A 72089-nucleotide genomic window follows, 5' to 3' on the forward strand; every position below is an offset into this window, starting at 1 on the left:
AAAAAAACAACAAGAAAAGTGACAAAACAAGACAACATCTTCTTATTTGTATTACAAATATCAGAGGAGTAATGATGACTGAGCGAAAGGCGACAACTTGGATGGTTTAAGTATTTTAAACACTCTGCAGCCTCATCATATCACGCCCCTCCACGATGCATTCATATTATTCAGTATTCATATTATAGGTTGTTATGTGAATCTTTGCTGGTTCAATTCAAAAACTCATTTCATTTTAACTCTGCTTCATTGTTTTGTTTCATTCCAATTCCTAAGTTAAGCGCCTTTCACAACTTTAACCACACATTAGAAGGTCAAATTCTGCTATCTCCAACAAACCTCCCTCCTTTTTACTTGGTTATTGATGTGGTGAGTCCTGCAGAAAGAGACTTTTTAACCCCTGCATAGAAAAGAAAAAAACATTATTGGTCTTTTCTTCCCCCTGGTGAGGTAGGCCGAGACTGACATTGAAGTAAATGTTCAAAACAAACACAAAGCGTGTAAAAGGAAATGAATGATTGATGGAGGAAGGCTGAAGATGAAAGGGGGATGAAGAGAAGGTTCAGCTCTGTCACTGACCCCGCTGGTTTGAAGTGTCAATCTGAGTATATAGATACAGTGTTGGTTATATGAGGACTCACAGAAAAAGAAAAAAAGAAAAAAAAAAAAAAAAGAAAAGAAGAGCAAACACTTGTGAGCTTGGGCAAATCTAGCGTGGCTGGTTAGCTGAGCTTGTGTTTGTCAACGCTTAAAAAAATAAAATAAAATGGGCGCATGGTTACGGAGATTTCCTGTGAATGTAACATTGACAATTGTGTCCTCATGTTGTACAGAGTGGTTTTTGAGGGTTAAAACTCTGTTTTTAGATTATGGTTAGGTCGATGGTGGGTCACCACAAACATAAACATATATTTAATGTAATAGTATATTTAATGTACTTGTGAGATTGTTTTTCCCATGAAAAACAGTCAGGGGCAGAAAATGAAAGGGTTTAACTCGGAGAACCTTTAAAACCCTCAAACTTTACATTCATAATCTGTGACATCATAACAGTCTTTTTAATGGCCCAGTCAAATATGAAGGATCACCAAGCAGGAACTATACAAATTATTAAAAAAAAAAAAAAAAAAAAAAAAAAACTTACAGAAAATATGCTGTAGCTTTTGCTCTAAGATTTTGGGGACATGTCTATGCCACTTCCCTGATTGACAGATCTCAGATCAGCTCATAGGAAATACACATCTGTGTGCAGATGTGAAATCCCTGAAAAACGCAGCGGACCTTACACTTACTGCTACCAAAATAGTTAAACCATGAAGCTTGACTTTCTTTGTTGTCAAGGATGCTGGGTAGTTGTTTGCAGATTTAAATATTGATACATTGGTATTGATATCATATTGATATTAGGGTAATAATACTGATACATTAGTACCAGATGTTCTTCTCTATGTAGTGCTGTATGTGCTGTTCCATTTCAATAAAGAAGAAATCTGTCTGTCCAAAGTTCTTCTCCGTCACAGCGAGGAGCAGTCAGACGTGGCTCCGCCTCCTCCCTCTAGTGAAACCAGCCAGCAACAACTGAGGAGTGTGGCCCAGAATGTCACTTTGCAACAGTTAATTGTGAAAATCAAACTGGTCGCGATGTGGGCATTCTTGATGAGAATCTTAATGAATCAGGATGATAACGTGTTTTTAGTGAATTCTGTTTGGTGTTGTGACATGGCATTTCCATGCAGAGATTGTGACAAATTCCCATTTTTTATGGCGTAAGTGCTAATTTTCTTGTGTATGCATTAAAAAAAAAGTTTAACTCACAGTTAGCTCACTTTGCATTAACATGTTCATTTTGACAGTCTTATAAAAAAAAATATCAGTACTACTGATACTAGCCATTGATTTACTTGGCATTCTACTTGTTACGGCTGCCTGTTTCTTGCTCTTCAGCCTACTAATTCTGAACCTTCAGCTGGGATTCCTGCTCAAACACAGCTCTGATTGCTGTCTCCTGGCTGGGATTGGTCCTTCCTGTCACCTGCTCATCTCCACCCTGCTCACTGGATAATTGGAGCTCTGAGCTCAGCTGATTCCACTAATCACCAGGACTTAAAAGACACAAGGAGTCCTTCATTCAACGGTAACCACTGGCTCAGTAGTGGTCTGCCCTCAGCTTGTGTTGTGACACTGAACTTTTGTACATCTGGATGACCTTGTCATATTCTCTGACTCTTGGTCCGAACATATGGAGGCCCTAAGAGAAGTGTTCAAGTGTTAATACTAATTCTTTCAGTACGAGACATGTTTAGTACTGACTCTGATCCTGTGTTCCTAGATTTGTAGTTTTGCTTTTTAACTCAACTTGCACAAAAAGAATCCAGCTTTTCCTCTTCACGTTGTGCATGTAAAGTTCAAAAACTCATACTGCAAGTTCTGCAAATTCAGGCATCATATGAAGGGGAGATTAATCTCTATGATGCAGAACAGCATAGAATAGCTGTCTGAAACTAACGCAGCATACCAGGGTTGTCTATAATATACCACTGTCAGGGAATTCAGGGCATTCCCTCTCTATCATTAATTGTGATGAACGTGTTCCATAGATGCTGAGTAGAAATCTAATAAAAATAAGGCCTCAATAGTGATCCTTACACTGCATTAAAATACATTTGTCAGCCTTTTAACACATTTTGAGCAACTATTTTAAAGCACAGATAACTGTTTTTATGAAAATCTATGAATTTACTTTGCTCTGAATTTAAAACTGGCCAATACTCCAGTGTTAAATATTTTTTTCTCTCTCTTGATTCAACAACTACTTTGGCTCTAAAACAAGTATGAATATAGTCAAAGCCACAATTCAACCACTTGAGAGCTGATAATGCATCATCAAGTGCAGCCCCGGCGTACTTCACTCAGCGTTACTTGATGCTAAAAGCAAGCTGTAATGGGTTTGAGTTATGCGTTTTTCCACACATAACTCTTGCTCCCTGAAAACAACTTGGGCAGACAGCAATGAAAAATCCTAACTGGAAACCGAATCACTCAAATGCAGATTCACGGTTGGCCCCCCCCGCCCCATACTCTATTTTCAAAATAACAGTGCAGCATGTCGGCTGAGCACCAACCAAAAAATGCTACACACAAAGTTCTATCAAAAGCAAGGCAGACAAATCGCAGAGTTTCACGGCTGAGGGAATTTACATGTTGAAAGGCCATAATTTAACTTCAGTTTCTAGGAAATGCGCTGAACTTGAGCGTGAGGTTGCTGCCATTCTTTCACTGCTTTCGCTGTGCAGTTAGTAGCCTACCAGAGAGCATGAATAAATTACCACCCATTGACACTTAAATCATTTTGGAGCTCCTCTACTGAATGCATCAGAGGAGAGAGCTGGGGAGTGAGCTGCAGAGAAGAACACACTTCATAATATAGCAAATTAAAGACTTCCAGCAGAGTTGAGACATTCCCCTGAGAAATCTAGTCCACTTAAGAAAAACTGACTTCCGAAAACTTACTCCAGAGAATCCTACATTAAGAACCGAGAGCAATAAAGAAACAGTGCAAATTTGGGTCAAGGTTCTTTGTGCTGTCAATTATAAATCAAGTAAGCTGTGTCCATTTTCCCAAAACTCATAATTTGTCAGGTTATAGCCGTCTCTTACTTTAATTGCTTAAAAATTGCCAGGCCACGGCTAAATGAGGCCTGGGTGAGTACAAGTAAGTGCATTAATAGAGAACTGACTTTGCTACATGCACCACATGTGTTATAAATAGGTCTTTTCATTTGTTTTTGTATGATCTGACCTTGCATTGTGCCATTGTGTCTCCATCCACATGCTCACTTCAGGACTGATTATATCGAGTGCAGTGAACAAACCACATCTCTTGCTCTTCCCATCACTCCTGTCTGAACTGTGTTCACTTTTCTAAGCTCATCTTCGAACACATTGTCTCTCCATCCATTTAAACCCCCTCCCCTCCATTTCATCTCGGTGTTAGCTTTTCTTTCATTCCAGTCCACACATCTTTGTCACCCTCTCATCCTCCAAATCAGTCTTTCTTCCCTTCTCATTTTCCTCACTCTACTTTCATGGCTCCAATTTTCCTTTTCTTATTGCCATTGTCATCCGCTGCCCTTTCCTGTCTTCTGCCTGTTTTGACCTGTCGTAACCCTTCCTTTTCTATGTCTTTCAGCTGCTTTTCTTTCCTCACTTAATGCTCTGTGTTTCTTCACACCAGTTATCTACTTCAGCACCATCTGTTTTGTTACCTTTTCTCCTCCCTTTTGGACTCCCATTCCTTCCTCTGTTTATTTATTTTTCTGTTGTTTTGTCTTCACCTCCATGTTTCAGGATCACTGTGTGTTCCCAGTTCTCTCTGAAACAGTAGCGCAGGCTGACCGAGGCTCTTACCAACCACAGTATAAGTCTGCATTAATATTGCATGCCACTGTCTTATCGACCACAACGATGCCAGGAATACAGAGCTGGCTTCAAGACAAGTTAGTGGCTGGAATGGGGGGGCTTGCACACGCAAATGCAAGTCCATATACATGCACAGCCACGTGCATGCACATACAGAACTTAAGCCAAATTGTGGCTTGGGTGGTGATTGCTCAGGGTTCTGTGGCACACAGAAACTATACTCGCCACATCGATGAGGTTTTCTCACCAGAGAATTAATATGAGCCTTGAAAAATGATCGAAATGCAGGAGCACAAACACACACACACACACACATAGACACACAAACATAAACTGAGTATGTGTCTGCGCATGCCAACAGCCTGCCTGGCTTTTTCCATCAGCTGGACCTATCACAGCTTATTATCAGCTCCTTTGAACCGTGGGCTCAGAGCATGATTGCACTCTCAATTAATGCCTGTATGATCTACTTTGACTGAGCAAGTAATGACAAGTACTTTGCTTCTGTGTGTATGTGCGTGTAGGTGCACACATGCTTCTTGGTGCACAAATACAGCCATTTTTATACATGCAACTCTTTCTATAATGACAAAGCCTCTGTGGTTCATTTTGTCACGTATGTTCATGTACAGTTTGTAGTGCATTGTGTGTTCAGAGGGGCGTGCCATATTAGGCTGAATTGGCAGAAATATAAGCAATTGTACAGAATATCTATTCAAAGGCTTCCCTTATCCTCTTGTTTTTTTTTTTTTTTTTTTTTTTTTATCTTTGGCTTTCTTTAAAACCAGTGGAATTTGCCTGCAGAGCGACTGGAGAAGTTTTTGATTATTTCATCATGCTATTATCTGTGATGGGCCCAAAGATTAGACCCATCACCTCTCAAGTTGCTCCATTTATACCAGTCAGAGGGAGATAACGTTTTAAAAAGTTTCAGGGTTTGAACATCAGGACAGGCATGCAGACAGACATAAAAGCTTTTTTGTTCTGTTTGTGTATTCACATCCAACAAAAACGAAATAAAAAGAAAAAGAAAACACAGGCCAAAGTTGATGGACATATAGGAAGATGAAAGCCCTCAAAGTGCCTGGGAAAAGAGGGAAAAAAAGAAGACAGATTGCCACTCTTCCTGCATGCTGTAAAAAAAAAAAGAAAATACAGATGATAGTTGGTGTGTGTTGTGGTTTTATTGTACTGCAGACACTGGTGCACACAGCTACAGGCATGTGATGAGCGTCCTCTGACCTTGCTGCACTTTTCCCATAAGAAACCCACATTTTACCATGGCAAAGCTGCAGACAATGGGTGAAAGATTAAGAACTCCAAAAAAACGAAATACTTAATTTTTATTGTCTCAAATTTCAATTTTTTTTTTGTACTGTCAGTATGGCTATGCAACCTTAACCTTCTTCAAAATAAAATAAGAACTGCAAATAGACTGAACCATAGTGCAAAGAAAAAAAATGTAGAAATTGCAAAGGGTAATTTATACCCTACACAGAAGACAGATATGGACGGACAGCTTCATCGGTCTCCTGCACTGGTGCTTAATTTGGTCCATTTAGCTATCCAACGCACAAAACAGAGCAATACTGCTGGAAATAACAGGGGACAGTACTGAGTTGAATAGCTGACAAGCAGCCTGGAAAAGGAAGAAATGAGAGAAGAAAAAAGAGGAAAAGGAAGAAAAAAGTGCCAAAAAAAACATCAGAAGAAGAAGAAGATGCAGAAGGAGAAGTTGGGAAGAACAACATCAACAACATGGTGGGAACATTTTCAGGCACGGTATAGTGAGTGTTTGGAAGGAAAATACTGGATGCCTACATGTTGGCTACAGATAACCACCCTATACCATTTGATAATCATATTAGTTAAAAGGTTAATGTTATTTGCTTATCGATAGTCATGTATGTAAGTTAAACTTAAAGCTTCTTCAGAGAAAATATGAGTGAAAATGTTGACTTGTGTTTGGAAATATGCTTAGCCCAAAAACATGCACATCAACAGTAACCCATGACGTGAACTTTGCATGTCTAGCTCTATGAAATGTAGTGTGCCAAAGAAAAATAAAGAAATGTGACTGGGAGGGAAGCAATATAAATATTTTACAGGGATTCATTTTAAATCAGTGACATAATTTCTTTTCCCACTTAAATAGCTGCGCATCATCGATGTGAAACACATTAAGTCAGAAAGTAAAGTGTGCAAACTTAAAACAGTTCCTCAGGTGAAAATGATCAGATTAGCTTAAAAGTTAAAAATAAAAGGAACTTGATCTTTTAATTGAAAGATGTGTGTAAATGTAAAACACTTTAATCATTTGCTTTTTAAACTGCAAACCTTTTTTTTTTTTTTTATGTAATGAGGATACAGCAAAAAGGCTCATCACTTTTCTACATTTCTAGTTACAGAAAGCAACTGGCTGATTTTTCATGTGTTACTATACATCAGTGGGAAGTGAAAGGTTTGCCAGTTAGAAGGTCTTCTTAATAAAGCAAATAAAACTAAATTTCTAAACATCTTGGTGGAAATCAGGGCTTTGACTAAAAACCTGAAGATATTTACCTTATCTGCCACGAGAACCTGAACCTGCTTAGTCATTTGAGAGTTACAGAGACAAATCCTAATATAACCATTGTGCTGTAGTTGGGGTATTACCAGCTTCCTGCCACCTTGCTGCTGTCTGTGGTATAACAGTTCATTATAATCCACTGCGGATTAACATCAGGCTAAATGCGCCCACGATTAAAAAGGATTTTCCTCATGCGGTTTTAATGAGAATCTCAGAAGTGTTTGAGGTACTGACTGTCTTCCACTCTCTCTGCAAAACCAAGTGCATTTATGTCATGTCCGTCCACATCTGTGTTCTTGTGTGTGTGTGTGTGTCTATAAATGTGCATTCCCCACTTTTATGTGTGTCCTGTTGTTTCCTTTTTTTTTCTCTTCTTTTATTCACTTTCTGTTATGAAGTAGAATGAATGCTGTGGATAAAGGTGAACATTTGCATATAAATGGCTGTATGGAAGACATATACACAAAGAAAACCAAATACTATCAAATTGTCTTAAAACTTTTCAGACTATAATTTAAAACAATTCAGAGCTAGAACTACTAAAAGTGAAAAGTGAGGGGAATATTTGGCCTTTCACATATCTGACTTCTTTTATTTAGTTTTTTTTTTTTTTCCATTTAATCCTTTTAAAACCTAATGCTAAATTAATTGCTTAAAATTCAGGTGCACAAAAAGGATATTTTCTTTTTGCTGGCTGACAAGGGAAAGAGGAGAAAAAAAGTCACAATGTACTGAAAAGCAAATCTAAGTTATTAGAGAACTTGGTGATTTATTGTTTTCATTATGTGACATGGATGTGGAAAGTAGAGGGGAGTATGGTTCAGCACCACAAGGAATCAGGCATGAGAAAAATTGTCATTTCACATTATTTTTTGTGCACCAGTGTGCTGCTTAAATACAGGGCAACTAACCTCTGCCTTGTCTCAGCTGGTCTAATGTTGAACAGAATGTGATGATGGCTAGAAGGAAATACTGGTCTCCATCTTTAAAAGGTAAGCTAAAGTCAGAAACACTGTACAGGGATTGCTAAATGGAATCCCATATTTATATAAAAATGTATATATATATATATATATATATATATATATATATATATATATATATATTGTGTCACACTTGTGTCCAGTGTCATCTATTTCATCACAGCACCCTGGTTCCTCGGTGTGTGACGCAGACCTTGTTTGACCGGGCGGCATCTGAGCCAGCATGTCAGCTTCATCATTTCCACTCATCATGAGGTAGTTGGGCAGTAGCACTAAGGGACTTGCCCAAGGACCCAAATGGATGATGTTGCTCTGAAGCTATGCAAATACCTAGCACCATGTTCCCTACGAGATTCAAACTCGTGTAGCAGAATATGCCTCTACTAATTCTTAATTTATTAATTACCTCGGAGCACCACTCATCACTTTTAATTAACCTAAGATTCAGGCAGATGAGACACCTGAAATAAACTCAATTCAATAAACACAGTCTCAATTTAAAGGAGTAAATTCTAAGAACGAATTAACCAGAAATTGTGCATTCAGAAATTATGACAAGAACGGATGAATTGATTACATATTTATTGACAATGATGATAAACAACACAGTAGAAGAAACCAAACAGTTAAAAGAGGTTATTGATGGAATTGGTTAATGGATGTCTGCATGGGTTTTCAATTCTGACATTATAAGGAACGCTGAAATTAATTAAATGAGATGGAGCAGGAAGAAACTGGTTGGAATTAAGCAAATTAATCGAGATGATTATCTTACTTAAATGTTTGATAAGAACGTGTTCAATAATTCTAAATTTGGATAAGAATTCAAATTTAATTATCGAGTTAGAATTTGATACTGGTTTGGGACATCACAAATGTCAGAGCGCTATCAGATCCTACTTGGACGCTGGATGTCCGGAGTGTGGGTTGAAGCAGGTGGTTGGTTCCCTATTCGGCGCGTTTCCGGGGGACTGGATCCCGGGACCATCAGGAAGAGTAGGTCTATGCAGCTACTCTGGGCTTCTGGGTCCGTTCAGTGGAGTTCCAGAGCGCTGTGATGATGATCCAGATTGTCCCAAAAATAGTTCAAGAGTTCACATGTAAAGATGCAGTGGAAAAAGTTGGAGCTACGGTTCTAATTAATTACTGATCTTGGGAAAAATGACTGGTTACAAATAAACACTTGTACTTTCTCCCGTTCGGAAGAACGGAGAGGTAAAAGCTTATAACGAAATAAAACTAAAAAGAAAAAGAAGCTGAGCGAAAAAGAGAAAAGCTAAAACGAAAAAGAAAACAAAAAGCTAAAAAGAAGACTAAAAAACTGAGGAAGTCAGGCTGCAAGTCTATTTTAAACAGACCCGCCTTTCGAACTTCCAGCCAATCATGAGTTGCTTCTGTCAGAGGCTGACCAACCTTATCCAATCAGGTCAGCTCTAGTTCCTTCCCTCTGCATCTCATTAATGTGAACATGATACTCAAATTCTTTACTTTGCTTGACTCCAATACACATCAAATCACATTCTTAAGAGTTATGCAGACTCCTCGTTTGCTGGGAAGAAAAGCATTAACTTATAGTATTACTTTCACACATAAAAAGATTGGCTACATGTATCTTTATTAAAGGTGGATTAATTAATTGTCACGACTCGTCTTCATTGTGTCACGAAAGCAATGGAGATGTGGTGTGGACCCAAACGCAGAGACGAGGGACGCCGGTATGCAGAACTCAGACAGATTTATTTTCCTCAGAGGAACCCAGGGAACTCAGAACAGACAAACTAAACTAAGGTACAAAATGATCCAGCAAACAATGAGTGAACATGAGTGGTATAAATACACAGGAAAAACCGAACGAGAAACAGGTGAAACAAATTAACTAAATGAACCCAGGTGAACCAAATCAATGAACAGGAAATCTAAGAAGCTAACCAAGAACCAAGACAGGAAAAACTACAAAATAAAACAGGAAGCCCAAAAACAAAGCACAGAAAAACCCAAATCATGACACATTGGGCAATAAATCCTAAAAAAAAAAAAACTCACATTTTATTCATTCACATTAGTAGCTTAAAAGAGGTTTGAAGCTTGGAAAACATAATCAACAATTATTTAATGCAGTGTTTATGATTAATATACGTGTGTGATCAGTTCAAAGAATTAAATCGCATATCAAGATAAAATAATGAAAAAGAAGAAATTCAATCAAAACAATTAACCACAGTCATTTAGACTAAGTTAAATCGGTTAGACAAACTTGTAAAATAAGATCAATGAGGTTAAGCATCTAAAGTTTCCTTTAATTGGGGGAAGAACTTTGAATTTCTTTCCAGTCTCCTTCTCAGTCAGGGGAGGGGTTGTTCTGGCGCCATGAAAACTGGTACTTTGATGAAAGGTGTCATTTTTGACAAGAACCAGGGTTTGGTCTGATGCAACTCTCGGCACCACCCCGACCTGCAACTATAAATTGCGTTCCATTCCTTTGTTGATGCAGCTGCATTCTGTAAAGAGAAAAGTTAAATCTCTGAGTGTCGTCCTCCTTTGGGTCAAATGGTCACCCTTCTCGTCCTGTGTGGACCAGTCTTACTGCAGAGAAAGAGAGATGGCAACTATTGTTTAATCCAGTTCGAATGTCTTTTAATCCTGGAAGGCCAAGATCATTACACTCGTGACACTCACACTCGATGCTCGACCAACTGAAGATATAAAAGTAAATATCTTCCATGTGAGCCTAAAACTCAGTGCCACACACATAGATCCTGGAATATCTGTAGCTGTACATTATCAACGACAGCATAAAGACCTTCCTTGTAAACTCAATGAGGCTTTGACAGACCACCCTGGAGGCTAACTTCAAGCCAATTGCACAAGTCTCCATCAAACGTGGCATATATCAAGGAGATACCCTGTTCCCGCTGCTGTTCTGTACACACTCAAAAATAGAGGTACCAGCTTGTACCTAAAAAGGTACAAATGCTTGTCGCTGGGGGTGTACTCTTTTGAGAGACATTTCTGTACCCTTCAGTTCTGGCCTATTTTTGTACCTCATCAAATTCAACCTCACCTTATCAAGTTATGTTTTTTTATGTTTTCCACAGCATTAGGCCTGGTCCATGCCACTTAGCAATATTTTCTTATCTTTAATCTAGAAATAATCTTCAAAAGCTCAAAATACTGACCAGCCATACACTTAGTTTGCAGCATCTGACCTTCATTGTCTGGCGTAGTAAATGACTGTTTAGTAGTACTACTGTCATCGCTCAACTCTGCTCTAGTTTGTAACATTACAGCCGCAATAGTTTTTTTTCTCCACCTTTGTGGGTCTAAACCAGTATTAACAATACATTTCTTATGAGGTGACTTTTTAATTTTTTTTTTCATTAAAATCCTAGCACTGCTGTTAACACTAGTTTTTGTCACCACAAACATTTTTCAATGCTGCAGGTACCCTTGTGGTTAAAATGGTACAAATTTGTACTTTATGTCACTTTGAACCCTTTTTCATATTCTGAAGGTGTGCTTCTGGTCTCTTAAAGACCAGTATTGTACTTTTGAGAGAACATTTCTTTAAAATGTACCTATAGGTACAGAAATGTCCTTACCTTGTACCTCTATTTTTGAGAGTGTATAGGCCTGAGCCCCCTCAGCCAACTAATCAACAAGACTGGCTATGGATACTGACTCAGTAATGGGGCCACCATCAGCCACCTCCTATACATGGATGACATCAAGCTGTATGCTAAGAGTGAGTGGGACATTAACTCACTGATCCACATCACCAGGATCTACAGCATGAAAACTGGAATGTCATTCGGACTGGAGAATTGTGGGCAGAGGTACACAAACAGAGGTAACAAAGGTATTCCATATGGTGGACATTGCACTCCCAAAGGGCAGGATAACAGATGAGGAAGAAAGCTACAAGTACCTGGCCATACAAGTACCTGGGCATACCACAGGCGAGTGGCGACCATGAAGAAGCCACAAGGAAAGCTGCCCCAGCTAAATACCTGCAATGAGTGAGGCAATTACTGAGAAGTCAGCTTAATGGCAAGAATAAGATCCGGGCAATTAACAGCTACACCCTGCCAGTGATCAGATACTCTGTTGGGATAATAAGCTGGCCAAAGGAGGAAGCTCAGACCATGGATGTCAAAACACGGACGCTGCTCCACATGCATGGAGGGTTCCACCCCAAGTCCAGTGTCCAGCGACTATACACTAAGCGCAAAGAAGGGGACCGGGGACTAAGGAGCATCAAGAATACTATCCAAAAGGAAAAATCCAAGCTCCACAAATACATCAGGAAGAGGGCACCAAGGGATGAAGCACAGTGAATGTCTCAGACAATGGAGTCTGGAGGAACATGAGATGAAGAACCATCATGGGAGGAAAAGCCCTTGCATGGGATGTACTAGATCACTGAAGTGGCCGATATAAACAAGTCCTATCAAGGGCTGAAGAGGGCTGGACTAAAGGACAGCACAGAGGCACTAATCATGGCAGCACAGGAGCAGGCCCTGAGCACCAGAGCGATTGAAGCCCAGATCTACCATAACAGGAAGGATCTCGGGTGCAGACTATGCAAAGGAGCCCCTGAAACAATCCAGCACCTCACAACAGCATGCAAGATACTGGCAGGCAAAGAGTATATGGAGCACCATAGACAAGTAGGTGGCATAGTTTACAGCAGGGCTGCCCAAGTCCAGTCCTCAAGATCTACCATCCTGCAACCTTTAGATGCAACCCCTGTCCAGCACAGCTGAGTCAAATAGCTGAATTCCTCTTCTGCATGGCCTGCTAACAAGCCACTTATTTTATTCAGGTGTGTTGGAGAAGGAGTGCACCTAAAAACTGCAGAATGGTAGATCTCGAGGACCGGACTTGGGCACCGCTGGTGTACAGAAACATCTGTGCAGAATATGGACTGGAGACCCCTTAGTCCCAGTGGGAAACTCCCCCCAAGATGGTGGAGGATGAGAGGGGTAAGATCCTCTGGGACTTCCAGATACAGACAGATAAAACGGTGGTGGCCAACCAATCGGACACAGTGATCATGGATAAGCAGCAGAGGAAAGCTGTCGTGATCGATGTATCCATCCCTAATGATGGAAATATCAGAAAAAAGGAGCATGAGAAACTGGAGAAGTACCAAGGCCTCAAGGAAGAACTGGAGAAGGCCTGGAGGGTGAAAGCAACAGTAGTACCCATAGTGATCGGAGCACTGGGGGCCATGTCCCCCACACTGGAGAAATTGCTCCAACAGACACCTGGTGAAACATCAGACATCTCCGTCCAGAAAAGTGCAGTCCTAGGAACAGCTAAGATACTGCAGAGGACCCTCAAGCTCCCAGGACTCTGGTAGAGAACCTGAGCTTGAGAGCGAACAGCCACCCGCCCTACTCTAGGAAGAAGGGATAGGTGGGTGAGAGAGGATTTTCTATTTTATATTAGGGGTGGGACTCGATTAAAAAAAAAAAAGTAATTAATTACAGTATTTGTAATTAATTAAACTCAATCGCATCTTAATCGCATACATAACTTTGACCAAAAAGCAATTTTTTTTTTTAGATTTAAAATTAATCTTTAAACCAGATGAAACAAATCAGCCCAATAGGCTACAAAATTGTCTCATAGACATAAAGACTTGGATGTCTAGAAATTTTCTCCTCTTAAACTCAGATAAGACTGAAATAATTCTCGTTGGATCTGAAAAACTCAGCTAAATTTTCCAGTTTTGTAATGAACCTGGATGGCATTACTTTAGCTTCCAGTGCTACAGTGAGAAACCTTGGAGTAATATTTGACTCGGACCTGTCCTTTGGCCCACATATTAAGCAGGTTACTTCTTTCATTTACGTAATATAGCCAAAATTAGGGACATTCTGTCTCAGAGTGATGCAGAAAAACTGGTTCACGCTTTTGTTACTTCGAGACTAGATTACTGTAACTCTCTATTACTGGGCTGTCCTAAATACGCCCTGAAAAGCCTTCAGCTGATCGAGAATTCTGCAGCCAGAGTCCTGACCAGAACCAGCAGGAGAGATCATATTTCTCCAGTTTTAGCCTCTCTTCATTGGCTGCCTGTTGAATCAAGAACAGAATTTAAAATCCTTCTCCTTACATATAAAGCCCTCCACAGCCAGGCACCACTATATATCAAAGACCTCATAGTTCCTTATATACCACGCAGAGTACTTCGTTCGCAAACTGCAGGCTTACTTGTGGTTCCTAGAGTCTCAAAGAGCCGAGTAGGAGGCAGAGCCTTTGGTTATCAAGCCCCTCTCTTATGGAATAAACTCCCAGCTAGTGTTAGGGAAGCAGACACCCTCCCCACCATTAAGACTAGGCTGAAGACTTATCTTTTTGATAAGTCCTATAGCTAGGGATGGTTAGCATCCCTTAATTACGCTGCTATAGGTTTAGACTGCTGAGGGACATTTCCTGATACACTGAGCTTCTTTCTTTTTGAACTTCTTTCTTTTTCTCTTTATCTCTCTTTTAGCAGTTCCTGTTGTCTGTTGTCTTTCTGTCCTCTTCCCCCCACACAGCAGAGGCAGATGGCTGCCTGTCTTGAGCCAGGTTCTGCCGGAGGTTTCCTTCCTGTTAAAAGGGAGTTTTTTCCTTCCCACTGTTGCCAGTGTGCTTGCTCAGGATGGGAGATTGAGTTGAACTCAACTCAATCTGTTGGTTTCCTTATATAGGCTATTATGAATTGGCTTTCATTATGTTTTCCCCTCTGTCTGTAAAGCGTCTTGAGATGGCATTGCCATGATTTGACGCTATATTAATAAAGTTGAATTGAATTGAATTGAATTGAATTAAGTTTGAGATGTTTATTAAACCAAATAACAGTAAAATGGATAAATATAATAAACTCAAACTCTAATAATGTCTGGATACATTAATTTAACTTTAAAACAATAAAACAGAAATAGAAAACATCCTGGACAAAACTGAACAGACCCAAAGTTAAAGTGTCATTGGAAACAGCTGCAACTAACAGCTGCAACTCCAGTTATTGTCTAATTAAGAATGTACAACACATTACAGTAATTTTAACTTTTGAAAAGTTTTTGACAGCGCTCTTCCTTAAAAGACATTGATATCGGACAGTAAACCAGGGCAATTTGATTTAGTTGTGAACATGAATTTTCATTGAGGTTACCTTTGTTTCTCTCCTGTTGATGATAAGCAAGTGGCAAAATCTTTACAAGATGTGGCATTTAAAGACACAGACCCAGACAAATGCACAATCCACCCTGCTACGGATGAAGTTTTATACTCTGCAAAACTTCTTGCGGAGTATGGACTGACTTGACCAAATAAATCTAGTTATTGCGACCTCGAGAACAGAACAAACTGTGAAGTGTGAAACAACCTAAAGAAGCACTACGACAGGAAATTAGCTTTTACCTTAATTAGGTTTCTGGATTGGGGGAATTTGGACTAAAATTTCTGGATTACCAGCTTGCCTTCACTATGTGGGTAAATATAGGACCAACTTGTTAAAATGAATTCAAATTGCAAATTTTAACCAACCTGGCAACCATATTATTCATTCATTCATTATCCTAACCGCTTAATCCAGTGAATGGTCGCAGGGATGCTGAAGCCTAACCCAGCAGTCTTTGGGCGAAAGACAGGGTACACCCTGGACAGCTCGCCAGCCCATCGCAGGTAACCATATTAGTATATTTCAAATAGCTATGTTCATTATGTGTTCTGTAGTACCTCACAGACATGATAGTGACTCTCATCAGTGCACACTACAGCTTAGCTGTACAACAGTGCAAACAATAAAAAACTTAGTCTTTACGTCTTTACAAATCCATCTATCCACTTTGCCATATCCAAGAATGTTGAGTTTTTTTTGTTGTTTGGGATTCTCTGTTCCCCTGGGAAATTTTGACCTTGGTATTTCTCAGTCAGTGCCCATCCAACCAGTGTCCCACATCACAGGATGCAAGTTGCAAAAATGAACAAAAGCATTAGTTCATCTCACACAGTGGAATTGCTCTTTGTTCGCTATTGGGTAAAAAAAAACCCATCACTTTATGAGATAAATTAAATTCTTCTACAGCTAACTACAATAATACAGATTTCAATTATACTGGCTCACAAACAAAATCATAAGCTCAGCAAAAGCAATAACCAGGTTAACACATAAAACCTATTTCTGTTTTTACATCTTCAAGAGTGAGTTCAGGGATAATTGTAAAAATAACCATATTTTATATACTTTACAGCCAGTTTATTCCAGTCCTGTCACCCCTGCATGCAAATGGACCAATCAGAATGCAGTCTGTACAAGTTGACAGCCCTCCTGGCTAATGATGTTTTCAGATCTCAGCACCATCCCCACCTCATCCAGTGCTTGCAGTTTACATGTTTCTGTTGATTTTATATATTTTATAATACTTTTGCAGAAAAAAATATCTATCTTAAGAATCACATCCCTTATTCCTAAAAAAAACTAAACTGTGACTGAAATAAAATTATTGTAATGGCTTTTAAATCTCATATTTTACTCCCAGTAAGACATATACATATTAGATATTGAAAGTATGTCACTATTTCATGGAACATATGAATTCTAAATGATTTCTTCTATAAAACTGTGTATATGTTTTAGTGTGTATTGTTTACACACAGTTTTGCAACATGTTGCAGGTGCCTTAGGGTCCATTTACAGAAACAAAACAGAAGGTGGACAAACATCGGACAAACATAATTGACTATTACGTTCATTCGTTATGCATGCATTTTACAAGTGACTGAGCTATACATCCCTTGATGCAGAAAATGGAGCAATGTCATTGGAATCTCAGGGGCAATGTTGAGTTGTATAACTGACACACAACCAGCAAAAAGAAAAAAGAAAAAAAAAAACAAGCAGAAGAGGATCACGGAGAAGATGCAGAACTACAGAACAAAAAAGGCAAAAAGACTCAGACACTGAGGAGAATAGGAACAAACTTTTTTCTTTCCTTTCTACCTCTGGTTTTTTCAGACATTGTAAACATATTTGTATTGGTGTATGACTGCTTTCAATCAGTTTAAAAATACAGAAATAGCTCTTGCAGGTGAACTTAACAACTTGACTATGGCTGTTTCCGACTGTCCATCCTCTTCCCTACATAGTGGCCCATATAATACCCACGTCATTTTTTAGCGCTGTCAGAGAGAAAAAAGTAGTGCACTCAAAATTACCCACAATGCATCTTGAAAAGTAGTGAGCATCGATGGCCACTAAATGGATCATTATAGACCACAATGCATTGCGGGCAAGAGCTCAAAGTGACACAAACATCAAAGCAGGTTTTGAAAAAACTATAGATCATTCATTTTATGTCTTTCTTTGTTGGATAAATATGCAACAAAGAAAGGATGAAATACAATATATATTAAAAAAAATTCACAGGAGTTTTGATTGGATTTGATTTAGAACAACGTGTGGTGGTTGCAGTGGTGACTGTCGATAGTCATGTCATCTGCGACAAGGAGTTTTGTGTTTGAATCACCAACAGAATGATTGCAATATAGTGTGCTATATATGTAGCCATATGTATCAATGGGGGGGTTAGGGAGTAGTGTAGACACAGCCAATGGCACACATGGATGTATGAGGATGGCAACATATGACAACGCTTGTAATGAACGTCCCTAATTTTTGTGCGTAAAGAAGCATAAGCAGGCCTTTAAAAGACATACTTAGTATTAAAGTTGTGGGTGTAAAATCTCACAGCCACAGCCAGTGATGAGGAGGCTCACTTCCACTCTACTTGTTTTCTGAGACAGTAAGGCACTTTGAAAGCTACAGAGACTATAATTGTACAGGAAATCATTCTTAGTGATTGCTGGTGGCACAATTTTTATTTTTATTTCACAGTGCTTAACTTCCTGCTTGTTCAACCTTTGCATGCTTCATCTCGGGATATAGAAGAGAAAAGAATATCTTACCATAGTTATGCTGATGACCTACAAATCTTTATTTGTCACCAGGTGACAGAGGACAGTGTTATTGTATGGTAATTGTTTTTTGATCCCAGAAGGAAAGATTACAAGTTAACCCTCAGCTTCAAACAGTTAAGTTTTAAACCTATATTTTGGACTTAGACCTGAATTCTAGTGGTCACATTAATACTTTCAGGATCATCTGGTTTGCTATGAACCAACCAGGGGCCTGTAATACAAAGCTTGATTCTTTCTTTATGGAAGTTACTTCAGGGTTAATACTGGGTTTTGAGAACTACGACACTGGTTTAGCTCTTATCGAGGTATAATACCCCAGTAACTTATGCTGCTCCAGAGCAGGTTACAATCTGGATAGGTAATAAAGGAGCATAAAAGTGCTAGCTCCTGACCAATCAGATCTATGGGAAGATGACATGCCCATTCTGACTACGTTGGTGAGAGGAGTTTAGCAGAGAAAAAGTTTTGGGATAGATTTATTTATTTTTAATGAAAAATAAAGTGTGTTTTTGTACTTGTTCTGAAGTCCTTTACTGGTTATATAGTTGTATCTCATGAACCTAAAACGAAATATAAGAGGAAACAACCGAGGACGCGCTACCTGAACCATCTAGGCTGTAACAAAGTAATTGCAGCACTGTCCATTTATTAAAGTATTGTGAGATAAATTAATATTATATAATAAACTGAATTCAGTTCAGATATGTTCTGCCAGCATTACTTCCTGGCTGTTGCTGTGGCAACAGTGTTTCTTGCTTTTACCTGGATGATGTGCTTAATTCTTCTTACGTGAAGAATAAATGTCTCTTTCTCCTCCATGATGAAGTAGGCTGCACCGCAGTGTCTCTCCACGTTCATGATTGGTCAGATTGAGAATGGTCATAGGCTGCAAACTCCATCCCTTTTGTCTGAGCATGTGCAGATCTTGTTGAGAAAACCTCGGTTGAATTACCGAGTTTATAACTAGCTTCATAGTAATGCTAATATTCATTGCTGATTTCTCGGTAAGTTAAGGCAGGTAACAGAGAGATACTGCAGGTATGTAGTAGTTCAGGCGTCTCATCTCTCAGGTCATCAGCATCAAATCCACTTGTTCTTATCCAGAGTCTAAAACTAAACATAAAGATGCAACTTTCAGTGTTTATCCTCCTCACATGTAGATAAAAGTCCCAGAAAACCGCATATCTGCTGAAACTCTCGACTGTTATATATCAACGTTAAACACTTTTGTATTTGCTGCTTTCTATCAAAACAACATTTTTTCTCTCACACTGTAACTTTTCTTTCATGCATTTCATCTACTTTTTGTGAGCTTTTTCTGTTGTTTTATGTTTTTTTTTTTGTTGTTGTTTGTTTTAATTCACTGTTTAAAGCTTCATGCACCCCACAGTAATGCTTTTAATGTTTTGATCTTTTATGTAAACCACTTTGAATTATTTTGCATGTGATGAAATGTGTTATACAGATTAACATGCATTGCCTTAAAATGGTAATTTTGTTGCATTACATTAATTATTAAATCATTTAGTTATTATTTTACAGTGATGATAATTGGAAACAAATACTGAAACAAAATGATAAATTATAAAATTAGATTAGGACAAACTAAATAAAAATAACCTTGTGAAGAAACAAGGGAATATTTGTGAAAAAAATATTTTTTTTCCTGAACTTCATATGAGACATTTCACAGAAGAGAAGAACTGCAAAAGTTGATGAAATCTGAGAATTATTTGTTACGTAAAACAAGACTGATTTGATCATTTCAGTTTCTTTCATGTTTGAAAAAAAGAAGATAAGTGGAGCAATACGTTTTTGTCTTTTTTATGCCTTTTCCTGTTTTCTTTTTGTCTGAGTTGGGCTAATATATGTATTTAATTTACAATTTACATTTTTAGCCCTGCGATGGACTAGTGAGCTGTCCAGGGTGTACCCCGCCGTTTGCCCAAAGTCTGCTGGGATAGGCTCCAGCTTCTCCGCGACCCTGAATTGGAATAAGCAATTAGGAAAATGAATGAATGAATGAATTTACATTTTTACGATTAGTGAATTTCAACAAAATTTGAATTATTTTCATGCTTCACTCCACCTGATCCAGGTGTCATACATGCAGTTTACCAATCCACTGGCTGTAGCCATTATTCCTTATGTTCTGTGTAATACAACAATCATTTAAACATCAGGACAGTTTCATTCACCTATGTCACATTACCTGCATTTCCAACACCTCTAGAACTGCACAAAACCTAAATATTACAACCTGATATGAGATGCATTTACATTTTGAAAAACCTCTGAATTATCATTTAAAAGTTATCACTCTCTCATGATGGTTTTTAAACATTGTATTATCAAAGTTTAAAGCAAAAGTGTAATGGAAACACTTTTTTTTTATCCCATTTACATCGGGATGCAGGGGGTCACATGACCAGCTCATTTCAAATATGGCGTGGTATGGAAGTACGTAGAAGACAGAAATGTTTTTGCAAATGATTAAAAAGAAAATACAGAAAATATAACTGCTATACTTATATAATAAAATGCAGCATTTTAGAAAGGGAAATGATGGATCAGGGCTTTGAAATGTCAAAACAAATTCTCTGCAGCAAATGGAAACCCTGAAACAACCCCACATGGCCACATGGAAACCTGGCAAAAGCTCCAACTCTTGTTACATCTCGTCCAGCAGTTTTTGTGCTCATTACGATTTAATGGAAACACCTGAAAATCGCAGTCATATTTTGTCAAAATTTTTCAAATATCATTGTCATTTTATGATAAACTGTGATTAAAATGCAGCTGTTATCAAAAGATTTGCTCTCATTTCAGTGCACTTTCATAATGCCACTAAAAATATGTTTTGGTTTTGTTTCGGCACTCTGTCACAATGTGATCATGTGACCTACCTGCAGGTCCCGCGCGTGTTCTGAGTAAATGTAATTTGCCAGTCAATGTGTAAAGAACATTATGTTAATATCTTAAACCATAATACAGCTCAGAAATGATCATGTTTTCACACTCGCTGTTTGGTCTAGTGGAACCTGCAGTGCTGCTCATGAACCCATCAGAGAAAAAAAGAAAAAAATTACAAATAAATAATATATATATATATATATATATATATATATATATATATATATATATATATATATATATATATATATTCTAATCCTGGAATCATTAGCACCTTCTACATTTAACGGCTTCCATTCTGTCAAGAACTGAAAAGTGACAACAAAGCTGAGAAAAGCTCATATAATATTATATAAATGCATATACTATAAGCGGTGGTCAAAAGACATCTTTTAAATAAAAGTGTCACTTTTAGCCACTCTGCTATTTCTGGAAGCCAAAGAAGAAAAGTTTTTCAACTCTCCCTTTGAATAAGATAACAAAACACACCAGAAAAGGCAGCCTTTGGAGAAATTCCCTGCAGCTAAAGCACACTGACAGCTGCTATCATTTCCAAAGGAATGATATTTGTTTTGTTTAAGGCTCTCAGTTATAAAATAGATGTGGGAACTGATTGCCTTGAAATGTGCTTGTTGAGTAGTTAATAAATTTAATAAACTTTCTCTAAGTAATCCACTGAGGAAAGATAAAGCATGTGCTTGAGTGTAGACCATGCTGAGGACCAACTGTTTATTCTGTGACAACAGTTAATGTAATTTAAACAAGATGATAATGAGGTTTTAAAGCTTCTTTTGAAAGTCATATCATTGACTTGTGTAGCTTATTGTGTGTGTGACTGAAAGTTTTTAAGGATATTTTATATTTCTGATACTGAAAGATACAGAAGCCAAGAGTGGCCATCACTGCAATTATTTATGTTTGAAGTTGTTATCTCAAGATTAGGGATGAATAATTCTGCTATCTTCTGATTAAGTTCATTTTCATGTGTGAAATAACATTTTCTTATCACAATAAATTGCCATTTTTGGAGATAATGACATAAGTTTACTGGTTACAAGATGTACCATCACAGGTCTCATTAAGTGACCTAGAAAGTCATTATTTCATGGACATCAAGAAACACATAGCTCTATTGTTAATTAATAAGTAATTGTCATACTATTCAGCCTTTAAAAGTAGCTCCTCATTTTTCCTCTCTCTCTCTCTCTCTCTCTCTCTCCCTGTGTGTGTGGTGTGTGTGCATTACGTTGGTCACCTTCCTTCTCTCACTGTAGTTTTGGATATCGTGACACAATTTCTCTCTGTAAATCGCTGCACTACACCAGACTTTGCCTACTTCTGCTTTTCTACATTTCTGTTTGTGTGCCGTTTTAAGTGATGGCTTTGTTTGCACTGCTTAGTGTTGGTGGCAGTGGAGAGAAATGTGACAGCTGTTTGCATGTGTGTGAGTGTGAGTCAATGCATGCATTTCTCTCTGTATGTGTGTGTGGGCGCACTTGTGCTTGAAATGTGAGTGTGTCAGTCTGGCCCGAGGGTCCTGAGCCATCACACTTTATGAGGTATGGCAAGGTGAGAGCAAAACATCTGCTCGCCCAAAGAAAAGCCCTGGTCTGGGACCTGTACTGGATTTTGGCAGCAAAATCATGCGTGCACTTACTCACATACATTGAACTGAAACAAAAAGAAAGAAAAAACATACATATAAATAATTAACTTGCACAGCTGGAATCTTGAGCTGTACAGGGCCTGATTTTAGGTAGACTGCCAGCAAACCTGTATGAATACACTCATATTCAAACACACATGCATGAATAAGTCTCATGGAAAAAAAAGCTTTTTATGCAGACTCTCATCCTCCTCCTCAGGCTTTATCCTCCTAGATTCTGCTGTCTTAGTTGCTTCCTTTTCTTTCTTGTTCCGGCGTTTCCCTCATGTCAAGGGCATTGGAACAATCCCCTAGTACCTGCCATCATGCCCCCCCCCGCCCATCCCTCTCTCTCTCTTCCTGCCTCCCCTCCTGTCTTCTCAGAACACCCCGGAGAGGAGAACTGCCATGTAAGGTCTAGTGGAGAGAGGATAGACACAGAAAGCGTTCAGACTGCCTCTGACATCAGAATCACTGAACCTGCCCACATCTATTCTCTCCAACCTCGTCTTTTAGGCCGCCTGTCTATATGTCATATCTGTGTGTGTGTGTGTGTGTGTGTGTGCGAATGCTGCTCTCCTTTATTTTTAACTCCTTTCAGTATGCAGCAGTTGGCTGGAATAGTAACTTTCCTTTTTTTGTCTGATCTACGGTCTGTGAGAATCTGGGGGTGGAATATTTGTGTTTTTTTTTTCTGGTCATATTGAGGAAAATTGCTCTCCAGGTTGGAGGTTTATTCATCCATGTCTGTGGTGATAAAAGCTTGAAGGAGCTCTAAAACCCAATTTACAGAGATTACATGCTTTACCTTCAGTTACTTCCACCTCAGACTTGTGCATATTGTTCTGTTGAACTTTAAAGGCTAATTAAAGGAAATGAAAACATTCAATAAGATAGAATTCTTAATCATGGAAATTCTGTCCAACTAAAGCGAAGCTGGCAGTTGTGTCCAAGTGCTGCTGCCAAAAAGGGATGTTGTCATTGTTTTGCTTTCCAAAAAAGCTGTTGCCTTGTTTAATATGCCTTGTCAAGTGCCGCTGAAGAGGTTTGGCTAAATTACGGTCATCAGTTGAATACCGCTTGATATTTTTCATTTCAAATGCAGCGAGTACAAGCCCTTCCTGTCTTCCACTTGGCCTGTCTCCCTGTCAACATCATTTGTCTGCTCTGTCTGGCTTGTAATTGTGAAACACTTCAAACCGTCTGAAAGGGTATAAACAAATGGAAATAATTTCCTTTTTCCGACTTTAATGAAAAGTTGTAATTCCTGTTTACACATTCAGACTTTCGGTTGATGAAATTTCAAGCGGCTATGATGTTGAATCTATCAAGAAAGGTTCAACTTAAGGAATATCACAAGTTGGGGAGATTTTCTGTAGGTTTTACGATACAGTTTGACATAATTTATTTCAGTTTTCAAACTTTATCTGAAAGTGTAGAAGCCAGTAAACTCAAAACATTGTAAATTTAGGCATTTGTTTAGCTGCTGGAAAATTGTGTTCAAGTTTATTTTTTTCCCTTTTCCTTTTTTTCTATTTTTTGCTGAAGTTGTGTAAATCTTGTCTGTAGCTTGCAGCTATCTCACTTGTCACATCAGAAATATGCTAAGAGCTATGTTTCATAAGTTATTGGAGCTGTATACCTGGAAGATATGTATATGCTGCATAATAAACATTACTTTTGTTTAAAAAAACAAAAAAACAAAAAACAATTTCTCCACTAAATTGTAAACAAAACAGCACCTAAATTTAGTTCATTCTCATTACATGTGATTTGTGAACAAACACCATACATTATTGAGGTCAGTCATTTAGAAATAAGTTTTTAAGTAGTAATTAAGTAGGAAGAGCAGATAAAATAGTATACAGGCATTTTCGTTGTCAAGTCAAAAGGTCAAGGGTTAACTTATCTGTGATATTGTAGAACAGGTACATGGTTATGAAACCTCTCAGTCATTCAATCCTGGCACATAGAAATAGCTTATGGCCTCATAGGAGGTTATGTTTGACACTTAAAGGCAGGAAGATCCTGAAAAAACAATTCCAGCTATCTACAGTTTGAAAATACACACTTCAAAAGTCCAAACCCCTTACTTCTGACTGCCCCGCCATGCAAGACCTCTGAAGCACAGAAACACTCCATGCTTGTTCCCGAGATTTTACTGTATTTATATGTTGTATGCTCGCTACAGGCACCTGCGGTGAGCTCAAGGGTTAGGAAGGCAGGCAGCTGCAACATGTGCCAGACAAAAATGATAATTTAAAGGGGTGCTATTATGGTATTTGGAGTTTACTGAGCTTTCTACAGTGTTACAGTGTTGAATCCTCATCAGACATGTCAATGGCACTGTTTTTTATCTCCTAAACACGTTTGAGTTTGAGTTCCAGCACTCTCTTCGTTCGGTTTCCATGGCAACCGAGTTTTTTCTACTTGGAAATCCTTGTGACGTCCCGGGGGATAAGGTTCGTTGATTGGTTACCTTCTACTGGTTAACAAGGGCATGTACAAATACATCAGGCGGGTGGAAAACATCGGATAAAGTGATTTCCAACGATGGCTGGTGAGTTTACCAAAGAGAGACATCCTGCTGCATTCGTTGCTGTGGGTTGCTGTTTTCCACTTCGTTTTCAGGGTCTGATTCAGGTTCCAACATGTAGGGCTGTATGCTATGTGTTGACATTGTATTTTATTTTTTTATTGAGTTCATATGAGCCTAATCCTTCTGTTTATGAGATGTTACAATGACGGCGAAAGCAGGTGCGGTGCGCGCTCCCGATGTAGTGCAGTGGCGGGAGGCGGGGCTTAATGTGGAAGAGTCTCAATCCACTCGTTTTGCCCGCAGGCTGATCTGACAGCCTATGGAGAGGGTCAGTCTGAAGTAAATAAAGCGATTTGTGACAATAACTCAATCAATCCCAGCCCTTCTGGGCTCAGAAATAAAAATAAATTAGCCTGAAATGCACATAATAGTTCCACTTTAAATGCTCAGGCAAATAAGTGCTTGCATAATTTAACACAATCACAATTGTATTAAAAATTCTAGCAAATCTAGCTAAACATTTCAAAAGCAGTCCCAAGACTAACTTTGTGTCATCTCAACCAATTCAACTCAGTTCAATTCAACTGTAATTGTATAGCACCACTTCACAACAATGTTGTCACCGGGCACTTATATATCCTATAATAGAAACCAATTGATTGCATCGAATCATGACTTCTATCCAATCCCCCATCCTGAGCTGCACAAGGAACAAAAAAACTCCCGTTTAACAGGAAGAAAACCTCCGACAGAATCCGGCTCAGGGAGGGCAGCCATCTGCCTCGACTGGTTGGGGTGGAGAGGACAGGAAAGACAGAACAACATGTACAACTGCACTTATTCAGGAAGACCTGCGGAAAAAAGGAGAAATAAGTTAGAGTTTGCAATATGGTCATATATTTATACATTATTATATTAGAGAAGTAGAGTGAGGTACTTCTCAGTGCATCAGGTAAAATCCCCATTGCTACATAAGTAATGGATGGCTAGACTACCCATAACTATAAGAGCAAAGAGCAAAACTGGACAGTTGGGTCCCGTACATGCAGACTCCAACTCAAGAGATGCTCATATCCTAACTATAAGAATCATGAAAAAGGAAGGTTTTCAGCGCAATCTTAAAGGTGTGGAGGGAGTCTGCCTCCTGAATCCACAGTGGGAGCTGGTTCCTCTCGATGCGGAGGCTCTACTTTGACCCCCTCCCGCATGACCGAGCTTCTCACCTTATCTCTAAGGGAGAGTCCGGCCAGCCTGTGGAGCAAACTCATTTAATCAGTAAATCAAATAAATGGAGACTGGAAAGAGGAAGAATAGCCAAAAAACTGCTAAATTATAATTTAGTAATATAAGACATTGACATTTTAATTGTTTCTCAATTTAATGAAATGAATAAAGTTAACAGAAATGTTTTTGTTTGTTTTGTTTTAGGAATTTGTGAAAATCAGCAAATAAAAAGACCAAGGCAGAATAAATAGTAATTAGATTAAGTTTAATTATTGGTTGGAAAATGCTTCATTAAGCATACAGAGAAACATAACTGACTCCCATTTGTAGTTGAATAATTGTTTCTTAGCTCACATTATTTCTAAATGTGGTTCATTCAAGCAGGTTCACAATGTCTATATTTTTGCGAAGGTGTGCACACACTTTCCAGCATGTATTATTTTATCTGTTCATTTTATCCCCTGGCTATATACATAAGGATCTTCAACAATCCTCACCCTGAGGAGCAATTTGTCACACATCCAGGTCTAAGACTGTATGAATGACATCTGATCCCGTTTAGGCATCAGTTCGTGACTGTGCAATTACTCACATGAAGAACATGGAGAAAAAGAGCAATTGGGGGTTTGACATAATGAGAACGAAAGAGCTACCATTCAGCTGAAGCAGAGGAGGAAAAAATTGAGAGAGTGGCTTGAGGAACTCTTAGATGAATGTGCGCCGTGACTGTCACTGCTGTCGGCTGCTAAAGTAAGCTAGCTAAGTGGCAAATGCAGATTTGCTGTAAATAAGTGGCTACTTGTTGCAAAAATTATAAAGTGGTGTGGGCGATTGTGAGTGTGTGTGCAGGTGTTGGTGACAGAGTAGCCGTAATGGAAATGATTTCCAACAACATTTTAACTCAGTAATCTCAGAGGAATGAAGGGTTCTTTGCAGTTCAGATGATGGTCTAACTGCATTAAACACTTTTATGTGATGTTTGTTAGATTTTTATTTGATTTTATTTTATTTATTCTATTGTTTTAACTCCAAATTAAGTGTCTCTCATCAACACAACAGGAGCAATCTAAATGGACATTGGATTTGACTTAACAAATTGGAAACAATAACCAGGGAGGATAAATCTGGAAGAACATTAGGCAGCACATGTGCTGCTTGGAGGCAAAAAATTGAGACTGAAGAGGGGAAGCACAGGTGTTGGGGTGACTTCCAGGCGGGGAAAAGATAGGGAACGAGTGAGAATGAGAGGTATGTGATGAGCAAGTGAATGCCAGCAAAAAACAGGAGTTAAAGTGAGCGCAGTATGACAGAGCAGCATGATATGTGAAAAGAGAAAGGGCAAAAAAGGGTCATAAAACCTCCTAAAAAAGGGCTGAAATTCCAAGCAAACAAAGTTTTAAGCCTGCATCTTGGCAGGCACGAGTAAACAAAACACACTCACACACACATACAGGTTGGCAGAACATCATATGATGGCACCTAGATTATCCAGCAGGCATCTGGTGAAGCAGCTAACACGATCTAGCAGTGCATGCAGGCAAGGGCCATATGTGCGCATGTGGGTGGTGCACTGTGTATGTGTGTGTGTGTGTTAGAACTGGTCTTGTTGTGTGTCTCTGTGTTTATTTGTGTGTCAGGTGTCTGTGGGGACAGCTGCTCACTAAACAGTATTATTGTGTCTAATTGGGGATTACCAAGTCAGTGCAGTGTTGATAGAAAGTATTTTGTTTCAGCTGCTGACAGGAGCAGTTTCTCACAGTCAGATTTAATCTTCATTTACCAGTAAATTCACTACATTTCCTAATCAGCTCTTGCTGGTAGAATGACTTTTTTTTTCTGGTTCAGAAAAGTTGTGGTCTTTTGAGAACTCTTATGAGAAGCAGTCGGAGTTTCCAACAGCTTCTCGGCCTGCTGAACCAACAGCTTCTCAGAATAGGACCACAAAAGTAATACATTATTACCATGTAAGACAATGTTTCAGATCAGTTAGACCTCATGCCTCCAAATCAAATCAAACTTTATTTTTATAGCACTTTTCGTGCTTAAAAGCAATACAAAGTGCTTTACATAATAAAACAATTTACATCAAAACAGATAAACACACACACACACACACACACGCGCGCATACACCCATAGTCCCCTTTCACCCACCCACAACAACCCTCACCCATGCCCGATTAGTCTTTATAACAGTTAAAAGAAGATGAATGGCCAGGTACATTTGTGCCAGATGTGCACCAGATAAGGGAACAATATCCTCAGGGTGCCTATACACAAGGGCTACCCCCACCCAAGACCACACAGGCCATCACCATGGGGGCCACCCAGGTCCGGGCAGACAGGACCCACGCCACAACTGTAAGGCTGCAGCGCTAGATCCCGTCCTACCAGACAGGGACAGCCTCCACAGCAACACCCATGCAGTCCGAGCAGGGGCAGCCCTTGGTGAAGAGGACCCCAATGATGAGAGAACTGGAGTGATAACTAAACAAAAGTAAAATCCATTAAAAAAATAATAAAATTATAAAATTTATACTAAAATGTAAATAAACATATTAAATATATAAATCAAATTAACTTAAAGAAAAATAAATATAGGCTAATATAAGAATGTTAAAATGTAGTTAAAAGCTAAACTAAAATGGTAGGTCTTGAGCTTTTTTTTAAATTTTTTTTAAAACGTGCACTGAAACTCACCTGATAAGAAATGTACACCGCATACTGTCCATTAATTTCCTATGGAACTTGTGCAATGAGGGAAAAATCACTGCCCTCCTCCAGCAAAGTGACATGGCATTTTTCATAGGCTGATCAAGAAGAACAGGAAATCTGACGGTTTCCTTGTTTTTAAAATAGGATGAGCCTAGGATGTTTTTTCTTTGGCAAATTAGAGTTAGCAGGACGATTTAATCTCACAACTCATCCTTGATGCCTTATCGATCATGTGTTGAAAGTGCTAAAATGATCTCCAAAATCATAACCAATCACATTTCCAGATTCTGACAGTAAGATGTCCAGCTATTTGCCGCTTTCCCGTGTGTTGGGTTTAAATCTGAGTGACCATGATTTTCATCTGCCATTGTCATTTGTCATCCCTAATATGTCAGCCTTTCTGATCATTAAAAGCTATCTTTGCCAATGTTCTTCTTCTTTTGCTAACACATAAAAATATTTTTTTGGGGTCTCTTTTGTTGTTGTCACACAGCATGGTGGTTTGGTGGTTAGCACAGCAAGGTCACTGGTTCAATGCTCAGCTGGAGGGAGGCTTGAACAGGGGCCTTTCTGTGGGGAATTTGCATATTTTTCCTGTGTAGGTGTGGGTTCTTTCTGGGTACTTTGGCTTTCTCCCACCCACCAAATATGAGTGTTAGTTATTAGGTTAAATGGTGGTTAGCACTGTGGCCTCACAGCAAGAAGGTCGCTGGTTTGATCCTTGGCTGGAGTGAGGTTTGGTCAGTGGCCTTTCTGTGTGCATTTTGCATGTTCTCCCCATGTATGCGTGGGTTCTCTCCAGGTACTCCGGCTTCTTCCCACCGTCCAAAGACATGCATGTTAGGTTGATTGGTTACTCTAAATTGCCAATAGGAGTGAGTGTGAGCGTTGATGTTTGATTGCATCGCTGCAATGAACTGGCGAGCTGTCCAGGGTGTACCCTACCTTTCGCCCGAAAGACAGCTGGGATAGGCTCCAGCTTCCCCGCAACCCTGAATTGGATGAAGTGGTTTGGAAAATGAATGAATGAATGAGTAGCTGTAGCAGCAGATACTAGTGCAGTGCACTTTTGGCCATTTGATTGGGGTTGTAGAAAAGGCCTCAAAGTCACCAGTGTGATTTTTTTATTGTTCTATAATCAGGTTCATTATGCTTGTCAGTATGTGGTCACTTAAGGGTTAAAGTTGCGTTGTAAGGTTACAGAGTGCGTAGGGTTAGAAAACTTATACAGGCGTGCAGAGAGTTGGTCGACAGGTGGGCTACAATGGTGTGGGGACCTGAGTTTTGGTTTGGTTGGTGTGTGGTGAGTCACTGGTGAGTAGTTCTGCTTATGACCATCTTGTTTTGCTGTTTATGTGGCCACTGTTTGTCCAGCACTTAGGATGAGAATTGAGCTCATTTGTGTTCAGATTAAACCATGCTAGCTAGCTCTGTGCTTGTGCAGCTAAGTAGTCACCGAGCTCATCTTTACCTGAAGCTCATAAGTGAATTGGCCATGTTTGTATGTTACTTGCATCTAATTCTGCCCATGTTCACAGCACAGTTGTATCCATTGTCCACAAAGTTATTTTTGGTACGAAATCCTCCATAATTACCTTTAAGTGATGTTTTATCTGCGTATGTACGAAGCTAACACTAACATGCTACCGGAAGTAGCCCACATGGAATTTCACAATAAGAGCATGTAACAGGAAGTGTCGTATATTTCTATTTGCGGTAATTTGACTAGCTGGAGAGCTTTGTCTGCTATGTTTATTTGGTTTTATTTTGGTGTTAGTTTGTTTATTGATGCAATTAGAGGCATACAACTCCAAGCTGCTCTTATTTACCTTATTTGCTTTTTGTTGACTTATGTCTATGTTTATCTGCACTGATGTTGTTGCATTCAATGTGGAGGTAGAGCTCGGTAATGTAAGGCATGGTAGGTTTATTTGTATAGCACCTTTTATGTACCTATTTTTGCGACTATAAGGTGCACTTAAAAGTCCTTAATTTTCTGCAAAATAGACAGAGCGCCTTATAATGTGGTGCGCCTTATGTATGTACCGAGTTCCTAAATCTATAAATGTTGTTGTGTGACTTTGATGAGCGCTTCACTTGACTGACTGAGAGCATTTCCTGCCACGCTGCTTATATAGATAAAAGGCGGACGTAACAGAGGACAGCATGAGAACGTTAAAGGGGGAAGTGTTGGCGTGAAAGAAGACGCTAAAGGCATGCCCAGGTATATAGGTATATGCGGGTATGTGCATTTAGCAAAACAACATCGGTTTGTTCTAATGACCCCTTATTAAAATGGCACCTGCGAAGAGACACGTTTACGAAGCGCAGTTCAAACAGCAAGCTATCAGCTGCGCGGACAAACGTGGGAATCGAGCAGCCGTGAAAGAATTCAAGAAGGGCCGCTGTGAAGAACCAAGCGCCAGGCGAGTTGCGCGACAGTTTGTGAATGGATTGCGGATGCTTGGGCTAACGTGTCTGCTTGCACTGTCGTCTGAGCTTTTGCAACAGCCGGCATCATTCATGAGGAGCCACACGGCAACGAGACTGACTCTGACAATGACAAGCAGGAACTCAGCGTGTTCGATGCCGAACTAGCCCAGCTGTTCATTTTGGATACAGAAGATGAGGACATTGATGGATTTGTGAATGAGGATTGATCAAAAAACAACATAAAACATCTGAAATAATTTGCAGCTTTGGTTCTGATTTTACAGCACAAACAAAGTTAAAAGCTGTGCATCCAGCCCTGTGAACAAGTAGATGTAACTTCATGCATCACCTCGTTGTCCTTGTTTTCCCCAAAATAGAGTTGCAAAAGCATAAAGACCAAACTGGAAATGAATGACATGGCATTTCATCTGGTGATCTCCAACTCTGATTAAATAAATAAATGCTACGGAAAGTGGAATTAACATTTATTTAGACAAAAAGCAGTAGCAAATAGAAAGGTTTTTAAAAGCAACAATTCAGTTAAACTGCAAGGTACAGGGCAGATTCCAGGTGGAGGTGCATGAGAAAAAATACTTTAGACAACATGACTAATACATTGACTGACTAATACATTGACTGTCTGAAACATTTTGCATCACATTGTTACGACCCCCAATGGAGTTTGTCCAGGGGTACAAAGGGATAGCAACATTAACAAAAGAAAACCAGGAAGATGTGCAAATGAAGGCTTTATTTAGGACCCACTAGTCCTTAAAAAGCATCAAAGTTCAGAAATCAAAAGCCAAAACAAACCCAACAACGAAAGTATAAACCGAAGCTGGCACCAACCCAGCTGTAATCACAAAAGCGTCAAATCACAAACACCAAACAGTCAATCTCATTCACTCAGTAAATGAGTGGCAAGCTGTGGCACCAAGGCTCAACCAAAACACAGCTGCCAGGAACAAAGGTCGATGACAGCCTTTATTCGGGTGCTCAGTAGAAGGTCCAATCAATCAAGAGTAGGTGGGCATGTGTCTTCTTCCATATTGCAACAAACACAAACTAATCCCACAATAATTTCAATAATTTTGGCATATCATCTGTTAACAAATGGTAAACATCCACACCAAAAGCATGCTGCCTCTTAATGTTTAGTCTGGACTCTGGTCTGGAATAGTTGACCTTGTCTTTGGATCTAAGCACTCTGCTTGGTTTATATTCTCTAAACAAACAACAGATGCATTGTTGGCCAAAAACATTCTGGGATTGTAAACCATCAATAAGGCTGTAAATTCTATTCTGTGACTGACTGGAAGCCGTTGTGAAGATGTTAAAGCTGGTGTTATGTGTTCAAATGAGGGGATACCAGAAATTACAATTGTAAAATTTTTATTGTGAGGGGAATACGGAGTATAAATAAAACTCAGGAACCTCTGTACTGAAAAGAAATGCTTATAATATATTATTTAATATATTTGCTTACACTGGTGAGCAAATAAAATAAGACGAGAAGAAATTATTTTAAAATGATCAAATATTCGAAATGATTAATTAAATTAATCAACATGGAGCTATACATTACAGTTTTAATGCACCGTGTGATGCAAGTTGTCCAAGTTGTTTAATCCACCTATACTATTGTCCAACGCAGTAAACATTTTTATATATTTGTTTCTTTTTTTTTATAAATCTTGCTAAATATGCTAAAATATAAACTATTTTGTGTTTTTTTCAATGTACTTTGTATGCTACAACTGTTGTCTGCAGAGTTTCTCTCATTCACCTGTCAAAAGCCAGCTGATATAACAGTGATTTAAGTTTCAGAGCTAGGTGTACATGTAAATTAAAATAATGCATACCAGTTGGCATTAAATCTGTCACTGGTCATGATATAATTGGCATATAACCAACAATATAATGTAATATATAGCAATATAAATAAATATATGATAAATATACAGTTCAGTTCAGCTGCTGCCCCCGCAACCCGACCCTGGATGAGCGGCAGAAGATGAAGATTAAGAAGATATATATACAGTAATAAAACAATGCACAATAACTTCCATGGATTTTTTTTATTTTTATTTTTTTTATTTTTGGAAAAGGGGGCGGGGGGGGGGTAAATTGTCAGAAGTGTAAAAAAAAAAAAAAAAAAAAAAAAAAAAAAAAACATGTTTTGGATCTCCACAGTGGTGTCACGATATTAACGAAATGTATCAAATATGGTAGTTGGACTGTACATGTCATGATTCCTTCAGAAAAAAAAAAAGAGGACTCAAGCTGCGAACGGTCAAAAGGGAAAGGATTTATTCACAACTGACTATAGTTAGGAACTCAGAGGTAAGATCGACGACGATCTGGTGACTGCCAAGATGGAGTGGACTGCTTATATAATGGTGTTGATGAGGAACAGGCGTGCTTCTTATTAGGTGTAGCTGCAGGTGGAGAGGGAGGAGGAACAGAGTCACAAACAGGGAAGCCGAAGGGAACCGTCACATGACAGGCGATGAAACTCCTGAAGCATGGCAGTATCCAAGATGTAAGCACGGGGGACCCAGGAACGCTCCTCAGGGCCATAGCCCTCCCAATCCACAAGGTACTGGAGACCCCGACCTCGGCGACGGACGTCCAGGATGCGCCGAACAGTGAAGGCTGGATGGCCGTCAATGAGCCGGTGGGGCGGCGGGGGATCGGCCGGAGGGTTCAGAGGACAAGACGACGTAGGCTTAATCTGGGAGACGTGAAAAACCGGATGGACCCTCATGGAAGAAGGAAGGGTTAGCCGGACAGCAGCAGGGCTGATGATCGTAGAGACTGGGAAAGGACCAATAAACTTGGGAAAGAGTTTCCGAGATTCTGTCTTCAAGGGAATGTGACGGGTAGACAGCCAGACCAACTGACTTGGACTGTAAGATGGGGCCGGAGACGGTCAGCAATGCGTCTGTTCCTATCCGAGGTTCGGAGAAGGGCCTCCCTGGTGTCATGCCAAACTTTACGACATCGCCTGATGTGCGCAGCAACAGATGGTACCGCCAGTTCTTCTTCGTCAGCCGGGAAGAGTGGGGGCTGGTATCCAAGAGACACTTCAAACGGGGTATGACCATGTGCCATGGAGACCTGTGAGTTGTGGGCATACTCCACCCATGGAAGCTGCCGACTCCAGGAGTGCTGATTTTGGGCTGCTACACACCTTAGAGCTGATTCCAACTCCTGATTAAGCCGCTCTGTTTGGCCGAGGATGAAAACCAGATGATAAGCTGACAGATGCTCCAATAGCTTGACAGAAAGATTTCCAAACCTGGGAAATGAATTGGGGTCCCCGGTCCGAAACCACATCAGTGGGTATACCATGGAGACGGAGGACATGTTGAACCAGAAGGTCTGCTGTTTCAGAAGCTGATGGGAGTTTAGACAGGGGAATGAAGTGAGCGGACTTAGAAAAACGGTCAACTATAGTGAGGATGACAGAGTTCCCATCCGAAGGAGGCAGACCAGTAATAAAGTCCAGGGCGATGTGGGACCAGGGGCGAGTTGGAACCGGAAGTGGGCGCAGGAACCCTGAAGGAGACTGAGAGACAGATTTACCTCTGGCACAGACGGAGCAGGCTGAAACAAAGTCGTGTGTATCATGATCCATCTTGGGCCACCAGAAGTGACGTTTAAGAAGATGGAGAGTGCGTTTTATGCCAGGGTGGCATGCTAAACGGGATGAGTGGACCCACTGCAGAACTTGAGCATGGACCGCTGATGGCACATAGAGGCGTCTCTCGGGCCCGTGTCCTGGGTCAGGGTCAGCTCTCTGTGCTTCCCTCACCACAGATTCGATATCCCACATCACACAGGCAATCACACAGGATGGGGGCAGGATGGGTGTTGGTTCAAGAGACTCATTGTCACTGGAAAACTGTCGAGAAAGAGCATCAGGTTTGGAGTTCTTAGAGCCAGGCCTGTAGGAGACATGGAAGTTAAAGCAAGAGAAAAACAAAGACCAGCGAGCTTGACGAGAGTTCAACCTCTTTGCATCTTGTAAGTACGCTAGGTTCTTGTGATCAGTCCAGATGATGAATGGGTGAGTGGCACCCTCGAGCCAGTGCCGCCATTCCTCTAGGGCCAGCTTCATAGCCAGCAGTTCCTTGTCTCCGATACTGTAGTTCTTTTCAGAAGGACTAAGTCGACGGGAGAAAAAGGCACAGGGATGCAGCTTGTGATCCAGGTTAGACTTCTGTGACAGAACAGCCCCCACCCCAGAGTCGGAAGCATCCACCTCAACCACAAAAGGTTCAGCTGGATCAGGCTGGGTTAGGGTGGGTGCAGATGTGAATTTGTGTTTAAGTGTATCGAAAGCCTGCTGTGCTGAATCAGACCAGGAAAATGGAACTTTAGATGAGGTAAGCCGTGTAAGCGGGAGAGCAACCTGACTGAAATTCTGAATAAATTTACAGTAAAAGTTTGCAAACCCAAGGAACCGTTGCAGTTGATGGCGAGTTGCGGGGATAGGCCAGTTAGGAATAGCTTTGATCTTGTCTGGATCCGTTTGCAATCTACCTGCTCCAAGAATGAAACCCAAGAATGGGATGGAACTGAGGTGAAACTTGCATTTCTCTGCCTTAACAAATAACCGGTTCTGAAGGAGGCGTTGCAGAACCAGACAAACGTGGTGTTTGTGTTCTGACAAAGATTTAGAAAAGATGAGGATGTCGTTGAGATAAACAAAAACAAAACGGTACAAATAGTCCCTCAAAATGTCATTAATCATAGTTTGGAAAACAGCGGGGGCTTTGGTGAGACCAAAAGGCATGACCAAGTATTCAAAATGGCCAAGATGAGTGTTAAACCCGGTCTTCCACTCGTCCCCCTCTTTAATCCGTATTTGGTTGTACGCATTCCTGAGATCAAGTTTGGTGAACACGGTTGCCCCCTGTAAAGATTCAAGGGCGGAAGATATGAGTGGAAGTGGGTATTTATTGCGAATGGTGATGTTATTCAACCCTCTGTAATCGATGCATGGTCTTTGTGTGCCATCTTTTTTCCCCACGAAGAAAAACCCAGCGGCTACCGGAGAGGTAGATGGACGGATATGACCATTGGCTAATGCCTCTTTAATGTACTGCTCCATCGCCTCCCTCTCAGGGCGTGAAAGATTGTACAACCGACTTTTGGGCAAGGGAACATTAGAAAGGAGGTCAATGGAGCAGTCATAAGGACGGTGAGGAGGTAAAGTCAGAGCTTTACTCTTGCTGAAAACATCCCTGAGGTCATGATAACAAGCGGGGACATTGGATAGGTCAGGCAGAGAGTCAGGTTCAGACACTGGAACAGCGTTGGTTGGGATGGCAGACCGCAAACAATTGGACAAACAGAATGAACTCCATGTAGTTATTTTACTATTTGCCCAGTCGATCTGAGGGTTATGCAACTTTAGCCAGGGGTGTCCCAATAGGAGAGGGGTTTGGGGTGATTTAATCACTTTAAACGAGATCTGCTCACGATGATTGCCCGCCATAACTAAAGTGATGGGAGCGGTAGAGTGCGTAATGTTAGCAATTACCATGCCATCTAAAGCGTTGGCGATAACAGGGGTTTCTAGTGGCAGCAACCGTAGCCGTAGCTGTTGTGCTAAAGTGGCATCAATAAAATTGTCATCTGCACCTGAATCGATCATGACCGAGAGTGTAAAAGAAATCTGAGAGGTGTGCAATGTGCCAGAAAACAACGGCCTGGGGTGTGAATGATTGTGAGAAGTCCGGCTCACCAACGTCCCCAGTCTCACTGGCGAGCCTGTTCTTTTGGCCAAATTGGACATGTGGCGATCAAGTGACCAGCCTCCCCACAATACAGACACCTACCCAGCCTGATCCGTTGCTGACGCTCCTCAGGTGTAAGGCGCATTCTCCCCAACTGCATAGGCTCATCAGACAGCTGAGGTGGGACAGGAGTACTAGCAGTGATGGGTTGAGGACGGCTAGAGTAGGTTACTGTGCCTGAGGGAGTCCTGAGCTGGGAACCTCGATCACGACGACGTTCTCGAAGCCGATTATCCATCTGGATTGCCAGGGAAATCAAGGAGTTTAAGTCAGCTGGTTGATCCCTACAGGCAAGTTCATCCTTTAAAGAGTCATTAAGGCCTTTCACAAAAACTCCCACAAGAGCAGCATCATTCCAACCTGAATCAGATGCAAGAGTACGAAATTCCACCGAATACTCTGCAGCACTCCTGCGGCCCTGAGTCAGCTCCAACAGGCGGCCAGATGCAGACCCCACGTAGTCGGGATGGTCAAAGACTCGTCTGAAATTGGCCTCAAAAGAATCATAGGTTTGTGTCAGCAGACGATCATTTGCTCCTTCTGCATGTGCCCAGTCCAATGCTCTGCCCCGTAACAAGCCCACCGAATATATGATCTTGGACTTATCTGAATTGAAGGTGAGTGGTTTCTGGATGAAGACATGGCGACACTGAAGGAGAAATCCACGACACTTGCAAAGCTCTCCCGTGAATGGTTCAGGATCCGGTGCGTAGGAGTCCCGAAGAGGAATATCTGAAACCACGGAGGGTTGAAGCGCTGCTGCTCCAGTAGAAGGGAATGAAGTGGCACCTGCTGCTACAGAAGGGAACTGATTAAGGAGCAATGACACTTGGGAAGCCATACGTGATACCTGAGAGGTTAATTCATCACGGGTTTGGGCAAAATCTTGCAGGATTTGTTTATGTTGTTCCAGTCGGTGTCCTTGCAGGCGAATGGCTTCTAGGATGGTGGTTGAAACATCCGGAGGTCCATGGGAAAAATCAGCTGAGTCCAATTGGGGACCAGATCGTTCTGTCATGATTCCTTCAGAAAAAAAAAAGAGGACTCAAGCTGCGAACGGTCAAAAGGGAAAGGATTTATTCACAACTGAGTATAGTTAGGAACTCAGAGGTAAGATCGACGACGATCTGGTAACTGCCAAGATGGAGTGGACTGCTTATATAATGGTGTTGATGAGGAACAGGCGTGCTTCTTATTAGGTGCAGCTGCAGGTGGGGAGGGAGGAGGAACAGAGTCACAAACAGGGAAGCTTGAGAAGCCGAAGGGAACCGTCACATGACAGTACAATGAGGAAGTGTCAGCTCAATAGTATCAATACGCCCAAGATGCCTTGGTCCTGCTGAAAACTCGAGTTTCATGGTCTGGAAGTCCCGTTAAAAAACCATTAAAGACCATTAAACAACCTAGTTGATATTTTTAAGCTGTTAAAATTATGCATTGGTGACAGCATTGATGTGTTTGTGTAAACTGTTACCTGGTAGATAAATGTCATATGCTGTAAAAACATAGCAAAACCAAACTGTCTGGTCCAGAAGTAACATGGTGCAGACATTCAGAACATAGTTTTGGCACAGACTCCTGGCAATGCTGGGTCAAATGCTTTTCCAAACACATATTTTAACATGTAGTGGAAGAAGAATGACCACCTGTCCAATAAAAAAGACTGAGAAGTTGTCATGCATTGCAAATCATTCAGCTGTCTTGCAATACAGCTTCTGAAAAAATATATAAAAAAACAACAACAAATAAACCGAAATGATCAGTTTTAGGATCACTGTAGCGCATAGGCTGGTACAATACTGGAGGATCTTTTTTCCAAATTTAGGGTTCAATGTGGATTCCTCACTGATTTTGCCAGAGTTTATGTGCTGCGTACTACAAAGTAAACATAGACTACTAATTTGCAAATATACAGCAGAGTTAAATGGTTTATTTTGGATAAAACTTAATGCCAAATAAAGAAAAATAAAAGAAAAAGCAGATTATTGCAGTGGATAACATGAAAGCCGATGTTGAAATCAGTGTTAAAATGACAGCTTGCTAAGTGCCCTTCCTCAGAAGATTATGCTGGAGGACTTGCGAACACTTGTTACTTCAGCAGACATAAACACATCAGTGGGAGAATGGAGATTGGTGGTGGCACACATGCAGCTGAATAAAATCTTATGACTAATAAACCTCTTCTGTCACATTCGTCTGCAGGCAAACAGTTCTCAGAGCTTCATTTGTGTTGGCTGGCTCTCTTTATTGCCAGGACATGTATGTGTGTGAGTGTGTGTGTGTGTCTGGGTGTATGTGTATGAGTGTTTAACAAGCTGTTCTTCAAGCTGCAGCCTGAGTGGGACAGCTCAGTTGGACAGAAAAAAAATCACTGCTCCACCAAATCAACACCTTTAGCCCACTGCTGGGTCAATAAAAAGACTCCGGAGGGTTTGCAATCTTCTGTAAATTATCACAGTAAGTGTATGATCCAACCTTGATGCTGCTGCTGAGGCTGAGGCTGACGCATGCCAAGCCAACATCAGGAAAGACAGAAGGCTGTATGGGGGTAGTGTCCATGGACAGGTTGGTCAGACAGTGGATGTTTTTTCTTGATAATTTTAATGAATTAATGAATTTATTTATTTTATAGGTTTTTTTTTTTTTTTTTTTGTCCTTGTACCACCAGGAGGCCGGTGAAGTGAAACTGAAGACATCATGTAGACAAAACTACAGAGAGGTTATGTTGGAACAACAGGCAGATGACTGTGCAGGGAATGACAGCAAAGTTGCACAATCCTCTGTCTGACTTTTTGTTCTGTGTGAGATTCAGAAAAGTGTGACGGTGTGGAGTGAGTGTAACAGAGAGACCGGAGACGTAGGTGAATTCGGGTCTGTTTATATTCCACATAAAAAGTGCAGAAACAGTACAGCGGCTAGCATTCAGAACCACAACACAACCACACTAGCTTTAACCCGGAAACCTTAAAACCACCCCCGCTCCTTCAAAGTAAAGGCCTTCTCACTGATGAATTTCTCTAGTCTTAATGTGAGTCACCACAACGGGGTGGGAAAAGTATGGAAGAGGAAAAGTTATTCAGCCCAAACAGACAAACTATATCAGACGTCCTGTTGGATTTCTTTGGTTATGGAAAAAATGGCCAAGGTCTAAGAGTGGTATCGGTCAGTAGCCCGAGAAGCACGATGTGAAAAAGCTGCAGATGAAAGGAGGAAACATGTGGAATATGCTTCACTGCCCAGAACAACCAGCATCTTTTTATTCTAGAAAAAAAATGTAACTGGTTAGAGTATGTTAATGTTGACATAATACTTAACTCATGTTAAATGTTATAAGACTCAATGTGAACTTACATCCCTGCATGATGAGTTCAGCAGGATCATCAACATATTTCATGGATGGAAAAAGGATTTTAGAGATAAACAGTTTTTCTGAGGAAAGACAATCAACTATGTGTCATGTCAATGCCATTTGTTTCCATCAGTGTGCATGAGCCTGTAGAATAAACGTATTTTTATCAAGCAATATTTATGTTATGCGATACAGCTAAAATACAGCTGGGAACCTACGGAAGTGAATGTGTCCCTTGAAACAAAATCCTCTTCCTGGATTTAAAAAAAAGGACTTTGTCTTTGCTTTAATTTGTTGTTATCATGTATTTATTTATTTATTTATATATTCTCCATCTGTTTGTTTTTTGGCTTCAAAGTATCAAATGAAATTAAACTTACAGACTTCCAAGAAATGTTTATGTTATTTTACACCTTTGCAATGAAGAGAAATGAACACATAATAATTGTAATAATTGTAAAATCACAGTTATTTATGATAATTATAATTAGGATATCCATAAAACATGGATCACATTTTGGGAAATATGACAAATTACAGTTGCATCATAAAACTACCTAAAATTAAGGTACTTGTAATATTTTTTAAAGTGCTTGAATGTTGAAGAATTCATACTTCTGCTTTAATAAAACAAATGTTAAACTATTATAAGTCCAGTGGACTGCAGCTGACAGTCACCAGTATGAAAAAAGGCAGAAAATATGGATTTTTGAACTGAGTTTTCCACCATGCCAGCATCTCCGCTTGAGGCTAGTAGCTTGAGGCTACATTAACCACCATCTGTGGTTCTTCTGGATTTACTTTTATCCTTTTTTCAACTGCTTCCTCTGAGACCCAGGAACAATCTCAGATCAATAAAGCGCTTTTTTAAGAGCCCTGATTTTTGTAAGTGTTGTTTGTTGTCACACAGTTATAAAGTGATTTTACTTTTGAGATGAAGAGATTATGGTATGTGTAAAATGTCCTGCAGCACATTTTAAGAAAAACAGGCCCTGAGGTCAGATAGTGACTGGGAATCGTCCCAATCCTGCTGATAGGTCCTCCTAAGATGACAATAAATACTGTCATTTACCTGAATACTTTTACATATTTGAACCCATTTCTTTAGCAGACAGATGCATTTGTCAGACTAGAATGGTTGATCTTCAAAGATCCAGCAGCTGGTCTCCTGAGTTCTGAGATGTTTATAGACTGTAGACAAAAAAATAGATGTTATACAGTTGTAAACATCATTTTTCACAAGATGACTTAGATGATTTTTACAACATCGTCACTTTTTTTTTTTTAATCCGAGTTGTATGTTTACTTTATAAACTGCATGACCATTATATGTCAAGACTTCATCTTTTCAATGCAACATTCATCTTGTTGTCATCCTAACTTTGGACCTGCAGCACCACAGAGGCTTTTAATGATCTTTGTTTTGAAAAGGATTAAAAGGATTTTTTTTTAAATGTCAAGACACAAAAATCAACTAAATGATCTCCAATGCAGTTAAAACACTTCTTATATCCGATCACTAATTATCACCTAATGGAACCTCCTTATTCAGATTTTAAAAAGATAAATAAATAAATAAAAATGCATAATCATAATTCAGAATATAGCTTCTGCAATGTTAGAAAATAATACTTGCAAATGTAGAATAGTTATTTAAGCTTAATGAGGTTCGTAAGGCGGCTGTTGTTCATTTTACTGTCAGGACATTCCAGAACCATACCACCACCACCCCATCCATCCCACCCCACTCTCAACCCCCACCCCCACCCCACCCCCATTCTTTTGTCTCCTTATTTCTTTAAATTTGTATCTGTAAAACTCCCCCCTTGCTTTTAATTCTTCATCCTCTTTTCAGGTATTTTACTCAATCCCTAACGACAGGTTTTACATATGCAAATTGCGAATCTAGTTGAGAGTCTCCGGGGATGAACGCTGATTAGTTGACTCTACATTACACCATCTGTTGAGATTGTTTTCAAGTTTCTTTAATTCTCACCATTATATTCTCCTGTGGTAGTCCAAAAAGTATATCCTCTTTTCCTTTTATTTCTGTCTAGTGTTTCTCTGCATCTGCTTTTTCAACAGCTCTCCGTTACTAAAATTACAAAGCTTTGCATGAGCTGAAACACACACACACACACACACACACACACACACACACACACACACACACATCTCGATCGTGGATTGACTTTCACCTGCAGAAAGCATGATTCATAACCATGTAGAAACTCGATCTGAAAATGTAAAGACGCCCTCCCCCCCACACTTCTTTGATCTTCATACCAGCACTCCCAAACGCATTTTCCCAACAATGGCTGAGACAAATCACTATGGGACCTACCACCATGTCACCAAACAGATAGTCACACAGGACCTATCCGTTTAAGCCTCAAGCAAAGTAAAAATAACACAGCTGCACTTAAAAAGCCACCAGAGGGAAAAGAGACAAGGCAGACAGAGGTACTTCAGGTTATTCCTAATGGGACACTGGTGGAAGCCAGTGAAGCCGTTTTGCCCTGAATCCATTGGGAGAAAACATTTCTTTTGATGCTATTATAACTCCTAGACTGACAAGAACCCAAACTAAATATACACGGCTTAAGATAAATTACTCCCCAAACAAAAGACGAAGACCATGTAAGACAAGTGATGAAAATGTAGGGAAAATGCTGATTTACTTTACTGTCAGTGTTATTTGGTTCTGATTTGTTTTATTGATTTTCTTTGATTCTATCAATCACACACAGCTAAGTGGAAATTAGACTTTGCTGCTCTAATTTTCTGTTAATTAAAAGGTGCTAGCTAGCAGAAGACATACACTGTGTGCATGCAGAGAATAGTAATGTAAGCTAGCTTGGCTTTGGGACTAAGGTGCCTTATCTTGCTGATGTCCTGTCCATTGTGTGCAAACAAGAAAAGCAAGTGATAAATGGCCTTTCTGTCTCTTCAGTGTGTGTGAGAAAGAGGACGTTTAATTGCCTGTTCAGATTAAAAAGAGAAGTTGTGAACTTGAATGGTCTTTAAATCATAATATCCTTTTGTGTTTAGAGGCTTTTGCAGATACAGGTTTACACAACAATGTAAAAGAAAATTGTGGAAATGGTGATATCACTGAAGAATATTTGCCATTTTGAAAGCAGATAGGTTCCCATGAAAACAGAGTCTTTTCTTTTCGTGGTCACTGCAGCAGCAACACTGCTGATGTAAAGTCCAACAGTGTAGCTTCACAAACACGGTGTGTGATCTTGACTGGACGAATCACAATGCAGATCTTTTTTCCTGTTGGTAATGTATGGAGCATGATGAACAGGAGACTCACGCACCAACATCCACCAGCTGTAGGGCATCTGGAAGTTTCTATTCATTGAGAGCCAACACAGATTCCTCTGAAAACTTCCATCTACTGCTGTCTGGAGTCCCCAAACGGTTAAGAGAGTAATTCAGAGGAATGCTGGACAAAAACATGTTTTTGTCCCAATTCGATTCGATTCCGATTTTTTTGGGTGCCGGTTCGATTTAAATTGCGATTCTCATGATTCCCCAATACTGCTGATTTGTCTAGACTAAAAAAAAATGTACAAAACTTTTTTTACTTGTCATTTTTCTTGATTTAAATTATGAAAAAACAACAGAGTAACCAGACCATCATTCTGCTGCTATAATGCCAACAAAGACTAGTAAAAAGATCAGTAAAATAAAGAAATGACAAAAACTTTATTGTGGATTATTTTTATTTATCTGACAAAAAAAATAAATAAATAAATTGTTAAGAAAAAAATCCCAATATCTGATTTTTCTATTCAATTTTCCCATCCCTACAAGACATGTTTCTATCTTTGCCTTTTCTGCTGTCCCAGATGGCAAAAACTGTTTGGCCCAACAATGGCCCACCGGTGCAGTTTGGTTTATACATATTTGGCCTGGATTTGCGGCAGTGACTCCATATGAGTGTGGCTGACAAGATTCAGTCACATGACCACCACATGTAGCCCATCATGTACTGTAAACTTTGCCCAGGCAGCCTCCTCATATTTGGACCATTCTGAGCCTCCACAACCTTTACTGAGTCTACGTAACTGTTCCCAAACATGTCTGCTATCTGCAGTTGATCCTGATATGAAATGATTGATTTTTTTCATTTTTATTTTTCTAATTAGTCAATGAGGAAACTAAATTTATTTTTTCCATTTTTTAACAAATGTTTGCTAATTTTCACATGATTTATGTTATTGATAATAATCTAATAATTAGTCAAATAATTGATATGTAATAATTAATGGCAACTTTTATATACTTTTAAAGAATTATATAAAGGATCAGATTTGCCACTACTTTCCAAACATCAGTAAATCTTAAAGCATGAAGTGGTACAACAAAACCAAATGTTAATATTTATGTTTATGCTTGATATGACAAGTATTAAAGTGGCACCATCTGGGTCTCAGCAAGAAAGCAAGAAGCTAAGCATCTAAATAGTGTAAAACAATTCCTTGAAAAAGAGAAAAGTTGTAAGAAAATAGTTTGTGCCTTTGAAAGCAGATGCTCCCTGAAGCGCTGTGGGTGGAGGAAGGTGCGTAACCTGAAATAAAATGTGTGCATGTTTACTTGCATGTCTGTTTTCAGCTTGAGTTTGTGTGTGCAGGAGTCTGCGGAAGCGGGGCCATATGGAAACGCGATAGAAGCTTTTTGCACCTCTTCGCACCTTCTGGTCTTTCCACTGCCTATGTTGCCGTTAGGAGGAAGGGGAAGGGACGAGGGTGGAGAGGAGTATTCAGAACTAGCAAAGAACCCTTAATGGCTTTCTGAACCATGCTGCGTGTAAGGACGCTACAAGGACGTGTGAGATATTGGGAATGGTGGGGCTGATTGAGGGTGGGGGAGTACAGAGGGAAATAAACAAACCTTGATATAAAGACAAATCAGGAGACTCGCGTACTATAGGAGTCCAAAAAGGTAACCATAAATAAACAATAAATGATAAAGAATAGTTGTCCTTCCTACAGGAGGCTCAGTAACACCTACTGTACTTGGTGTGTTGAGTAAACATCTTTTGTTTCAGACGGTGGATCCAGCATGCTAAACAGCTCTCTGCCAGCGTCTGACAACTTTCTAAATGAAGCTCATTATGTCCTCATTGATTTTTCATATTCCTTCTCACTGGTAAATACCCCCAAGGTGCTCCTCTTACACTCTGCTCCCCCATGCACTCCTTGCATCCCCACCCCATGTCTCTTTCTCTCTCTCTCTCTCTCTCCACGGTACCTGCGCTATCCATCCATCTATCCACCGGTTTGTATCAGCCGCTCCCTGAGCAGCGGCAAACAGCAAAGCACTTAAGGGAGCTGAACGGTTTCCAATTAGCAAAACAAATACCTCCGCTCACTCTCACCCTGTCACATAGTGCCTCAGAGATCCTGGGCGGCCATTAAAGACAATTAGAATTTAATAAGCCCAATATGCTCACTGTACTAATGGAGAAGGAGGGAAGGAGGTGAGGGAGAGAGAGAGAGAGAGAGAGAGAGAGAGAGAGAGATGGTCCCTCTCTCTTTCTTTTTTTCTCTCAACAATATATTTCTTATTTTTCTGAGCTGCCCTTGCAGCTTTTAAAGAGTGTCGGCGCTTTCTGAGCCGATTTCAGTCTTTGCATCTGTAAGACCACCTTATCGCTATTGTTATTTCACTATTTTTCCCCTCCTCTTTTTGTCTTGTGTCCCTTTTTCCACCTCACACCTATTTCCCTCCATTCCACCCATCTCTCTGTTCACATCCACACATCAAATCATGTCATTCTGCATCACCTTTTTACTCAGGCTCCACTTTATTTTTTACCTTACAGATGCTTCCCCAGTATTTTCTATTGCTTCCCCACATATTTTTCAAACCTCCTTCCAAATCATATCTGGTCTTATTTCTTTTTCTCCTTTTTTTGTTTTTTGTTCTGATTTCTTGTCTCATTTCTTTTGGTCTCTTTTACCTTGTCACCCTCTAACCTCTTTTTCCTTCTCTCTTTCATACTCCATCCACTCCCAACCTGCTACATCTCTGCTCGTTTTCCATGTGTCCCCTTGCTCTCACTCTCTGTTTCATCTGAGTGGTAAGGCCCTACAAAATGAGGTGATACAAATGGCATTTTATGGAGGCTGTGCAGCACAACCAGGCTGAACACGGCAGGCAATCAAAAAAGCCATTGTCTGCTGCGCATGCCACTTTTAATGTGTTCCGTTTGATTTAATGCAAGCGATAGTTAATGTAGGAGAGGATGTTAGGCCTCGGAGGTGAGTGTGAAAGAAAGAGGGAGGTTACAATATGGGATAAAGGGGACATAGAGATGGGTTTGGAGAGGAAAAGAGAGGAGGAAAAGTGTAAAGGAACCACAGGAAAAAGCGGTATCTAGGTCGTAACTGGAGTCCTCAATTCTGAGTTGAAATAATAAGGGACAGCCGGGCTGATATCTAATTTCTAGGGAAGAAATGCCATTTAGAGTGAGAATGAAAATGGAATGCATGCAGGGGAGAGAGCCGAGGCAGGAAGAAAGACTAAAAGACGGGGGGAAAGTGAAATATTAAAAAATAAATGCAATATCCAATGCACAAAGTGATTACATTGCCAGAGGGAAGCAGAGGTGTGAGGATTCTGATGGCTTCTTTGTGCTTGTAATGCTGCTCATTTAAAAGAACAGGCATATTTACATCCAGATGGGGTCCTTGTAGGTATTACCTATACTCTCACCCCAGAATGGGAAAAATGTGTGACAAGGGTAATTGCATAAATCAATCGTTAGTGTACAAGATTGCATACATCATTCGAATTCCAGCCAATTTTATTCTTCAAAGTCCATTTGTGTGCATTTGGGGAGGGCGAGAAGGTCACTGTGGCAGGCAGTGTATTGCAGTATACCTCAGAAGTTCAATTACACACACTTGAATTGCTTCAAAGTGAAGAGTTCAAGTTAACATGATGTGTGTGTGTGTCTCTTGAAAAAAGACCAAAATTAGACTGATCAGACTTGTGTGCTTGAGGGGCGCCAGGCATCCCATCTGGCTTAAAAGACCCGCTCTTTTGCTGCATATTATCCCTCCACTCCGAGTTCATGTTCAAATCAATGTTCAATACAAAACTACACAAACACACAACAGGTCATTTTAATCTAGTTTATTTCAAGTTTGTTTTAAGTGTAAGAATCACTGGCATTACCTCAGTTATTTAGGCTTTCATTCGCTAAATATTGAGGAATTTTCTATAGTGTACCTTTGACCATTCATCATAATTACCATAACTATTCCCTGGAATTAGGCTGATACATACATACATGCATATATGGGGAAAAAAAAAAAAAAAAAAAAAAATATATATATATATATATATATATATATATATATATATATATATATATATATATATATATATATATATATATATATATATATTTCCCCTTAAAATTCAATCAATTAGCTGCATCATTGTTTAAGCTGCAGGGTTCAAATCATATGAGAAGTATAGCTGCTTATATGGAAATGATGGTACTTAGAATGAGGTAAAGGTTCTGATAGAAATTTGGTCAATTGACGGCCAATAGGCTTTGATGCAGCTTGATGGTTTTTTTTTAGTTTTTTTTTTTTTTATGGTGGAAACAAGTTTTCCTGCATTAACTAAAACTGAGTTTTCTTCATTGTTTGTTATGACGAATATGGGAAACCATGTTACATGTTTCAGACCTAAGAGTGTTAGTAGTTAATGAGACTTGATATAAAACTATGAAGATTTAGCTGCACATGAATGTTCACAAATAGTTTCACAGTTTTTATTTGTAGATTAAGTTCTTTCATTTGTCAAAGCATAACAAACAAATAATTCTGCCAGGGAAATTCAACTTTTTCAATGCATTATAAAGAAATTGTAGGGTGGTTAAAAAAAAGAAAAAAAAAGATTTGTGGCTGAAAGATAAATAGAAATGCTTTTACAAACACCTTTTCAAGGATGTAAAACGAGAAACTGCAATCAATACTGTAAAAGTGCAGATGCAGATTTCTGGTCCTGTCTTTACACTTCTGTCTGATTGGATGATGTCAAAACAAACTCTTTTCTGTCCTACCACTGCAAACTCTTAAGACTGGCACTTCAGTCAGTATTAAAGGGTTAAGAATCTGGTGCAAAAGAAGAGGAAGACATTTGCTCACTGACTGAATGATGACAAATCAAATTGTCCAATTGAAAAGAAGTCTAAAGACAGGGCCGAAGAACTGCAAAACTTGAATTTATCAGGCAGTTTCTTTTATTGGCAGTGTGACATGGCTTTATATGAGACATCACACAAGGAAAATGTCATATTTTTTTTTAATATAACATTTACAATATTTCTGACGCCCAGTTTATTAGTTAACTAACAGTTAATTTAGTAAAATTATTATAAAAAAAACAACAACATCAACAACAATGACAAGGACAAAACAATAAAGCTTATGTCATTACTGTGATTTGTTGACATGCATATCTACACCTCTGTTGGCTGGCCCAGCTTTGAACTGCATACTTGCCATTCACTCCAGCTTTGGCAACATTTCACCATTATCACACTGAGTTTAGCTCATCACAGACGCAAAGCTTGACAGAGTTTATTGGAAACCACAGCTATTTTCAGCATCATATACATTTCATCAGAGTCTGCATTTGTCACATTTACTGCTGTGTTAATGTATTCTTGTCCACTTCCAACTCTCCTTTCTCTTACAGTTAAGACCAGCATTGCAAATGCTTGAAGAGTTCTGTAAATTATGCATAAATTCATACAGTAATGTTACTTGACAAACAGCTTTAGGGTAGCGGCTGATCTGGTTTGGCTGGCCTAACCACACTGATCAGTGCTTCTGGCCAGCCCCTGTCTCTCAGCTTAATAATTGTATACACCCTGAGAGCAGTCCTGTGATTGTCAATGAGTACTTCAACATCCAAGTACCAAGGGATAATTAGCTTGCATTCCCTGCCTGTCAGACTTGGCAAGACCTCCCTGGTTTCTCTCTCTAAATGTGTATATACATTTTTTTCCCCTTTGTGTGTGTCTGTGTTTTCTGTCTTCTTTGTTTTTAGGGATCAGACAATTGATACCCCATGATGCATGTGAGGACCTGATGGTTCTGAAGGAGCCTGAATTGTTTACTACACATTTTGGAGGAATTTTCTAGTCTGTTTTTCTTGCCATTGTAGCCATTCTAATATAATCACTGAAGCATTATTACTGTTGTCAGGTGCACTTTCATAAGAACTCTCTGTTTGTTAAGGTCATGGATGCTATTCAAGTCCACAGGGCATAGTTCTTCTTACAATTTGCAATGTTACTTTCACACTAAAGGTTGCAATAAAAATGTCAAAGCAGACAATGGGCTGTCACACAGCAGGACATCCACATACTTCAGAACCTCAGTAACTGTGACTACAATCTTTCAGAACCATTTAAGCTTTAAAGATTTTAGCTCTAATCATATTATTTTCAAAGGTTGTTAGGATGAAGGTCTTTAACTTATCCTGACAAGACCACTTTAATCCCATGAGACGCTATTTCCACCTTCCTGTGTGATTGGAGCAAGAGTGCCTCAAACAACAACTGGGTCCGATGAAGAATATCTTCTCTAAATACACAACATTTCCAACTTTGAAGCTGATGGGCTACAGGAGCACAAGACCACAGAAACAAGCACAAAGCCAGGCACCACTCCTATCATCAAAACCCAAGAAGATGAAAAAACATTGCCTGGTCTGATGACCCTCAGCTCCACATGCAGATGGTAGGATCAGAATTAAGTGGATACATCTTAAATACGTGGATCCATCTTGCCTTATTCAGGCTGCTAGTGTAACGGTGTGAGGATGTTTACTTGGCACACCTCGGGCTCCTTCATACCAACTGATAATAATTTAACATCACAGTCACTTTTGTGATTTGACCAAATAAAGTGGGTGGTACGTGTGCATCCACCACATTAACTGATTGATTTGTCCATAACAACCCAAAGGGTTTTTTGCAAGTTAAGACTAAAATAATGGTAGAGAGGTAGCACACAAATGCTGAAACTCAAGTTAAAGGGGTCCTATTATGGTATTTCAAGTTTTCTGAGCTTTCTACAGTGTTACAGTGTTGAATCCTCATCAGACATGTGAACGGCACTGTTTTTTATCACCTAAACGCATGTTTGAGTTTGAGTTCCAGCACTCTCTCCATTTGGTTTCCATGACGACAAAAAATGTGTTGTTTTAGAGAGTTTTTTCTACTTGGAAATCCTTGTGGCGTCCCGGGGGATAAGGTTCGGTGATTGGTTACCTTCTACTGGTTAACAAGGGCATGTACAAATACATCAGGCGGGTGGAAAACGTGGGATAAAGTTATTTCCAACGATGGCTGGTGAGTTTACCAAAGAGAGACATCCTGCTGCATTCGTTGCTGTGGGTTGCTGTTTTCCACTTCGTTTTCAGGCTCTGATTCAGGTTCCAACATGTAGGGCTGTATGCTATGTGTTGACATGGTATTTTGTTTTTTATTGAGTTCATATGAGCCTAATCCTTCTGTTTATGAGATGTTACAATGATGGCGAAAGCAGTTGCGGTGCGCGCTCCTGATGTAGTGCAGTGGCGGGAGGCGGGGCTTAATGCAGAAGAGTCTCAATCCCCTCGTTTTGCCCGCAGGCTGATCTGACAGCCTACGGAGAGGGACGGTCTGAAGTAAATAAAGTGATTTGTGACAACAACTCGATCAATCCCAGCCCTTCTGGTCTCAGAAAGAAATATAGATTAGCCTGAAATGCACACAATAGTTCCAGTTTAAGGTCTCAGGTTGTTTTGTGGGGAATGTTGGATTCCTTTGTTTTTTTGTTTTTTTTTTTGTTTATTCTGCTTATTGTCAAGATAATTTCAAGATAGACTCTCGCTCTGATGCGTGTCCAGAAAGAGGACCTAAGTAATGTGATGTCAAATAATTAGTTTGGCAAAGACATTGAAGAATTGGAATGATGTTTGTTCGGGGGGTGGGGGAGGTGACATGAAAAAAAAAGCAATTCTACATTCAAAGTTCGTCTTAGCTGCTGAAGTAAGCCATTTCCCCCTCACTCACTATTTAATCACTGAATGTAAATCAAACGGAGAGAGAAAGCACTAATTTAAACCTGCTTGAGGAGTTTCCGTCCCTATGGGTGGCTTAATAAGGTGGCATGTCTTGCTGTGATGAGAGCGTAAAAGTGGATTAATCCTTTTTTTTAATCAAATACTGTGACATAAAAACCAAAAGTTGCATCTGGATGATTAATAGACTCGGAAAGAAGGCAGTGCTTTTTATTTGCAACAGTGCTATGAAGGCTTTAGAAAACAAGAGAATTAAGCCACCTTATAAATACTATATACACACTCAACACCTTTCAGCACACTCGCCATGCCTGACGCATGACCTCACCTAGGTGTTTGTCAACAAGCTGTATATCTCTATAAGTAATACTGTAAGTATTTGGCACAGAACTACATTGATTCATAGAGATGGTTCTTTCTAATTAATGTTAAGGGCACATTTTTCACCAGATTTGTAATTAAATTCAGTTTGTTTGACAACCTCTACATGTGCTTACAAGCCCGTGTTTAAGAAGGCAGAAATGTTTTTTTTATTTACTGTCTGGCCAAAACAGTTGCCACCATTTTGTTATGTCACCATGAAGAAAATGTCATACATCAAGCAGAGAGATCATAAAAGGTAGGGGTGGGCAACTCTGGTCCTCAAGGACCACAGCCATGTGAGTGTTAGAGGTTTCTCTGCTGCAACACACCTGAACTTGTGCAGAATTTGATGGCATCAGACTTAAGTGTGATGTGTTTTAGTTGTGTTGCAGCATGGAAACTCAACATGTGCAGGACAGCGGCTCTTAGTTACACGAGTTACCCACCTCTGAGAAGTTTGCCAAAATTGTTTAAACTTGATGAAGATCTCACATTATAAAATCTGGAAGGATAGTGGAAATCATCATCCTCCAGGTAAAATAGTGATAGGTGATAACTTAAACATTCATTCATTCATTCATTTTCCGAACCGCTTATTCCAATTCAGGGTCGCGGGGAAGCTGGAGCCTATCCCAGCTGGCTTTGGGCGACAGGCAGGGTACACCCTGGACAGCTCGCCAGTCCATCGCAGATAACTTAAACATGTGATGGTCAAATACAAGAAAACACCAGTAGAACTTGGTAGTGAAGAAGAAGTGAAGAACACACCTGCTTTCATCTATCTTATCTCCTCAGGTGATGTCTGGTGGCTAAATTCAAGATCTGCCTCACCAGATCTTGGTTAAAAATGAATGCAAGTTTGACTCCATTGGATGTTTCCACATCACATGATTCACTCACACCTGGAGGCAATCTTTTAAAAGCAGCACACTTGGAAGTTAACTTTTTTTTCCTCTCTGCTCTTTTGTCCTGTAGGCTTGGAACAGGTATGTGGTGGGAGGATGTGGACCAAGTAAGTTTGGGGTGTCCTTTACATTGTGCATGTAGTGAAATGTGTATAGACACACTAGGGTGAGAGGTTGTTGACACCCACATGTTCTAGTTAAGCTCTGTTTGGTAGGATAAATTAGTTTTCAGAGTAGCTCCAACCACAACCAAATGTGCCTTCCTTTGTCACAGGTCCGTAACATTTCTACCTTTGATACCTTCGTAATAATTACCATTAACCCCATGCACTGTTTTGCCTCCAGCCTGTGGTTGCCAGGTTGCACCCCTTCTGGAGATGTAACAAACATTTTTATACATAAACAATGTGAAGGCTACTCAAGAGACTGGGACTGAACAGCTGTGAAGCCATAGGAAAACCACTAGGTGAGGCTAAATATAGAAAAAAAAGCTTAAATTTGCCAAGAAGCTTGAAGATACGACTGTGGAGCAATGCAAAAGCATGTGGTTTGAGTCCAAATTTAGCCTCACCTGATGGGAGCATCATTGGAAAAAGCAATGCAGGCATCATGTATAGTGCCTCCTGTGCAAGCCTGTGGGGGCAGTCTATGATCTGGGGTTGCTGTAGTTGGGCAGGTCTTGGTTTAGCAACATTATGCGTCCGAATATTGAGGTCAGTGGACTAACTAAATATATTGAATGAGCATCTTTTTCCATACTTCTTGGTGCCACCACCATTTTCCTAGATGCCGAAATTGATTTAACTCAGATTGTGGAAGAGTGATTCAGGGAGCATGAGGCATCATTTTCACACATAGATTGGCCATTGCAGAGTCCAGACCTGAACCCAATTGGGAAGCTTTCGATGTGCTGGAGCAGGTTTTGTGCATTTGCTTGACTCTCCCATCATCAATAGGAGGTCTTGGTAAAAATGAATGCAAGTTTGAATGGAAATAAATCCTGTGACAATGCAAAAGCTTGTTGGAAAAATCTGTGCCTGAATCAAAGCCAAGGGCGATCCATAAAAATTTTGTGATAAACATAGAAAAATGTTTTTTTGATGGTGACTAATGAATATAAAATCATTTTGTAAACCTAAAAGATAAAGTAATTAGAAAAAAAAAACAAACAAAAACATGTAACAACTTCACTGAATCTACTGTATAGGAATAAGCACTGATCTGTTTGGGATTTATACCAAATGCCAAATGGACCCGCAGGTTCATCGTCTGTTTTTATGTTTCAGTCAAATTACCACAAACAGCGGAAATGGACAGTACAAAGGAGGTAAATGGTTAGATATAACTGGATGAAAGCAGAGGTGGAGACAGCCTCTTATGCCTGTTAGATTATAAATCAACATGGAGGAAAAGGCTCCTCATTGGAATATGTTGAAAGATGAGACTGAGAGTCTCTAAGGACAGCTGCACTTTTTTTTATTATTGCTACAGACTGAATTTATAAACGCTCACACATGCAGCTTGTGTTGCATTCAAAGTGTTTGCAACGAATTTTGACTTTTTAAGCTAACTTTTTTTTTTTTTTAGGAGGGGTGTGGGTGGGTTCTGCACCTGAGACATGACATGAATTAACAAAGGATGTGTGAATTCTTTGAGTTGTTTTGTAATATGTTTTGTAATATCTATCGCAAGAATTAATTGCTGAATTAGTCCATATGCAGGTACAATAAAACCTGTAAATGAAACTGAAAGGCTCGGTACAGTAGTTAGGAAAAAAAAGGGTTTTGTGTGTGTGTGTGTGTTGTGGGGGGTGGTGGGTAGGCTTGGCCTTATTCCGTTCTGTGTTTCAGAAGCTGAATTTGTCTCTGCAGGCCATCACACACCAGTCATGTCATAAATTTAAGTCTGACGTGGGTCCTCACAGCAGGGTTTTTCACTGTCCCTTTCTGCAGAGAAAATACACACCATGATCATTCGCCTCCAAGAAGCTACGATAAAGTTTGACGGCTACCTCTGCTGGACTTCAGTTTATTGACAACTCAGAAAAATGGCCTCTGAGGTTTGCTTTCAAGTGTTTTTATCAATTTTTCACTTAAGCTTTTATTCTTTTTGTTGAAAAAAAAAAATCCACATTACTTTTTAAAAGCCTGCATTTACGGTGTCTAATTACTACCACCACTTCCTCATATCCACCGACAATGGATGAATAAGTCACTGATAATGCAGCCACAGCTGAAAAATAGTATGATTCATTTTGGTTTACTCTAATGAAAGTGAATCAGAAACCATGTCAAAACCTTGAAATGCTACATCAAATTGTGATCTCATCAGTTTGCATTTACAATACCACCCCCTTCCTCAAAGCATCATTGAATTATTCACCATGATTACAGTTGAAAATGCCAGTGCAAAATGACATTGGCTTGTATTCATATGTGATATTGTGTTAAAAAAGAGAGAAAAGCAGTGTTTCTTTGCAAAGGAAAAGAGATAAACAAGCAAAATAAGAAATTGCAAAACAGAAGGGACGAGTAAATGTAGAAATTCAGCAGCATCTCACTCTAATACTAACCCTCTAATCAGTTTCAACATATTAAATTTGGATTACCAACAATAGCTGAATTACAATACTTGCTGGCAAGGAAATTATTTTCACCTCACTAATGAAATTCATAAAATAATGCCTGCCATGATTCCTTCCTCGCTGTCTTGCATGCTCACACACAAACATTCACGCATCCATGCAAACCCAAAAGGCTTGATTGGGAACTAATAATGGAGCTGCTGTTGTGTCGTTCATCACTGTTTGAAAGCAGACATGTGCCACACTGTTTACCTGTAAGAGTGTGATTAGAAATGGAAATACAGTTGCAACTTCTTAGTAGTAAATACACGACACAAACCACTGTGGCACATTTAGGTTGCTGAGGAAAGTGTTGGAGCACATCTAATGGCTCTTCCACACTAAATAAAAAGTGAAGAACCAGGAGCGACAACAAGCCACCTGCTGTGTCTCCTCACATTGTTGAAATAAACCAAATAGCACTTGAACACACCTCAATGATGCTCTCCACGGCTGGCAAGGATGTACAATCTGACTTTAATCACATAACACAACATGTAGTGATACAATATGGAAAAATGAAAGACTAAATTGAAAAGAATTAGAAAAGTGATTGAAGTAGTCTCTCTTGAATTATGATCAGCTGGTCTTTAGTTTCCTAACTCCACATGGAAATACTGTGAAAGTGTTGACTGTTATGGGGAAATTAAGACAAAAATTTAGAGCAGATGTGACATACTGGTCTTTAGTTTTCACAGCCGTTTTCCTTCTCGCGTACTTATGTGCCAAGCTGAACAACCAATCAGAGCAAACTTTGACAACAGAGCCAAAAATGTCAACGATGTTGTAGTTGCGTTAAACACAGACAAAATGATGAAAGAAAAGCATTTTAGAATGCACCATTCATGCTGAAAGACCAGTGTAAAAGATCCCTAAAAATGATATGAGGGCACCAATGAATGTAATTTTATAGCAGTTTTATCAAGAAAGTCCCAAATAGTTTAATATTTGTCCAGAAATCGTCAGATAATTTCGTCTGATGTGCTAGCATGAAAATGTGCGAGCATTCACATGCCTAATCCACATTAAATCACAATTATTAATACAAATGTCATCAAATTTCACTGAGATCTCAAATACCTCCAAAACTTAATGTCGAAGGGAAAAAAGGAATTCTGTTAAAAAAAACAGATATTTCTTGGCTCCACAGTGTGATGTACTGATTTATTCCACGTTTCACTGATTCTTCTGAGTAGCATTGACTCTAATGCTGTAAAATGTTAGGACATGTCACCCCCCCCCGCCCTCTTTTCTCACAAAGGCCCTGCGAGCCAGCAGCATGATTGAATGAGACAGTGCGTCTACACATATGTGCCATGTGTGCAACATCATGGAATATGTATGTGTGCATATTTATTAGATTATGATTCTGTTTCTCATCTTCACAATAACTTTCTTTATGTGTTGATACATGCTCCTATCCACTGTTTGTGACTATACCAGTATGTGTGTGTGTGTGTGTGTGTGTATTGGTGAGTGTGCGTGTGACAGAGAGAGAGCATCATGGTAATTTTTGTGCTTTCGCCAGCCAGTTTCAGTCACAGTCAATTGAAAGGGACTCTCCCTGATACCGGTACCGCAACAGAGAACACCTAAATCAGGCCGACATGCTCCTGGCACACCCTGTTCCAGCACCAAATTGTCTCTGACAGTATCAAATGCATCCCATTCGGTGTTCAACAGTAGTCCAGTTTGCCTGACCTCATGTGTAGGGCAGAGAGAAAATGATTATATTGGAAGGAAAGAATTATTCTTCTGTGGTTGATTCAAAATGTGAATCTCTCTTATTTCCCCACCATCAAGAGAGAGCAGTAGTTGCAGCATTAAGATTACCCAAAATAAGCCATGTTAGAGGGATATGAAAGAGAGCAGAGTTTTTCGGGAAAAAAATAGCTGCAGAAACAACAAGAATCTTGGCTGTGCTAAACACAGGTTTATCTTGCTAAAAACATATACTGCTGTATCTACCAGCATTTAAGTAAAAAATGTCTTTTTCCGCTAAGGACACGGCTGTCTAGAAATGTTCTTTTTATTCAGTATGATGACTTTTATACATAAAATATTTTACTTTCCATTGGAAAAATCTTTAAATTATGAACAACAACAAAAAAACCTCTTCCCTCCCCTAACCTTCCCATCTTCTGTGGCTGGGGTATGGCTGGTCATCTTAAGCTCGGTCCTCTACTAGAGACCTGGGAGCTTGAGGGTCCTACACAGTATCTTAGGTGTTCCTAGGACTACACTCTTCTGGATGGAAATGTCAGATTTTTCTCTGGGTATCTGTTGGAGCCACTTCTCCAGCATGTGGGACACGGCCCCAGTGCTCCCATGGCTATGTGTACCATTGTATGTGCATATATATATGTGCATATATATATATATATATGTGCATATATATATATATATATGTGCATATATATATATATATATGTGCATATATATATATATGTGCATATATATATATGTGCATATATATATATATGTGTGCATATATATATATATATATATATATATATGTGTGCATATATATATATATATGTGTGCATATATATATATATATGTGTGCATATATATATATATATATATATATATATATATATATATATATATATATATATATATATATATATATATGTGCATATATATATATATATATATAGATATATATATATGTGCATATATATATATCTATATATATATAGATATATATATATGTGCATATATATATATATATATATATATATATATATATATATATATATATATATATATATATATATATATACACTATTCACAAAAAGTTAGGGATATTCAGCTTTTGGGTGAAATTTCACAACAAGCCTAAAATGCATTCAAACCTGTACAGGTGAACTTAATGTGATCTTCTCTAAGCTTTTAAATGCACATGTCCAACTGTTAAATGTTTCAATAAATTTTGCACAAGTTGCTGTTCTCTAACAAGGAGCTTAACGGCAAAAATCACGGCAGGTGTGTGATCCTTGAATTGACCAATAAATGTCCTGGTTCAATTAGAGCTGGTGTTTAAACAGTTGTCCTCATCATGCTGTTCACATTTTGACATCATGAGACCAAGACGACACCTAACAATGGAACAACAGTCCCTTGCCATTGCGATGCTTCAAACAGGACGTTCTCAGACAGAAGTGGCCACTGAGCTTGGAGTGTCACAGAGTGTCATCAGCAGGTTGCAACAGAGATATGGAGAGACTGGAAGAGTCACAGAAAGGCCTAGAAGTGGACGTCCTTTGGCCACATCCCGTGCTGATGACCGCTACATTGTGAACACTGCCCTGAGAAACCGGATGATGAATGCCACTCAACTCCAGGCACGTTTAAGAGAGGTGAGAGGCACCCAAGTGTCACGTCAGACCATTCGAAACCGTTTCCATCAGCGTGGTCTGCGTGCTAGACGACCTGCACGGGTACCTGACCACACCACCAGGCACAGGCATCATCGTCTTGCATGGGCCAGGGAGCATTTACGCTGGACGAGGAACCAGTGGGCCTCAGTGCTGTTCTCTGATGAAAGTCGATTCAAACTGAGCAGAAATGATGGCCGGCAACGATGTTGGAGACGTCAGGGAGAGAAATACAGAAACTGATTTTTATTATTGGTTCTTGAGATGGATTTTAAATTGACACATAAATGGATTTTATTTGGAATAAACATTTAGATGAAGCATTCCTGTCTACAGTCCTGCATTTGGATCCACAAATTCACCACTCTCCTTGGGACACCTCACGCTTTCTGTCATGTATACTCTGTAACCAGTTTCATAATAAAAGCCAGAAAGATAATTATTTTACTTGAAACTCATTCACTGAGGCATTTTTGGTTATAACCAATATTTCCTCCAGAAACGCTATATTAAATATGAATTCATTGCCATTTTGTCAGAACATGAAGCAGAAGTAGCTGAGGCCTGAAGGAGACACTTCATTGACATTGGTGTTGACATTACTTAGTTTTACTGTTACACATGAGAGAGCACTAGTGGACACCTTCAAACCCTTTAAATCTAAGTAAAATTTCTGAGCGCAAGATAATAAGGACAATCAACTCACTTGATACTTCCAAAGCCAAAAGGCTGCTCTAGTATGGACTCCATTATGCCCAAGTCATTTAAAGAAGTCCTTGGTCTTAACTATTAGAAATGTCAACCTCTCAATATCTTAAGAGGTTTAAAAAAAAAAAAAAAAAGACAACAAAAGAAAACTGAACACTGTTCTTGTGCCACTGACCAAGACTCAGTTCATTGGTAACTATTGGCCTGTTAGAATTCTGATTAGTGGAGTAATAGTTGGGTGTCATCCTTGATTTTTTTATCTTTAAATGATCAATATTTATAATAATTATTGTACCTTGTGTCTCATGGAGATTGGATTCACAGCTCATTACTCAAACTAACGAACGAAAATGAAATCAGCTGTTAGTAAAGACTGTGCCATCGGGACCCCTTTTTTTCATGACCTGGAAAAGGGCTTGTAGAATATTAAATTATAGAATAGTTATTCATTCTCTGCATTAATTTAAATATTCAGACAATTTCTTAAATAGATAGGATCATATTCTGAGAGCAAGAGCACAAATAACAAATGTGCTTGTTTAACACCACAGCGCTTTCTCTCAGGGATCTGTGCTTAGAGTAATTTCCATATTAATGACTACCATTTCATTCATCCTGATCTAAACGCACAACTATATGCTGATGATAAAGTGATTTGAAATCACAGTTCAGGCTGACCTCCCCATGTGTATTAACAGCAAATTCACTTGCATCCTTTTTTTTTTTTTTACTTTAAAAAGAATGGACACAAAGCAGATATCCATGGTAACCTTTAAAATACATATTCATTTTTTCACAAGTAAGACTGACCTTTGAACCTCTGCTTCATGCACCAGATAGGAACACTTTGCATCAGAGCATTGCTATGATACATACAATAAAGGCAAACCATGCAAAACAGTAAAATTCTGTGGCTTCTGATGTTATCATAATAAACCATTTTTGTGCCAGTGCCAGAGTATAGCCGACCAGTTTATGTGCCCAAATTACATAGGTGTATCGATTGATGTAATTCTTGAAGAAAATTTAGCAAAAGACAAGACATCCCCCAGTAGAGCTCTTGTTCAATGCAGTTCTTCATTATTATTCTGTTATCATGATCATGAACAAGCAATGTCAGTATCAGCCAATCAGGTTAGTGTGAAATGTACAGTAGTAGTGACCCAAATATATAAAAAACATACTAATAAATGAATAGCTTTAAGTTGTTTCAATGAGTTCAAAGACATCTTAATTTAATGATGTTTTCATATGGAAGTGCACACCAACTGCCTCCAGCTTGCACCCTGGACACTGTTTCAAATGCAACCCTAATGCATTCTAGTCAACATCCCTCCTTAAGTAATGGTTAATTAAATAGTGCTTGAGCCAGTCAAGTGAAAAATGCATATGAGCCGACATATGACACATGGTTCACCATTAGCCCACAGTCTGACACAAGTCCCTGAACCTCACTTAATTTGTAGATTATGTGTGCATAAGGGGGTAAATGTCATTATGGCAATGAGAATGTCAGAGATTCAATTCCAGGTCGGTTAAAAGAAAAAAAAAATCATTAGTTAAGAACTTTCCCTTTAAAATAAATGCTAGATATATCTCTCCTAATGTAGATGGAGAAACACAAATTACAAGTTGTGTTGGTCACCTTTTCCAATGTCAAGGTCTACGCACTATTCTCAAACAGTTTTCCAAAGTTCGTTTTGCCTAAAACTTCTTACTTTTAGTTGTTCAATTTATGAATTATTTTCAGAGAAATAATTCAATTGCACAACTGTTTGAGCAGAATTTGTGTTGGTTTCGATAAATACAAGAAAATAGCAAATGCTTACACAACTTGTATTCGTATCACCATTTAGATTTTCGGTGTTTTGAGCCGAACAAAAACATTTCTCAGATTTCCTCACCTGCATGCGACCTCCAAACCATTTCTCTGTCACCAAATGTCCAAAAAATGTAATCATAGTTGATATGAAAAATGAAAAATATCACTTTTATCTCCAGTCAAATTTGCTTTTAACATTGGACTTGGTGATGGACCATAATTTCAATCAACTGAACTAAAAACAGACAAAATATGAGAAAAATGCATGTCTATGGCAGAATGCAATGCAACCCTCAGACTGAAGCCTTAACTTAATCATAGAAACTAGGTGCCAACCATGTCTAGCTTTTGATTTTAATGACTTAATAAGGGCTAAAAAGGAAAAAAAAGAAAAACCAAGTGAAAAAAAATATTAGAATTAACCTTGTAAGGTAGGTCAAATAGTATTTTATAGTCTATCATGCATGTACTTTACTGTTCTTATAATGGTGACTTTTTTATTAAAACAGTCATAACATCATTCTCTGGTTCCCACAGCCTCACATTGCTTGGCGGGGATTCAAACAAGAGACCCTTAGTAATAAACAACAAATTTTAATAATATCTGAGCTCTCAGCAAACATTAATGAGATTGACATTATCTTCACACGAGGAATCATGTTGCTGCGCGGTTGATGTCAGATCACTGCAGCCCCTCACACTCCTGCGGTACTTTGCATGCACTGATGGAAATGAGTATTTTACCGTTGTAATTGGCAGAGGAGGAGCATAACTACAACCTTGGGCAGCTCATGATTGTAGTCATAACATTAGTTGATTATGTTCACAGCTGACTGACTCAGAAATAGTAAAATTTTGGTGTCAAACCCAAAGAGACTGACAAAATAAATTCCACTACTGACTTCCTGCGGAGCCCCAACAATACCGAGGAGAAGAGTAGCTTCTGAGAAAACACTGAAGTACAATTACAAACCAAAACAATTGTTTCTCATTGAAGGAATTAAATTTGAGATTTAAGTGGAAACTTAGTTGATCAGAAATTCAATGACATTGGATCAATGATCATAATGTTGCTCTGTATTTGCCGGAAGTATGAATATTTCAAAGCATTTATCAAAAATTAAATGTCACAATGTTGAGTTAGGCATTTGTTTTTATTTGCTGCCTGTTGTCAAACTAATCAATTATTGATGCTGAAACGGTTCTAATAAATAAGTCATAGGGGTGGGTCTTGATTTAAACACAATTAATTAGATGGTTTGTAAATAATTGATCTATATTAATCACCTTTTAATCACATAGAGTAATTATATTTCACCCAAAAAAGCAACATTTGTTTATTATTTATTTAGTGAACAGCTTAATGAAACAAACAGACACAGCCATAAGTACTGTAAACTCAAGCTCATGTCTGAAAAATTGGAATTAATTGAATTTCTATTCAAAACAGTTGAAAAAAGAAAAGGAAAATATGTCTGGTCTAAACTAAAAAGAAAAGTTAAAGAGCCATTTTCAGTTTTTTAACGAACAGCTTCAGCTGTATTCTAGTGAAGAGTCGACAACATGTTCCAGTATTTTTAACTTTTTACAGGATCCACATGCACTAGGCATAGGCATCAATATCAGTAAGCCAGTACGGGATCAGCCAGTGACGACTCTGTGTGTTCCACTCTCAGTCTGGTCATGAGGTGAATGTGATCATCTCCTGCTCTGACTGGAGCTTGGAGCGAGCATCTTGTGAAAGCTTTTTGACGGGGGCGGAGCCTGTAGCAGCACTCCTCATTTAGAAGTGTGATAACAACTTTCACATCCATCACCAAAAGTCTCCAATAATTCCAAAAACAAAAGTCAAAATCTGTGGCTGCAGGAGTCTGAAAACTAAATATATCACTAATTTTGCTAAATGATTATTGCTCTATCATGGGCACCAGTTGCACAAGACAATAAGCCTACATATTGTCTACAATAAAATACTGAAATGTAAATATTTTTTTTAGGTTTTGACTTGGCTCTTTTAAACTACATTCACCCCTGGTTAACTTTGCTGTGTGTTGAGTTTGCTGTAAGACTGTTGCCTTTTCTGCAGTTCTATCTGAAAGCCCCAGTATGTAAGATTTAATAACTGAATGCAGACAATTGAGTTGAGCTCTCTGGCACCTTGCTATTTAAGCATGTTATTACCACTACAGAAGCTGAGCATGCCCTTCATGTATTTAGTACCAAGCTACTGCCAATATCTAATGTCACTCTGTGAAATCCTAGAGGGAGGACATCAACACCCACCTCCCCTTTAGAAATCAGTTGAAATAAATGATAAAACACACAAAAAACTCTCTGAAAATACGACTGAAAGAAGTGCAATGTCGCCTGCCGGTATGATTTCTGTGTGATAACAGAGCTTTTCCACTGTAGGATGACTCATACATTAGATGTCTCTGTTGTAACCCCAAGTTACAGTAAATCATTAAACCCAAATGGGATAATAAAGTTGTAGATGGACCTTCTGCTGTGTTTCTAACATAATGCCAAAATAAACTTTACTTTCAGACATATAACTTGTGTGTCCAGCAGAAAGCTGTAACCTCCACGTCAGTTTTGAATTCCCTGCCCTTCATAAATTGTCTCCATCTGGCAAAAACTACCCTGACGCATCCTCTTGTATTTTTCCAGTTACTATGTCATTCTCTTTTCTGTTTTTTTTTCCTCCCTTTCTCAGGACAGAGTGTGAATGGTCCTCCGTTTCTGTGGAAAACAGTAAGTTGACTGATCCACGGTTGTCTTTGCTTGTTTCTCCTACTTCCTTATCCACCAACACACAGGGATTCACAGCTAAAACGCATAAGTTTGTCCCTTTTGGCTACCATACTCAAAGATGGCGATGCAACATGGCAGCCGTCTGTTGGGTGCACATCCACATATGTATTTATAGATAAATCATTCTTATTTATGACAACACTTCCATTTGGTTGCAAACTTTGCACACATAAACATTTCACAGACACACCTCCCTGCGACTCACGTGACCCAACTCCCTCCCCACCACGTGTTCCTGTTTGCTGTGAGCGTTGAATTATCTGAGCTTATCTGTTGAGGTGTTTTTGTTTAATCTTTTTAAACTGCACCCATTTTTTTCATCTTGTTCATCCTGATGTGTATTTTTCTTACCCAGCCGTGCCGTGTGCGCACCGACAGTCATCCTGATGCTGTATTGTCCTGTGCCTGTCGTTGTGTAACCTTGGACTGAGTTGTATTGGAAATTTTATTGTGCTGGATACAATAACATTCATTCATTCATTCATTCCTTCAATTGTGAATTGACTTGAGTAAAAAATGTATTTATGAAAGTAATACTTGATTTTTGTTTGTAAAAAGCCAAATGAGTTACACCATGTTTGTAATTAAGTAAATAGATCTCATGCCTGATAAAATGTATGAATGTTTTCACTTAAGACAAACTCAGTCTAAATAGTATTAGGACTCAGTTGAGCATAAAATTAAGTCGATGATTTAAAGAATTGATACAAGTTTAATCTCTGATATAATCTGCAGTCTACACCAGGAATAACTCCTTGGATCAAATCTAATTAATTCAGATGTTATTATTATCTTTATATTTCTAAATTGTTTAAATCCATCCAAATTTGCATGGCACTACTTTTCTTTCACCCGGCAAGAATGTTGTTCAGGCATTAGATGTGGTTAAGAAAAGAATCACAAAAAAGGAAAAGATGGATTGACTAATTCAAACTGTTACTGACTTTTATATATATATAAATGATGCAGTTGACGAAGATGGTTTTAGAATTGTGAAAGCAAAGAAAACTAAGTTTGTAGGTGTTCTGTTTGATGAATATTTAAATAGAAACCCACACAAATCACATTAAAATGAAATATCTCAAAATAATTTACATCTTATACAAGGTTAAAATGTCTTTAATAACAAAGATTACTACATGATTATAGCATACCTGAGTTAATGTTGAAGTCTAGGGAAGTGCTTTTAAAATTTACCCAAATTCTAATTTAAGTTAACAGGAAAAGAGCTAATATAATCACTAGAGGGAGAAATTTCAGAGATCCATCCAATGATTTATTTATTCTGCTGACACTTTTCAAGTTTCATAATTTAGTAGAAAACTGTGTTACAAATCATTTATAAATCATATAAACACATTTCCAATCAACTAAAAGACAGAAAAACATTTAGCTAAAAGGGTCAAAGACATCTTTAGTATATAAAGATTAGAAACCTAAGTGATGAAATGATGTATCTAATAAAAATGATTTTGCAGATAGTCTGGACAAAATATTAAAGACACTAAACAACATTTTGGTTAAATAAAATATAGCCATTTTATTAAAATTAATTATTAAAAGATATTTTTTGTAAAAAAATTTAAAAGTACTTCGTCTGGAACTGTGAGAGGCTACATTAATCTAATTTCCTTTCCTGCTTTTTTTTTTTTTTTTTTTTTTTGCTTTTTGCTTTTGTTATTTTGTCTCAGAACAAATAAACTGCATAGTTTCATCCAGGAAAGGTTGAGTAAATAAGTTGATTAAATTTACGTTTTCATTCATATTACAGCTGCTAATATTGTAATATTTTATAGCCTTATCTCAAAACTTTGAGGATTGAAGGCATTTACCTGAAAAGCTTCACTCTCTGCTCTGAAATGACAAATCAACTGACATCAGTCGTGAACTTTCAAATCCAGCACAAACAAAGACAAATCCCACCTTTCGGTCACATATATAATAAACTTAACTTGTGGACTTTTACCTTTGGGCACTTCGGTCTAAACTCTAATCCTGCCAAGAGAAGAAAGTCAAACTTGATTCTTTTTTACCAAAGGAAAATTGTGCGTCCTTAACCCAGCCTTGAGATGATTATCTAAAGGTCAGCCTCCCTCTTCACATCCCTTCCTCCATCATAACGACTTAAGAGTCAGCCTCAGCACTGACTGAGTGGCTTTCAGTGGCTGTTTCAGCCGTCGGCCTCTCAGAAACAAGGGTTCTTGCCCAAGAAATGAAGTATGGATTTCTAATTTAGGAGAACGGTTGGAGATGTGGGTCAAAGTTGGATTCATTTCAGGGCGGTTCAGCCCCATCATGCTTTCGATCACCTTTTAGTGGAGAAGGTACATATTGGGTTGTGGTTATAATGGATGAGGGGGACCATTGATGATTGCTGAGATGAGAGGCTTGCATTATCCATAAGCTTTATCCTGTGAATGAGTAGCTGTGAAGATCATTGCTGTCTGTTGATTGTCATTTCTTTTGTCCCTGGGATGCTCTCTCAAAGTGGTAGTTACATAATTGTACATTGTCCATCTTTTGAGAAGTAAAGACTGGAAAGAGAAAAGATAAAATGTAAAGAATGAGCTCAGAAAATGGAGAGATGCTCATAGAGCCTTTCACTGACAGGGATGCTGTGTGGTGAGCACTTTAAAGAAAATTTTGAATCCCACATGCTTCATTATCAGTCCAGACTTGCACATTGCAGCTGCATGTGTAGTCATCTTCAGCTGTCAGCCATTTCTCACCGCAGCACAGCCCAGGCAGACATGTGCGATTTGCCTGAGAGGCGTCTCACACCTGCCTTGTTCAGGAGCAGAGTTCAACCCCAAAGACCTTCCTTTTTTCTGGTACTAAATTTATCTCACCGACATGTGTGAAAGCTTCTTTCAGTCATTCTGGGGCGAAAGGCCGACCCTTAAACAACAGCGAAGGACAAAGCTTTTATCGGGTTCTGTAAAACCCCTGAACAATAGAAGGCTGTGTTCGCATTCATCGGAAATTAGCAATTCATTAAGCTTCAGAGGACTCGACTGCTGTTACAACAGGATTGTTCTGCTGTTCTTAAACATCTATTAGAGTCAGCGACAAAATGTTAATGGGGCAGAAAACAAAATTTCTGGACCGAAAGGGCAATACGTCAGGAACGGCTACCTTTAGACAAAGAAAAGAAATTAACATCCCGCTGCCGTCATATTTGTGAAATTAATGATACTACTATTAACAAAGTATTTGTGAAAAGTAAACAGACAATTACAAATATTAGTCAAAGGGCATGTTTAATTGATTAAATGTGTCATTCAGACCAAAACAATTTTACAAAATTCTGCTTTCAAACTTAAATTACAAAAACTAAAACTGGGAAAAGTAATGATGCCACCAGATAAAGCAGTAATAAATCAAATAGTCATGTTGGCATGGTCTGTGGGACTTGTTGGAGTTCAAACTAAGCATCAAAATGAAGAAAAAATATGATTTCAGTGACTTTGACTATAGAATGGTTGTGAGTCTAAGTATTTCAGAAACTGCTGGTCGACTAGGATTTTCACACACAATCATTTCTACAGTTTACAGGGAATTATCCAAAAAAGAGAAAATATCCAGGGAGCAGCAGTTGTTTGGATCAAAATGCTCTGTTGATGTCAACTAAAACAGGAAAATAGAGGATTGGAAAAATTCTTCTGATTTGGCCAATTTCCATTTCAGCTGCCAATTTCAGATAGTAGGAGCAAAATGTGGTTGAAACACTATGAAAGCATGAATCCATTCTGTCGGGCTGCTACTGCTGCTGGTATGATGGTGTCAGGGAAACTTTTTGACATGGTTGAAACACAACAACCGATCTGAGCATTGTTGCTGACCATGTCTGTGTCCTTTCAGCATGAAAATGCACCATGTGACAAATCATCCCCAACTGGTTTGTTGCACATTACAATTACTTCATTGTACTTCAATGGCCTCCACAGTAACCAGATTTCAATCCAACAGATAGTAGCCAGTGAGTATACCAGTCTGATAATAGAGTAAATCATGGCACCAAAGCTATTTTTTTGTGAAACCATCAAACATCAGTGTGTAATGAAGCCAGATTCTCAATAAAGCTATTCTATTCTATTCTATTCTATTCTATTCTACAGTCATTTAGCAGATGCTTTTATCCAAAGCGATTTATATATGTGAATGGAAACTGCACAGGCACAAAATCAAACAGTAGAGACATCATTAGAAGGGGCTAGTTGGACTGCTGCGAGTAGCTGGATGCAGGTCTGGATATGTAGTGCTACATGTTTATTTATATGTTTTTACTGTTACTGTAGTTAGACTGTTTAAATTGTCCAACATTACAGATGAAAAGCAGCCCATTTGTGTCAACCTCTGGCAATGTAAAAGGCAAAAACTAATAATTTTAAAAGTCATAATTAGGTTATGCTTTACCAGCATTTATGTTTGCCTGTGTTCAAAATAACTTAAAAAGTTATGGACGGGTTTTAATAGAATTTTCATGAGTGGAAATGTGAAAAGGAAGAACTGATCAAATTCTGGTGGTGATCCAGATCACCATTTGGATCTGAGAATTTTTTAAAGGATTCTTGAACATTCTGCTTGGCGGAGGTTCGCGTTCTCCGAGTGCTTTTCTAGTTTCAGCGTAGAATTAACAATGACCAACATGTGTAGTAACACTAGTGCGGTAAATTCAGCTATATTTACATGCACAGTAATCCACCACAGAAAAAAGGTATCATTAGCAAGGACCTCAATTCAGTCCTACTGGTGCAGGTCATCAGTGTTTCCCTGCTCCAACACACAACCCAATAATTAATGTATTCGTTAACTTATGATGTTCTGCAGAATTAATTCATTTCAGTCAAGCATGTGGGAGGACGGAAACATTGAAAACCTGCTGGATTGTGGTCTTATAGGACAAAATAGGGATTTCCTGCTCTACAGCATCACAACATTGGGTACATTTTGTTAAATAAGTCAATTATCCTCTAGTGGGTGTATATTAGGACAGGGACAGTTTAATTTTGAGTAAAGGACCAGGTCAAACTCTAATAACTCTAGTAGGTCAACTCAACTGTCAAATAAGGACTAAGGAACATATCTGTTGCCATAAACTATGATAGAAATGGGTTTATGATGCTAATAATGCCTTTTATTTAGCACATCTACTCTGCTTTAGGTGTAATGTTTTTTGTAAAGTACATTTTATAATATATTATATATTATATGTATATTTCAGGCATAAAAGAGGCAAATGGTAAGGACATAAAGACAAGAAGAGACTCCTTTTCTATCTGACTGTCACACACATATGCACACACAGACACCTCCAAACCCACAAAGGGAGACATTATCTTGAGGCGATGGATCATGTAAATGGCATTTTGTCTACATTATGAGAATGTGGAAGATGTTTTTCTGCATGACTGAGGCGCTTATCAAGTGGGACTGTCGGTACCACCAACTCAATATATTTCATCTTCAGAGATGAGGATGGGAGGCTGCAGAGGGTGAGTAGCTGTGTTTGTGTGTGCCTGTGTGCAGAGGACAAATGCTGCAGGAAATGGAGTAAATCCTAACTTCATTTGGCTCTTAACACAAAATAATAATCTAGACTATCAAATATTCGATTGCAAGGAAGTATAAAGAAAATGCGCTTATTAATTTGGCCGAGCCATTTTGCTGGCAATGACAATACCGAGATGATACTCTCCTCTGCCTGCTCTTCAGAGTCAGGCCTCTTAAGCCCCAAGGGCTTTTCTTTTCTTTTCTATTTGAGGTTTCTGATTGAAAATGATGCACCCAAAAAGAACTGAGCCTTTTTTGCAATGACTAACTGTGTAAATCATCTTGGTATGAAGATAAAACTTGCACATGTTAGATATGATCTGAGGAGCAGCTTATTCACATCAGCCTGTATGGTGAGAATCCTAACCTGTTTGCTGGGAAAGCTGGTTTTATATGGGGAATTGTGAATGTGCAAACAAACTCTGACTCGGATTAAAAGAAGCAGACTTGGGTCTCAGGCTGCTTTATGTGGACTAGATACAGGAAGTGGACTACAAAGCAGAGTGCATCGTGGGTTCAGCTCTTGGCATTGCAGGCAAACACAACTCTGGACGGGAACAATTTCTCGTGGTTGGTTGTTTATGGACCAGATATGTTGCTTATACAGAAGTTGTCCTGCATTAAACTATAGATGAGCCAGTTTTCTTCTTTGTTGTGTCTCTTCTTCTCTTTCAGTATATCTCAATGCAGCTCCACCCTGAAGCCATGCCTCCATATCCAGAAATGCATAATGCTTTTTCCCAAAGCATTGAGGGGGAGAAAAGGGAGGGGCCAAATGGCAGTTGAGTTTGTTGGACATATCACCATCTAATTGTTTCAAATTTGACCGTTAAAATTGGATGGTGTTTTCTCAGTCTTGTTTGTTCCACCAATGACTATGTTTTTTTTTTCTTTTTTAATTTTGTGTCAGAACATTTAAGCGCACGTTCACATCAACCTCTGTGATCCGAATCCCAGTACATTTGCTTGGAAAGTTCACTTTGTTTGGGGAACTGTGAACACGGCTGTGAACTTGATTTTAGGAAAGAGATAGCTAGTTGTTTTTCTCAACAATTTAGCACATTTTGACATCGCGTCAAATCCCCGTCGTCACATGAGGGATCTGGGACACAAAACTGTCTCATTGGTTTTAAAATCATCTCCAGCAGTTTATCTATCATGTACCATTTCTTTTGGGATGCCATTTTATCCAACAGTAGATAAAAATTGATCTAAAACAAAGCAAACAATGTTGGATTTAAGCATTATACCAAGACAAGCATAAAGTGTTGTATCTTGTATCTAGCTGAGATTCTGTACTGTCAGTAGATACCACACATGTGTATTTACCTTACAGACCTGACATTATAACCCATAAAACTGGATGTTAACCTCTTTGTCCCAGTACCAGGGGCGTTGGGGCTTGAGAGGATGTCAAAGGCCCCCCTCCACAACCAGACAGTATCCTTAGATCATCTCTTTCCATGCTGAAAATTGTCGCAGAGAGATGGTGGTGATGTGGACGCAGACGCAGGATGGCGAGACGGGAGGCTGAGGAAATGCTTAGAATAGTCTTTAATTTACTGAACACGGGGAAAAGCTACAGACAACAAACTAGCAAATGGGAGCTGAAACCAGGTAGTACATATAAAAACAGAAACAGAACAGGACATAGGTGTATTGAATAGACTAATTGAAACCCGGTGAACTAACAATTCAATTCAATTCAATTCAACTTTATTTATATAGCGTCAAATCACGGCAATGCCATCTCAAGATGCTTTACAGACAGAGGGAAAAACATAATGAAGGCCAATTCAGCCTATATAAGGAAACCAACAGATTGAGTTGAGTCCAACTCAATCTCCCATCCTGAGCAAGCACACTGGCAACAGTGGGAAGGAAAAAACTCCCTTTTAACAGGAAGGAAACCTCCGGCAGAACCCAGCTCAGGACAGGAAGCCATCTGCCTCTGCTGTGTGGGGGGAAGAGGACAGAAAGACAACAGACAACAGGAACTGCTACTCCCGGCCAGGGAGACCTGCTGAGACAGGAGACATACATGTTAATGATGCAACACTGTTATGGGGGGGGGGGGGTAAAAGAAAGAGATAAAGAGAAAAAGAAAGAAGCTCAGTGTATCAGGAAATGTCCCTCAGCAGTCTAAACCTATAGCAGCATAACTAAGGGATGCTAACCATCCCTAGCTATAGGACTTATCAAAAAGATAAGTCTTCAGCCTAGTCTTAAAGGTGGGGAGGGTGTC

This window comes from Telmatherina bonti (genome assembly GCF_933228915.1).
Source record: "Telmatherina bonti genome assembly, chromosome: 3".
Taxonomy (NCBI): domain Eukaryota; kingdom Metazoa; phylum Chordata; class Actinopteri; order Atheriniformes; family Telmatherinidae; genus Telmatherina; species Telmatherina bonti.